The sequence below is a fragment of the Anolis carolinensis genome, chromosome 1 (assembly GCF_035594765.1).
Source record: "Anolis carolinensis isolate JA03-04 chromosome 1, rAnoCar3.1.pri, whole genome shotgun sequence".
In the NCBI taxonomy this organism is placed as follows: Eukaryota; Metazoa; Chordata; class Lepidosauria; order Squamata; family Dactyloidae; genus Anolis; species Anolis carolinensis.
Window position 1 is genome coordinate 29,264,462 of NC_085841.1, and position 72,089 is coordinate 29,336,550.

Consider the following 72,089-nt stretch of genomic DNA (forward strand, 5'->3'; position numbering starts at 1 on the left):
GGGAGCGGAGAGAGCCCCCACTGTTAGCCCCAGCTTCTGCCAACCCAGAAGTTCGAAAACATGCAAATGTGAGTGCATCAATAGGTACTGCTCCGGCGGGAAGGTAACGCCGCTCCATGTAGTCATCCCACATGACCTTGGAGGAGTCTACGGACAACGCTGGCTCTTCGGCTTAGAAATGGAGATGAGCACCAACCTCCAGAGTCAGACATGACTGGACTTAATGTCTGGGAAAAACCTTTACCCTTGACCTTAACTACCACCAATTCCTCAATACTTTATTTCCCATACCACCAGACTTCGCCACAGCAACGCGTGGCCGGGCACAGCTAGTAGTATTATATATTATTATCACACCTGGTAACCTTATGTGGAGAAAAGCACATCCTGTATTAATGGATTGCCTTTAATTTCAATTGACTTAATAATAATAATAATAATAACTTTATTCTTATACCCCGCCCCATCTCCCCAAAGGGACTCGGGGGGCTTACATGGGGCCTTGCCCAACACAACAATATAACAAAAACAGCAAAATAATAAAACAAATATCCCAACAATAAAACATCAGCATCAATAAAACAGTCATAAAAACCAACATACAAAATAAAATGTTAAAAACAGGAAACGAATACACGGATCTGGGCCAAAGTGCAGAATATTTCAGAATCGGGGAGAGGTAGAGGACTTAATAGGTAGAGGACTCTTGAAATCTCTTTTCTCACTGACCTAAAAGTTGGTGGTTCGAATCCAGGTAGCGGGGGTGAGCTCCCACTGTTAGCTCCAGCTTCTGCCAACCTAGCAGTTCGAAAACATGCCAATGTGAGTAGATCAATAGGTACTGCTCTGGCGGGAAAGTCACGGTGTTCCATGCAGTCATGCTGGCCACATAACCTTGGAGGTGTTTATGGACAACGCCGGCTCTTTGGCTTAGAAATGGAGATGAGCATGAACCCCCAGTCGGACACAACTGGACTTAACGTCAGGGGAAACCTTTACCTATGTTCTTCGTGTTGTTGTCATATGTCAAATTAAAACTGGCCATTTTCTATAACAATGTTTCCATGATCAACTGGCAGAGCAGCTAGCAATAATGAACAGCAGAATATTTCAACATTCACAGGAGAGATGTATCAGCTGCTTGGGGGAAAAGCCAAGTTTTTGAAGATATATCCTCTAATGAAGAAACAACTCAGTGAGGAGAGTTAACTTTAAGTGATCACAAAATGCTGACTAAGGCTTGGAGCAGGCATGTTAGGAATGGTGGGAGTTGAAGTCCAAAAGACCTGGAGGGCCCAAGTTTGCCCATAAAATAACGGCTGTTGCTACATCTTCACATGTAAACATCCTGGCGAACTTTATGGTAAGCGGCGCCCAGAACAGTCCTGCCGGAAGTCGAGCTCTATGAGGCTCAGCATCCGGAAGAAGGGAGAGGAAAGATGGCGGCGCACAGGGGATTGAGTGTGTTACGCCGGTTGTGGCAGGTGATTGATAGACTTCGCGGGGCAGGTAGGGAGGGAGGGAGGATCCGCGTTGGATTCCTGAAAAGGGAAGATCTCTTTGTCTTGCCGCAGGCCCATTCCCAACAGCCTCAGGCCCCTTCCTCTTCCCCCTCAGCCGCTTAAGCGGCTGAGGGGGAAAAGGAAAGGGCCTGAGGCTGTTAGGAATGGTGGGAGTTGAAGTCCAAAACACCCGGAGGGCCCAAGTTGGCTCATGCCTGTAAACACAGTGGCTCATCCCTAAAGTATTTTGACTTTTTTTTGAATAGCCTTGCAGTTTCAAAGACTGGCTGCTTCCTGCCTAGGGGAATCATTTGTTGGAAGGTGATTAGCTGGCCCTGATTGTTTCTTGTCTGGAATTCTCCTGTTTCTGAGTGTTGTTCTTTACTGTCCTGGTTTTAGAGTTTTTAAATACTAGTAGCCAGATTTTGTTCATTTTCATGGTTTCCTCCTTTCTGTTGAAATTGTCCACATGCTTGTGGATTTCAATGGCTTCTCTATGTAGCTGTATGTAGGTCTTTTCAATGATAATCAAGGTGATTAATTGCAACATTCACAACTTGCCCCCAACAGACAAGAATTCTTTCTCACACCCTGGACCTTCCATATACAGTAGAGTCTCACTTATCCAAGCTAAACGGGCCGGCAGAAGCATGGATAAGCGAATATCTTGGATAATAAGGAGGGATTAAGGAAAAGCATATTAAACATCAAATTAGGGTTATGATTTTACAAATTAAGCACCAAAACATCATGTTATACAACATATTTGACAGAAATGGTAGTTCAATACACAGTAATTGTGTATTACTGTACTAAATGTTGTAATTACTGTATTTATGAATTTAGCGCCAAAAATCATGATATATTGAAAACATTTACTACAAAAATGGCTTGGATAATCCAGAGGCTTGGATAAGTGAGACTCTACTGTATATATAAATCACATTGACCTAGCTTCCAATATACCGCACAACCTCTGAGGATGCCTGCCACAGACGTGGGTGAAACATCAGGAGAGAGTGCTTGTGGAACATCGCTATACAGCTGGAAAACTCTGCAACCGTGATTCCAGCCATGAAAGCCTTTGACAACACGCTGCTCTGTGTAGTCTGACATGGTTGTTAGAGTGGTCCAGCATTTCTGTATTCTCAGATTATATGCTGTGTGCTGGTTGCTTCATGAAGTGTTCTGCTATGGCTGACTTCTCTGGTTGACTTAGTCTGCAGTGCCTTTCATGTTCCTTGATTTGTGTTTGGGCAATGCTGTGATTGGTGGTCCCTATGTAGACTTGTCCACAGCTTCATGATATATGGTAGACTCCTGCAGAGGTGAGAGGATCTTTCTCCCACCCTGGCCATTCCACAGATATATAAACCTCACTTGCCTAGTTTCCAACAGACCTCACAACCTCTGTGGATGCCTGCCATAGATGTGGGCAAAACGTCAGGAGATAATGCTTCTGGAACATGGGCATACAGCTGGGAAAACTCACAGCAACCCAGTGATTCAAGCCATGAAATCCTTCCACAACATAATGATTCACATGGATTATCAAAACTAGTGGTTGTCTTACTCACTGCCTGGCTACCTTTCATCTCTTTCTGTGCTGAAACCAATGCTTCTTCCTGTTGAAGTTTTATGTATCTTGGAGCTGTTTAAGGCACAGAAGAACTTCCAAATCAAAGAGGTTTTTAATTCGAAGCTGGATGGCCATCTGTCGGGGGTGCTTTGATTGTGTGTCCCTGCATGGCAGAATGGAGTTGGACCAGGTAGCCTTTGTGGTCTTTTTCAAGTTTGATTCTATAAGGTTATTCCATCATGTCTCCTGCAACATCACTCAGGAGCCCCTCAATACACACAGTATAATTATATATAGAAATAATAATATTGGAATGTAATAATACTAATATATATAATATTAATAATATTGTAATATATTATGTATTATATATACAGGTTACGAATATATAATATATACTGTAATACTAACAATATATTATATAACATTAAGGGTATAATGAACTGGTCGTGTATTATATATATTGTGGTATAACTGCCCTGAGTCCCCACGAGGAGATAGGGTGGGATATAAATAAAGCTGCTGTGGCTTCTTCTTATTATTATTATTACAGCCCATTTAGATCTGAATGCAAGTAGGTCACAGGATGGGATGAAGACCTGAAAGAATGGAGATGGAGGCACATAAGAGATCCAGGGAGAGTTGGATGTGAATAAAAGGCATGGAGAGAGATTGCAGAATCAAGTGAACAAATAAGTAGTCTGCAGACACACAGTGACTTTTTAAAACAATGGAATGTGTGTTTAAGACTGCACCTTGAGGCATAGTTTTATTTGATTAGATAATTCTATGAAACTGTTGTCTCTGACTAGTGATATATTCACATAGTTGCCATAATGTACCAACTCTAACATTCTTGTTTTTCTAGGGGCAAGACAATTTCCTTGTAAAAAGCAGCATGCCACTAAAGCAACACAACTTTCTACAGTAAGTTTACTGCTTACAGCCAAGTTTTTAACAGTGAGTCAGTGCACTTCTACTTAATAGTACATTCCTCAGTGGAATTTATTCCCTCTTTTGTGTTGTGTGGAATTACATCCTCACACTCATGTTCATATATTACTGAAATAATCTTTCTTGCTCCCTTTTCAGAAACAATCACCTGATGTGGTTTCAGTTTTCAGGAGCCCATACTGAAATTCAGCAGCCTAAGGAGAACACACTGGTAAGTTTGAACTTTTTGTATGTGGCCATTAACTATGAACATTGACAGAAAATGCTACATTGTTCTGAGATACTTGTCTGGATGTGTTTAATTTTTTTATTATAATGGTGTTTCTGCATTTATAATTTGAAATAATTAATATTTAAATATTAATATCTATTCAGAATGTTGCCTTAGAATATGTATATTTATTTGCTTATCTACCATTACTTATACATGTAGGTTTCTACTTCAGATGAGCCGGATACACTATATAAGAGACTGGCTGTTCTTGTTAAAGGCCACGACAAAGCTGTGTTGGATAGTTATGAATATTTTATGGTGCTTGCCGCTAAAGAACTTGGACTCTCAATTGAAAAAGTGTATGTATTACTTACTTTTGTAGTTGTCCAGTTTTTCAAAATTTCCTTTTTTTGAAAAAGCTTACCTGACCTGTGGTTAAATTGCAACATACATTTAGCTTTTCAATCCTAGTAATTCATTTGACTTGAATTTTCTTTATTCCACTGGTGGATTAATGGAGAAAAGGGTAGCCACAGCAGCAAGAAAATGGCCTGGGACACCAGTGGCAAGTAAAAGAAGAAAAATAGCCTGTACCATGGGCAGTTGTCAGTGGTAGACCTAGTGGTAGACCATGGACCCATGCTAGTTTGGGAGCTATTTGTTAATCTTTACTCCAGGAAATTAAATAACTAATGTAGCCTGTGGGTACAAATATAGTACTGACTCCTGGTCCACTCTGCCATGAAAAGCCATATCCAATTGTAAACTTGGTGTTTATATTCTTCCCTATATACAGTAGAGTCTCACTTATCCAAGCTAAACGGGCCAGCAGAAGCTTGGATAAGCGAATATCTTGGATAATAAGGAGGGATTCAGGAAAAGCCTATTAAACATCAAATTAGGTTATGATTTTACAAATTAAGCACCAAAACATCATGTTATACAATAAAATTGACATAAAAATTAGTTCAATACGCAGTAAAGTTATGTTGTAATTACTGTATTTACGAATTTAGCACCAAAATGTCATGTTATATTGAAAACATTGACTACAAAAATGGCTTGGATTATCCAGAGGCTTGGATAAGCGAGGCTTGGATAAGTGAGACTCTACTGTAATTAAGTCTCAGGGAAGAATAGCTAAATAGGCTGTCAAAATTCAAAACACAGCTGAAGTCCCAACTCTTCTGGCAGACCTGTTCTGTCAATTTTAACTTGTGAGTTTTAACCTGCAGGATGAATTTAAATTTGTATTTTATCTGTGTATATTTTTTATGTTTTGTTTTAACTTGGTGCTACCTATCAGTTGCTTCTCTCCCATGTCCTCACATAGTATATTAACTTCACATGGAACAGAGGAGTGCCATTCCAGCAGACCTTAGTCTTTGTGCAGGCATACAAGAAAAGGCATTCCTTTGATGTCCCAAGCCTTTTGGGGCCCTTGTTTTCATAATTACCCTGAAAGGGTATTTAAGGTTTTTTTTTTTTGCAATCAGTGTAAATTTTCATAAGAATTTCAGTACATCATATAATGCCATTCTCATGATATTACAGATAGCACTTTAAATGTGTTTTCCGATTTCTCTTTTGAATTGTGAATGAAAGTTCTTTATGCCAGCTAAAATACAGCTGCTGACTATAGATTTTCCCTTGATGTAGGATTTGTTACTCTCAACCTTGAGTAAGATATGTTGGAACTCAGATTTGTAATCTGATAAACAAAATAGCAATCACACTTGGAGCCCCCTGCCCTGTTTCATTATTAATAATGAAAGCTACCAGATGGGTTCATTTCTAGAAATAAATAACGTACAAAGACACATTTTTCAATTAAAAACATTTTCTCTTTTAGAGAAGAACCTCGGAAAAAAATAGAGCGATTCACCCTTCTGAAATCAGTGCATATTTATAAGAAGCACAGAGTTCAGTATGAAATGAGGACACATTATCGATATGTGGAGGTGAGTGAGAAGTTGTACGTTCAATTCAGATGTGTGCATGTCAGGATCAAAAAACCTTCTGATCGCTGCATCCAGTGTTGAGGAACTGTATTATCTTATGGACAATCTAGCAACTAGATCCACCATTTTTTACCATGCTGGTGGGAATGGTTTTCTAGCTCTTAGTTTTAGAATGAGGCACTCTCCTTTTATCTGTACATGTGAATGAATGTATGTACACATGTTCTGTTCTATCTAAAATACCAAACTGGCTAAGAGCCATATTCAGCCCACTAATTTCCTCTAGTAGGGCCAGCGTGGTTTTGAGCCTTTCCACACAGCCGTATAACCCAGAAGATCAAGGCAGAAAATCCCACAATATCTGCTTTGAATTGGGTTATCTGAGTCCACACTGCCACGTATTCCTTCAAAGCAGATATTGTGGGATTTTCTGCCTTGATATTCTGAGATATAGGGTTGTGTGGAAGGGTTTGAGCTTAGACTACAACTCTTGAAAGCAGGATTAGAATCCCTTCTCAGCCATGAAACCCTCCAGGTGGGCAAGTAATATAACAATAACTACTACAACAAATTTATTCATATACCCCGCCGCCATTTCCCCCAAGGGACTCGGGGCAACTTACATATAGGACAGAAGGTCCAACAGACATAAAAGCAAACAGCAAACAATCAATTAAAACAAAGCTATCGCTAAAATGAAATAAAATCATTAAAAATCCAACAATCTGCATTGAGGCTATATCAGACCATGTTCAACAAGAACCAATGGCCATAATTACAAAATGGGCATGACCAGGCTATAAAAGGGTTGGGCATGGGATAGTGCAAAAGTAACACTTGTTCAGCATTAGAAGAATGAAAAACAGATCTTTTCTGAAAAAATCGTTCCAAGAAACCCCTGTGAAAAGGTCGCCATAGGTTGGAAATTACTTGAATGCACACAACAACAGCAAAGTATTACTGCGTATTTGTGGACAAGTCTCAAACTGTTAGACAGAAAATCAACCCAAAAAACTTGGGGCTATGTATCTGTCAAAGAGGAGTCATTCCTTTCACAGTAGAATGATGAAAGACAAGAGCTCCATCCATCCCAGGGGAACCTAAAAGAAGAACCAGTCCCTTCAACTCTCTCCTCAGAGGCACTTCTGCCCTTTTTGAATGCATAGGCAAGAAAATGGCAGCAGTGGCTCTTTTAGGTTTCCCCAGGATGGATAGCTTTTAGCCACTTTGCTCACAGAAGGGGATGATTCCTTTTTTGGCTTAAAGTAAATACTATATGTTGACTTTTATCCGTAAAGAAACTTCATTGAGTACAGTTGGGAAATGACTTTTTGAATGCCTGTGTGGGAAAATAGCCAAGAGCCTTCAAGTTATGCATAATTTATATCAAAATTTATAGTTTTGGCCAGAAAACCTACCCATGAGTTCAACTTATATATGAGTATGTACAGTACTATTTCTTGAATAACTGGATAAAAACAAAGCAGGATTGCACAAACTGCAGTAAACTCCTTGGTAAATCAGATATGATTCATATCTCTTACAGTGGTTATCACATGCTTTAGATTGTCTTACTTGGCATTCTTTAATTATTACATGAAAACTAAAACATATTTGTTCTTTCAGTTAAAGCATTTAACTGGCAGCACAGTCAATGTTTATTTGGAATACATTCAACGAAATTTACCTGAAGGAGTCGCCATGGAAATAAAAAAGGTAATTAATATGTCTTTAAGTTTGCAGTATGAAAATGTGACATACTATTACCTCTTGTTTTAATTATACATCAAAGGATTTCTTACTTTACTGTCAAAATCTTCCATGATAGAAAATCTCATCCATGTGTTGGACTTTAAGTATATAATTCGTATTAAATATTAATAATTAATTGCAGTAGAATTAGAGAGCCTATGAACTGACATATATTTCCATTTGTTTTTAGACCAGATTAGAAAGACTTCCTGAACATATTCAGACACCTGTTTGGGATACACTGCCTGAAGTAGAAGAAACAGCAGCTAAATCATGAAACCGACTCCCCCCACCCCACCACACACATTTTACATGAAAGAGTAAAAGAATGTAACAGTTTTGTTATGAGCATGCCTTACTAATTTCAGCAATGACCCGTGCTGCATTGGTTTTAAGGAACCTGCTTTATTGATCACACAGCTGTAATTAGAATTCTCTTCAGAAGACATGGACGAGAGTAGGTATTTGACAAAACTGTCCTATATACATCTGTGTCATTTGTGTAAACAGGTAAAACTGAAATGTACACGAAGGAAATATTTTATAAATTATTCTACCAAAACTGTATGGTGCCTAAAGTTCATGTTATTTCCTTTACAAGATTTCAGTAATCTAAGACTAATGATATTATTTGCTGAAGCTTTTCTACTGAATTCTGACAAAAGTGTTACCAAAATATTTGTTTATGTGGGATTATATAATACGGTTCACAGTATTCCGTAAATGGTAATTTTGCATGTTTAAAAATTTGGGATAATAACAGACAGCCGCAAGTTGGTTAAGTGGTGCATGGCTACATCAGTAGTTCTAATGCATGTGTTTTCTTTGACTTCCCTCCACATCTAAGAGGAGTTACTGTCTTCAGTGCTCTTAATACACACTCTTATTTACAGCCCAAAAAGCCAGTTTATAGATTGGCAGAATAGGACACAACCAAACCTGAAGCAACTTCCTCTTAACTTTTAGATGATTCTAAGAATATGTGTCTGCTATAAAACATTTTGAACCGTTCTTGGTACAAGAAAGGGTAGGATAATATGGGGTATATTTTAATGGCTGAAAGATTTGACAGAGAAAAGTAGGTCTGGCTTACATCCTCTGTAGATGTTCTCCGATTCTTTTATTTCAGTGACATATACTTCTGTGCAGAGTACTCTTGATTGCACTGTTATTTGCTTTTATTATCAATTGACATTAACTGAGTAGTATGGAGGTGTACGATTATAATTTACACACCACCATTTAGGTATAAATATTTCAGAGGCAGTTTGTATGGAACCACAGTAAGTAGGTTCTCTAGAATAGATGGGTTGGAAGGGAGAGAATAAAATAGGATAGCTACCCCAATCCTTCTTTGCCTGCCTCAATTTCTACTGTTTATAGTGAGATGCTTTTTATTCTGCTTCAATACTAGTGAATACTTGTTTTGAGAGTGGTGTTAAGACAATTAGTCAATGTATGCCACAAATAGGTTAACTTGAAACCTAACATCTTCACTTTCCTCAAAGTGAAGGGAAGATTTTTGCAGGATATTTTACTTTCCCACCAATTCAAGATCAAATGGGAGTGCAAATACCAATAATGTCAGCTATTCTTAAAGAATTGGGGTTAAGAACTTGGCACTGTGAAATGACCAAGCTGTTGGCACAGTAATCTTAAGCTGATTTTTCTTTCTAAGCTGTTCAGTTTTTCCTTCTGAAGAGGAAGTGCAAGACGACGCTGTGCCAATGTGCTTCTCTTAATTAGATCACTTCTGTAGATACTAATCTCCCACGCAAAGTTTGCTAATAACCTCAGGGTGCTTAAAAACAGCCAGAATCCTGTGGAAATATTATTAGTCAGGGCACCAACCAATCTGTTTCTCTAAAATTTTAAGTATTCGACTCCTGTATTTTTCTCCAAGTTCCATTTTTTCATGATAGTCCTGTAAATATAATGTTGCTATTCCCATTTTACAGGAAGTCAGTAATCCAAAGCACCATATTCCTTTGTCAGGCAGCTTTGTCAGGTTATTCTTCCTAATGTTTAAGTGGCATCTCTTTTCCTGTAATTCAAATCCATTTCTTCTTTCCTAGTCTCAAGCAGCAGAAAGCAAACTTCCCCCCTCTTCAATATGACATCTTTTCAAATATTTAACCATGGCTATTATGTCCCCTTTCAGACTTTGTCCAAACGCCCTAAGCTGCTCTTCACAGGGCTTAGCTTCCAAACCTCTGATCATTTTAAGTTTGGTTGGTCAACCAATTACAAATCCACCTAATAGTAGTACTGCCTAGTCCACATTTTGCTAGCTTGTTTGCATGAATATCATGGAGAACTTCATCAAAAGCCCCATTGGAATCTAGGTATACTACATCCACAGCATTCCATCATCTATCATGATTGTAATATTATGAAAAATGAGAGGCAATTTATTTCATTTCTATCCCGCCTTTCTCATCCCAAGGGACTCAAAAGACAGCTTTAATTCTGTTTAACAAGATTTTTCCCCTATTATCAATGTCAGGCTGATTGAGTTTGGGTCCTCTTTTCTCCCTTTTTGAAAATGGGGACATTTGCCTTTCTCCAGTTTGCTGGATCTGTTCCTGTTTTCCAGGAATTCTCAAATAATGCCTCTTAATATGTCACTTTTCAGAGACTCCCATCCACCCAATTCCTTTCTCTTTTAATATTCCTTATTCTGGGATCATAGTTTTTAAACAAGTTTATTTAAGAAAGCTGATTTCAATAAACTTGTTTAAAAAACTGAGTATGATCCCAGGATAAGGAATACTAAAAGAGAAAGGAGTTGGGTGGACGGGAGTCTCTGAAAAGTGACATATTAAGAGGCATTATTTGAGAATTTGACTTTCAACAAATACCAGATTAGTTGAAGTTTCCCATTACTGTTGCCGTCAACATACCAAATGTGAAAAGCTGGCTCTATCTCTTTCCTGTCGGAATATGTGATGATCTGTTCCAGGGAGGGATCATACAAGTCCCCAGTCTAGTCTGTAGCTGACCCCTACAGTGACAACTTTTTGTCCCTCCTAATGTTTAGCCAGATACTCTCAGCCTGGCTTTGGATTTAGGTCATATGTAAACATCCTTGATATCTTGTCTGTTGCCTGGAAACTTCTCTTCAGAAAAGGAATAAATTCCTTTGTGTATGCTGTTTCACAGCAATCAGAATAAGGTTGCTAGGATACACAAAAGTTGCAGTCATAAAAGACAAATTCCATTCTGATGGAATACACACAAAAATGTTTTTTTACAGGAACTGTTCATTGCATCCTGCTGGAAAGTGAAGATCAAGTACTTCAATGGCCTTGCTGAAACTGTTGGCACAAGATAAAATACACAAAGAAAAACGGTGATTAAAACACGATCCATCGATTTCTTGACTGGTGCTCCAAACCATGGAGTGATTTTATACTGACAGAGCATATGCAACACTCATGACATTTCAGCAACAATATCAACAGCAGGATAAGGTAGATTTAAGCACAGATTCTGTTTGAAAGTACTCCTTTTATCACAATGAAACACCTGCAACAACCTGTTGGAGAAAACAGGACAAAGCAGTACTTTCTCCTCCATGTTTAAGAAACTGGTGCTGGGTGTACTTAGTGAGGAAAAAAATATTTAGTCACATACCAATTGTACAAGTTCTCCCACTTAAAATGATGAGAGAGGTCTGTAATTGACATCAACTATGAGAGACAACATAATAAAACACATCCAGAAAATCACATTGTCTGATTTTTCACGAATCTGTTTTCAAATTATGGTGGAAAATAAGTATTTGGTCACCTACAAGCAAGCAGGATTTCTGGGTCTCACAGACCTGTAACTTCTTCTTTAAGAGGCCCCTCTGTCCTCCACTCATTACCTGTAGTAATGGCACCTATTTGAACAGTATAAAAGACACCTGCCCACAATCTCAAGCAGTCACACTCCAAACTCCACTATGGTGAAGACCAAAGAGCCCTGCACCAGACTGGGAAGACTGAATCTGCAATGGGAAAGCAGCTTGGTGTGAAGAAATCAACTGTGGGAGCAATAATTAGAAAATGGAAGAGCTACAAGACCACTGATAATCTCCCTCGATCTGGGGCTCCACACTAGATCTCACCCCGTGGGGGTCAAAATGATCACAAGAATGGTGAGCAAAAATCCCAGCACCACATGGGGGAATTTAATGAATGACCTGCAGAGAGCTGGGACCAACGTAACAAAGGCTACCATCAGTAACACACTACGCTGCCAAAAATACTCCCCCATCCCCACTGTATACATTGAAACTATATTTGTTGTTTCAGTGGCCTATACATGTATTCAATATACATTGACTCTGAATAACACACAGTCACCGTTTATACTTTTAAAAACTTTTCATTTATTGATACAAAGCTTTCTCTCCATCAAGGCAAGGTTATCTTGGAATAGCATTTATTACAACCAAAAATAGTTGGTGAAATTAGGAGGTGTAAAGGCACAAAAAAAACCCTGGAAGATTTTACAATGTCTGTATATTTTAATAACCAAAACAGGACTGCTGTGTATACTACATGCTTAAGATAAATGGGATATGGCAAATCATCTTCACGTTTTGTTTTTGTTAACCGAATCCATCACATGATGATGGATTCAATGGACCTTCATCCAACAGTGAGACAAAATGTAACTTCCTCATTGTGGCTAAAATAAATATACATCTCCACTAACTTCGCTTTCAGGTCTAGTGCATAAAGTAAAAGGAACATGCTGTCCCCATCGGGATGGTGGGTACATCTATTCATACTGCCCATTTTCTGATCTAAATATTCTATTTTTCTGCCTGATCAGCCACGAGCAGGGGCTATTTTTTATTTTTTAAATTGACGGGTGCTCACCCCGCCACGGGCTGGCCTCAAACTCATGACCTCATGGTCAGAGTGATTTATTGCAGCAGGTTGCTCATCAGCCTGCACCACAGCCCGGCATTGCCAAGAGCAGCAATTATAATAAAAATTCCTCGAGAGACATTAAAGTGCCAAAAAGGGGTTGGAAACCATTTGGATGTTTCTACAGCATAACGTCAGTTGGTTCAAGAAGAATTTTCATGGTTTGACATATTACTGTTTTTCCATAGTACAAAACTGATATTATCCTCTTTTTAGTGAATGGAAGTTTGATAGTGCCTCAAGGGAGAAGAATTATTGTTAGCACAGCCATATTTACCTATGTATGCCTGTAAAGTATGCATAGCTTGAAGACTAATTCATTTGAACCTTGTAGCTAGCCATTGCAGCTCTGTCCAGAGTAGTTGAAGGCTATTCAACCATTATCTTTTTCTGCAGAAATCTCACACTTTCTCACTGGCACATTACAGATAATCATGTACTGAAGATCAGTTCAATCTATGAGTTAAAGCAATGCCTGTCAGGTCATAACTCCTTTCTTAACAACATTAGACATATGCAACTGCATATACAGTAGAGTCTCGTTTATCAAACATAAATGGACCAGCAGAATGTCGGATAAATGAAAATGTGGGGGCTTCTGGGAGTTGAAGTCCATATCTTTATCCTGGCAGAGATCAGTGGTGAGTGAGTTCTCCTTCTGTTTGGTTTTCCAGACACAAAAAGGGAACTCACTCACCACTGAGGGAAGAAAGAGCAACAAAGAAGGAATTGTAATGAAAAGGTAGATAGTACACTTACACAAATACTCAAGACAACTGCCCAACTTCATTCTTTTCTTTTCTCTTACCATATTTCCTATAAACTCCCACGTAGCCACAGCCCCTTCTTCCAACTCGGACTGAACCATTGCTGCATTTGGGGGGGGGGGGGAGGCAGAACCATTATGATCTGGCTCCTCATTCGGAGTCCGCAAAGTTGTACTGGCCAAAATGGGGAAGAAAGACATGGCTTCTAAAGGGTAAATGCTGGAGGAAAAGGCGGTGGGGGACATTGGGTAAGAGTATCGGATAAGACGGAAAGTCAGATAAGCGAAGGTTGGATAAGTGAGACTCTACTGTATGTGCAAACTATTTGTACAACATGGTACTATTCAAAATATTCTCCATTTGCAGCACCTTTGAAGTAATCCATTAAATCCACTTTGGAAAAAATATTTCTGGTAATACCTAATGTCATGTCTGACAGTATCTCCCACTTCCTCTACATCACTGAAGCACTTTCCTTGAAGGTTTTCCTTCATCTGACAATCTGAGGGTGCCAGATCAAGACTGTACAATGGATGTAACATGCAAGGATGCCAAACAAATGTGGAGTCATATATTGGTGTACTGTAACTGGATTGCATTCACCTGATTCTCTGATCTTTTTTTGTGCGTGAATTCTAGAAGTTTCCAGACTGATGCAATGTAATGGCTGGTATTATTTTGCCAAGCCCGAAAAAATCAAGCAAAATCAACCCTCCTGTCATCCCAGAAGAAACTCATTTATAATATTCCGATCTTAGTGCTGGCTTTGGAATATTTTTTGGTCTAATATTGTTTTTTTAAAGTATTTTCTGAGCATGGCCTCTTTCTAGTCTTGCTTTCTTCCTGGGACCCCCCCACCCCCAACCCAGGATATTCCAAGGGGGGCCCAGGCGAAAACTGGTTTTTTGTTTTGTTTTGTTTTTTACAAACAAAACATTTTCACAGCTACCCTTCCACTAGGTATCACTCTGTGGGCTGATTCTTGGTTTCTGGGTCGCACAGGTTTGCCTAGGTTTCATCACCAATGCAGTGCTCCATACCCTGTTGTAGACATGCAGGGGTATGTAGCTGTATGTCTCACTTTTGCTAATAAAGGAGTTATGATCTGAAAGACAGATTTTGTATGTTCAAGTGTTACTTGACTTCTTCATAATTATGTCTTGCTGTGGATTCTGGAAAAAGCGAGAAGACCTTTGCTTATACAATCTGGCCTTTCGGGCTCCTCACACTCATCTCTGTTTCACGCCAAAACTAGTTCTCAGGGTCTGTGGATATTTGGAACAGCAGCAAGATGGGAAAGTCAAAAGAATCTGGTGGGTCTGCTTTGTGTAAGAAGAAGCACTTTTCCACTCATGCAAGTCACCTATAGCTTGAAGTCAAATTGTGTATCTTCCAGTAACAGAAAAAAGTAGGTTCAGATACAATTAGTTCAAAAAGGATATTTATCACAGTGTTCTGTGCTGTTTTTGTTCATGCAGTGCCACTAATGAAGTGAGTTTGATTTGTAACCAAGCCTTGTGACAGTCAAACACATGCTTTCTTTACCCAATTTTAGTGTGTTTTGCAGAGTAATTTCTAGACCTGGACACACTGCATCTTTTCTAATTGGTTGGGTTCTGCAGAAGGCAACTGGGAGCCTTGGTATGTAATGACGAGTGTGAAAAATATCAATACTATGTGTGCATATACTAAGAACATGAAGAGAAGTCAGATGAATGTACACTTTGCATAAAGATAAAAATTGAGTGGAAAAGGTTTTAAATACTCTCTCACCTCAAATAATGCCTTGATGAAAGCTCTCCCAAAGGTCTGCATGCCATCTCCCACTGGCCTCAAAGGGTGACTATGTTACCCTTCAGAAGATAACAACAGCATCATTCTTTCACCATTGGATATATTTAGATAAATGAATTAACTAATTTAACCTTTTAAAAAAGGTACTTTTGCATTACGCTCACAAACACTGTAAATAAAAGATGGTTGTAGAATAGACTGTTAAACCAACAGACCTGTATTAAATCTATTCCAATGTCATTTATACACTGTGGGTAAGGATTAAGCAACACTGCAATACAGCTGGATTGCTCCTTCAAGCTTCCCTGCCATAGCCCTAAGGTCACCACTAGCTGCTATTAATAACAGCTAAAGGTCCATCATTCCCATTTTCACCCTACAGTTTGTTTTAAAAAAGATTAGTTTTCTTCTGAAAAATAAATATGAGGTTTAACTATTTCCCTTTGCAATTAAAGACACGAAGGAGCAAAACAAAAGATACTAATGCAAGGTCTGGTTGTTACTATTTTTACTAAGCTATGGTTAATACATGTGGTTCAGTTTTCATTTAACGGGAAGCCATGTGCTTTCATACCTCAATTTATAGCTTTTCTTCATTTTATTTTGCTTTGCTTGCAGACTTTGGACCCAATGCTCACGTTAAAAAGCCCCAACAGCACCAGACTGGTAAAAAAGTTTTTAATTCAGCCCTCAGCACAAAAGAATGCAGAATGGGTTAAAAATTAAAGTAATTTACAGACTGTGATCATCCTTGCCATTAAACAACGATGTTTCATCTGTCATTTCAACAAGCAACATAAGAGTTACACACTCCACTTTTAGTAATTTTTCCAGTGCACAATAAGAAAATAAAATTGAAAGTGACTACAGAATATACAGGAATCTTTAATTTAAAATAGTATGTATACTGTTGATATTAACATACTCTTTTTACTTTACTTGGAAATAACTTTGCCAGCTGTAATTATACAATTGGTCAAATGTTCAACTATATACTCTATATATCTAATACATTATTGTATACAACTAAAAATTTAAATAGCAAGGTCAAGCTGTGTTTAAAACTAAATTAAAACAAAGCCCATAAACTTTAATTCATTTATAAAATATCTATTTTCTTCTCAACATTCAGAGCTTGTTTTCTCCAATACATTTTATGTACTGGCTACATTTCAAGGCATCACATATAATAATGTGTTACTTAGTATTAATACACCGCTTAATATAGCAACATCTCTTAGCGGTTAAAAGTTAGTTATCCCTCACAATATGAAGCATATTGATGCATTTACTGTAACCAAACGTAAGTGCATTTGAAATAACAGTTCACAAGATCTAGAAGATACAAACACACATTACTGAAACGGACTGAGATCTAGACTAAAAAAGCTGTGCACACTCATATATATGTATATATATACAAAATAAAATTAAAGGCTTGACCCATTTTAAAGTATGTTTCCTTCAAATTTTAGTGTGCATGTATTAGTCTCTTTAAACTCTAGACTTTTGAAAGGATATGCTTGGAATATCTAAGGAGTCACAGATCTTTTCAATATGTTTTTAAATATATGGCTTTTACCAACTTGGTGCATCAGGGCTGCTGGAAAAATGATGGATGCCAGAGTTCTATTAGTTTTCTTTGCCCTCCTGAATGTTTTAGAGGCAGTTCTGAGTCCGGCCTTTGCAAACGGTCTCAAGGTAAGAAGCAAGCAACCCTGTCACTGAATTAAAGAATAAGCCTCTTTAATAGTGTCTGCCACCTGGCATCCCAGGCCATCTCTGGCCCCGTCCAGGTGGCGGAGGGCCTGGCGCACGGGGTCCATTTGGAAAGCTGCATAAAAGGATAAGATTGTAATTGGTTTACCCTTTCCTCCCAAAATGAGATATTTTATATACTATATTTAATACACCACATTCCAATTTGGAGAGGACTGCCACCACACATATTTATAAGGCTTCCAATATAGTTACATTAGGCTAATAAAAAGATCCTATTTAAAATTCCACTTAGGTGGCTTTGATTTTGATAATTATCCTTTTTTCAAGTTTTTCTAAAAAAATGTACATATGTAATAAAATTAGCTTAAATAGGAATTGCAAAGAAATACTCTTACCCTCCTGGAGGTGGAAAATGGGCTGGCGGCCATGGCAACATCCCTCTGGCTCTGGGGGGAAGTGGTCTGCCCCTGAAGCCCATTAAACCTGGTGGTGGCGGCGGAAGAAGAGGGGGAAGAGGAAATCCGTACCTACACAGAGAAATCGACTCAACAGTCATCACGTGGCTATTAGAATAATAAAATAATAGAGTTTGAAGAGACCAAATACTATCTTACATATTCACACAGGAGCTTTTTTAAAAACAAGTTGGGTGGCAACTTTCTATGGAACTATAAAAACGCCTTTGAAAGTCACCAGCACTGAAAAAACCCCCAAACAAACTTGAGAGTAAGGACTTCAGCATCAGATGGAGCTGGGGAACATGGGGGAAAGCACGGGAAATTGTCTTTTGGCATGCAGAATTGTCTTCTTTGCATGGGATTCCATCTTTAAAGAAGATGAAGAATTTATTTACCTCCATTGCACAGGATTGCCTCCTCCCGCCTCAATCACCCACTTAAGATCTCTCCCCAGCTTCAGTTTTTCCTGTTTCTCCACACTTCTGACAGAGTTCACTGACAGATGACCGCCAGAAATCTGTCTGCGTCACATGATGGGCTCAGTGGTGCTTCATCTATGAACTGTTTTAGAAGTGTGCGGGAATGAAAAAGGGGGGGGGGGGAGGGCACCAACGATTTGCATATGATGAAGTCCTCATTGTGTCAAGTATTTCCCCACCTTTGAGTTAAAACCAGGATTGTGTTCGTTCACATATATATAAAAAATCCACCCCCACCTTGAAAAAAATGTTTTAAAGCAAGATAAATAACAATGTTCTCCCAAATTTCATTTAAAAAATTGCTACTTTTGGAAGCTTCCAGATTCTTCTTGTTCCTATCATCAAAAATATTTTTTATAAAATGAGAAGTAAACTTCCAGCCATTTTCATTTCCCTTGGTTTTGTTTCTTTGTTTTGAAAGACAGCAACCTTTGATAAGTTGCAAATTAGGGAACTGGGTCTTGCATCTCTTGATCTTTTCTATACCCCTGTTGTAGTTTTCCTTCCTCCAATGCAGATTGAGTAGCTGGAACTACCACATTAAAAATGTAAGGTTAATTATTTTTTAAAGGCTTCAGATATATTATCCTAAAAATTATATGTCAGAAAACACATTATCTTGCTAAATTATTTCTCAGAATATGGCAAACAGACCTAGGTGTTTTGATAACCATTTAGTCAAAATGTAGCAGAAACAAAGTTGACTACGCCAAAACTTTCCTACAGAGCACTCCTGACACTGAAACACACCCAGCCAGACTGGTTTTGCTTGCAAAACCTATTATTTCCAGAGAGGAAAAAACCAAAACCTGCAAATGGAAAATCCCCACAAAAGACCCAATAGTTTTCCTACTTCTATATATCATCATCATATGAATATCTTGGCCTATTTGGCAAAGAAACAATTTTTCTTACATTTATCTTTTAAACATAATGATCAGAGGCACAAATCTGTTAGATTTCACAATTCCACCATTTCCATCTAAATTTATATCCAAAGAACAAAACATCTTTCTGAAAAAAGAGGAATTACACACACAATGTAAATATAACAATCCAAATTGCAACCTTAACTACATTGTGCATCACTCTTGTTCTCAACTCTTTCTGAGTCTTTCAGACTTTTATTAACAGAAAATCAAAATTTTGCAACTCAAAGAAATTGCCTGAGTAAAAAAAAACATGGCTGGTTAAGCATAGACAACATTCAAGACTGAAACTACAGAATCAAAATTCTTCAATATACATTCATTAACATTTTCAGTACTAACCGTGGAGGGGGAGGGGGACGGGGAGGAGGAGGTGGTGGCAAAAAAGGCATTCTCATCATTCCTCTTATGGGTGGGGATGGTGGGAAAAGTAGACCCCCTCGTGTTCCTCTTCGACCTCTTGAATCTGGATATGGGCGCATTCTTCCTATTCCACGTCTACAAACAACAAAACAAACTTTTTTCCAGAAACTCTTAAAAACAGATTAAAAAGCTGGGAATAATATAATCTTAGTAATATAATTAAGATAATGCTATGAAAAACTACCAGGCATTACATTTAACAGAAATAGAATATGCTGCTAAGGAGTTTTAAGATGAAAGGTAATACAGGCACAAATCAGTTAACGAAGACTTCAGCAAAGAAGCTTGTTTTTACAGGTCTTTTTATACCTCTCCAGCCTCCCTTCTCAGCCTCTACCTAGTTGGAAGGTTTTTTTTAGCAGCATCAGCACTGGGAGGATGGTAAAGTGGGACAAAGAAATGCAGACTTTCGTGTCTCCAGAAAACAATTCAAATAAATGTTGAACAGGGGAATAATTGAATTGTACTGTAGCAATCCTATTGTAGTGGTGTGTGAATTCATTCAAAAGGCAAGGTGAACAAAAGCTTCTTTCAGAATTCCTTATTGAGCATACACATATAGTAAGACAGAGAAAAGGAGGAAGTGGATAACCCTACCTCACCAGCTATACCAAGCATATTTAAAAAGAATACATCTACGAGCCTGGACACCAAAATCACAAATACAAGATAACTGTAAACGGACAACATATATTATCCATGGAGGTATTTGGAAGAAACTCTCTAGAACGTTCAATTTTTTGTGCTGAGTTATGAAACATTTTCCAAACCTGTCCCCCCCCCCCAGATGCATTATTATTACATTTTGAATAAATGTTTGCTGAAATGCATTGAACTATTTGTTTTATGGTGTATCCCTGCCCTTTTTACTGTTTTGTTTTTGCCTCCAGTACCAAGGTTTTTCCTTGAAGAAATAATGCTTTGGAAAACCTCTACTCTACTAATTGAGATACACCTGATTTTATATTACTTAATAATTAAAGAATACATGAAGTGTGAAAATATAAAGCTGATCTAGTTGTATTCGCCAAAAAATAGTATTTGCATAAAAACCCAAATATCTGTACATGTACATTTGTACATGTAAATTGTAGTAATATTTTATCCCATCAAGATTTCATTCTCAGTGTAATTGTAAGATTCTCTTTCTTAATTTTTCAGGACATTTTTCTTAATGTTCATGCACTGCAAAAAAAAAAAAAAAGCAAAAAAAACCCCAACAACTTCAATTCAGCACTGTATTACAGTAGGTCGTAATTTATTATCTTACTAATAATGAATGTCACTGGAATATACATTCTTAAAGGTTATGGGAGGGAAGCTTCTCAAAAGTTTTCTTGTACCACCGTTACATATCAACCTACTATTTCTTATAGACTGGGACTACTAAAACACAAATACCATTCCACTCCTTTCTATGGGGAAATATATGTACTTCCATTTCAGCATGTCAAAACCAGGGGAAGAGTAAAATTTAAAGATAGCTATATTTATTTTGCCAGTTAGGAACCTTGCTCTGTGAATGAATTGTTATTTTGTTATACAGAAAGCTACCAATTAAAAAGACAGTGGTTTTAAGACAGGTAAAAAAGACATTATAGATTTATATATCAAGGATTACCTTATAGGTCCAAAGCCATTCAGTGTTCTGCCTCGCATTTTCCCTCTGGAATATCCTCTAGCACCTCGGCCTTTTCCTCGATCTTTTGGTCCCCTGAACATAAAGAAAAATAAGAGATGGAGCGAGCCACTTTTGATCAAAGACTTAACTTTTGATAAAACTGATTAGAAGGATTTGGTTTCCAACCATCTTTGCTGGATGTTCTTGGGATATCTGCTGGCTCATAGTCAAAAGCAGAACTTCGAAGGAAAAACATGATCAGATTTCCTGTTCTTTTCTTCCTACTCAGCAGCCATTGAGCAGCAGAAAATTTGGCCTTTCATCTCACAAATACCAGTATTAGCACCACTAATAAAAAACTACATATATTTATAATATAGTTGTAGGTATCTTTGTCTGAAAAATATTTTGCAGAACTTCTACAAATTAAGCATATAAATAAAATAAAGTGATTTGTATACTACATTAACAACAGCTGCAACTTCAGAACTGTCTTACTTTTGCTTAGTTTCCATGACTTCTATATTTTCTGGAACAGACTCAGTTTGATCCATTCGGGCTTCAGCTTCTTGTTCCATCTATTACAAATAAACAACAACATATTTTATCTTCGGATTTACAGATCAGTTTCTCCATAATCAAATCCTGTAAATTCTTTAGCATAGTTTTTAAATGTATAACAAAGCAACTACATGTTACATATCCTTTATATAAAATGCTTGCGGCCAGAAGTGTTATAGATTTTTTATTTGCATATACATACATAATGAGATGTCCTGTGCCAACAATTATGCACCACTTTGGTGATACATTTCAGCACATGTCACCAGCTTTGACTCTTGTAGCAGACAATGCAATGTATACAACTACAGTAGAGTCTCACTTATCCAAGCCTCGCTTATCCAAGCCTCTGGATAATCCAAGCCATTTTTGTAGTCAATGTTTTCAATATATCATGATATTTTGGTGCTAAATTCGTAAATACAGTAATTACTACGTAGCATTACTGCGTATTGAACTGCTTTTTCTGTCAAATTTGTTGTATAACATTAAGTTTTGGTGCTTAATTTGTACAATCATAACCTAATTTGATGTTTAATAGGCTTTTTCTTAATCTCTCCTTATTATCCAAGATATTCACTTATCCAAGCTTCTGCCGGCCCCTTTAGCCTGGATAAGTGAGACTCTACTGTATTTTAAACTAACCTTTTAAAGACAGCAAATATTAATCAAACTGAAGTCAAATACATAGCTGCCTATCAAACAGATATTAATAGATACCCATTAAATACATGCTTATGAAACTCCAAAGCAAAAGAGGGATGCAGCAAAACTTCCTATCCAGAAAAGGGATGCAGCAAATATTCACCAGAATGGAACAACTGTGTTTCTCAGTCCCTGATATTAAGAGACATGAAGGAAGCTCTTCTGTCATATGACATGAAATGCAGTTATGATCAGAGGTACAAAGAACTGTAAACCTCTCCGAGCCAAACTGGGAGTAGCGGTATACAAGTCTAATAAATAAATAAATAAATAATTGTATTGTATTACTGTAAATTATTGTAAACAACAATTGTATTGTTTTAATCTATTTCTGTAAACCGCTCCGAGCCAAACTGGGAGTAGCGGTATACAAGTCTAATAAATAAATAAATAAAATAAGATGATATAGTTCTACTGGCTCTGGATGCCCATTAATTCACCACCTGCAACAGTGGCAATGATGCTACAACTCAACATTCCCTACAGGAATCTACTCAATGGTCAACAGTTCAAATCAGAATGAACCATATAACCACAGTGGTACATCTGTTAGCATTACTAAAGCATGTTCTATAACATTCTATACAGCTCAGATTGCCTGAATTTTTCCATCCACCTATATGAGCCTGAGGCTCTTAGGAATGGCGGGAGTTGAAGTCCAAAACACCTGGAGGGAGGACCCAAGTTTGCCCAAGCCTGCTCTAGGACCTTTCATTTGGATCTCAAAAGGCCTTACAGACGAGAAAACAACGGACCTACCGCTTCGCTCTTCCACAAAGAAGCCGGTGCCCGGCCTGAAGCAACTTCAAAAGAGGAGGAGAGAGCGAAGCTTCCCTCCTCTTCGGGTGCAGCCCACAAACAGACGCTTTCCAAAATGGCGCCGGAAAGCAGTCTCCCCACAGCCACGCCACGCCCACCTTTGGCCGACGGGGCGGGGCTTACTGGCCCATGGCTCCAAGCACAACAGGTTAGGCACGCCCCCTGTCGCAAAATGGAAGCGAAACAGTGAGGCTGGGAGCCGCAAAGCGACAGAGAAGGGCACACCACGTGGCAGTATGGGGAAAAGAAGGGCCCGGCAGCAGCGGCAGCAGCTGATCAGCAGCCTGAGCAAGAAGCAGAAGAAGCACCTCAAGGACTTCGGGGAGGAACACCCTTTCTATGATCGGTGAGCAAGTCTTTTTGGAACTGGAAGCTGAAACCTTGTGCACAAGGGGGAAGTGGTGGCTGGTTGCCTGCAGCAAGGGAAGGGTGCATCTACACCAGGCATGGGCAAACTTCGGCCCTCTCTCCAGGTGTTTTGGACTTCAACTCCCACAGTTTCTAACACAATAATAATAATAATAATAATAATAATAAAACTTTATTTATACCCCGCCACCATCTCCCCAACGGGGACTCGGGGCGGCTTACATGGGGCCATGCCCAGGACAATACAATATAGCAAAATATAAAAACAACATATCATAATACAATTACAACAATACAATAAATAATCATGTACAGTACAACACAAAATCAAAAAAGCAGTATTCCAATTAGGGCCAGCTAACACCTCCCAACAAAGGATTCCCCCCAGGAAGCAGCCAGTCTTTGAAGCTGCAAGGCCATTCAATACTAATCAATGTGGACAATTACAACATTCACACTTTCCTCAAACAGACACGAGTTCTTTTTCCCACCCTGGACATTCCACAGATATATAAACCTCATTTACTTCGTTTCCAACATACCTCACAAACCTCTTGAGTATGTCTGCCATAGATGTGGACAGAACGTCAGGAGAGAATGCTTCTGGAACATGGCCATACAGCCCGGAAATCTCATAGCAACCCAGCAGGTCGGCTGTTAGGAATTGTGGGAGTTCAGGTCCAAAATACCCGGAGGGCCACAGTTTGCCCATACCTGATCTACACTCTGGAATGAATGCAGTTTGAAGTTACAGTAGAGTCTCACGTATCCAACACTCGCTTATCCAACATTCTGGATTATCCAACACATTTTTGTAGTCAATGATATTTTGGTGCTAAATTTGTAAATACAGTAATTACTATATAATATTACTGCGTATTGGAGTACTTTTTCTGTCAAATTTGTTGTAAAACATGATGTTTTGGTGCTGAATTTGTAAAATCATAACTTAATTTGATGTTTAATAGGCTTTTCCTTAATGCCTCCTTATTATCCCACATATTCGCTTATCCAACGTTCTCCCGGCCCGTTTATGTTGGATAAGTGAGACTCTACTGTATTTTAACTATCATGATATTTTAACTACCACTGCTATGGCATTCTAGGATTTGCAGTTTCGCAAGGCCTTTATTTAGCCTTTTCTGCCAGAGAAGGCAGGTGTCTCACCAAATTACTAATCCCAGGATCCCACAGCATTGGACTGTGGCACTGAAAGTGGTTTCAAACTCCCATTAATTCTACAGTGTAGACCAGGTATGGGCAAGTTTGGGCCCTCCAGGTGTTTTGGTAGTCTGTTAGGAATTGTGAGAGTTGAAGTCCAAAACACCTGGAGGGCCGAAGTGTGCCCACGCCCGGTGTAGACATATCCTAAATTAAATTCTAAGAACACTTACCTGAGAGAAAAAGTCACAGAGTGTAGTATTTTTAGCAAGTTGAAAGGGCCCCTAGCAGTCACAGAGGCCAACCTCCAGTTGAGGCCCCTTCTGCACTGCCATATAATCCAATTCAAACAATCTGGATTTTATATGGCAGTGTAGAAGGGGCCATAGTGAAAGATCTGCATCTATTCTAAAGCATCCTCAGCAAGTAGCTGTCCAGCATCCTTTTGAAGATATCCAGGGGAAAAGACTCCTCCACCTCTAGATAATTGGTTCCATTCCACCGGCCATCAAGAAGTTTCTTTTATTTTTCATCAAAATTTACCTCCTCCAGTTAAAACCATTAGCTAACATTATTTGTGAAACAAAGGATCCTTCCACACCATATAACCCAGAATATCAAGGCAGAAAATCCCACGATATCTGCTTTGAACTGGGTTATCTGAGTCCATACTGCCATATAAAAGGTAGAAGTTTCCCCTTGACATTAAATCTAGTTGAGTCTGATTCTGGGGATTGGTGCTCATCTCCATTTCTAAGCCAAAGAGCTGGCATTATCCGTAGACACCTCCAAGGTCATGTGGCCGGCATGACTGCATGGAGCGTCGTTACCTTCCTGCCGAAGTGGTACTTATTGATCTACTCACATTTGCATGTTTTCGAACTGCTAAGTTGGCAGAAGCTGGGGCTAACAGTGAGAGCTCACCCCACTCCCTGGATTCGAACTGCTGACCTTTTGATCAGTAAGATCAGCAGCTCAGCAGTTTAATCCACTGCATCACTGGGGGCTCCTTCCATATATCACACATAGATATCCCAGTTCAAAGCAGATATTGTGGGATTTTATTCATCTGTGTGGAAGGGGCCTTAGGACCGTCATGTTATAAACTTTTATCTGTCTCCAGATTAGTTCCATCTGACCACACTTTCCTTCCAAATCCAGATTGTGCTTTCTTGAAGGCAGTTGTAGATTTCAAAAAAAACATTCCCATTCCAGATAGTTTGATCCTTGTTTTTTTCCCCACAGTTCCACTGTCTCTGAGGTGCAGCTCAGCTAAGAGCTGTTAAACAATCTTCTTCTAAACCAGTGATTCTCAATATGTGGGTCCCGAGGCGTTTTGGCCTTCAACTCCCAGAAATTCTAACGGCTGGTAAACTGGCTGGGATTTCTGGGAGATGCAGGCCAAAACAGGTTGAGAACCATTGTTCTATATAGAAAGCACTGTGAAAACTCATTTGTATTCCCAGTAATTGGTTGATCTAGTAGTAATTGTTATACAATATTTTCACAATTGTGTTTAATGATGCTGTGTTAAGCCCAGCTGTCCAAAATGCACATTAATGTTGCATTAATAAGACTGAAGTGATATATTAATATCCTCAATCTGTAAGATTGCAAAAATTAATTTATTTATTTCTTTTCAGGGATTCTGGGAAAGATAAACCAACTCAAATTTGTGAACTGGTAGGTGTTTCTATCATCTTCTTTTTATATTGTTCTTACTGACTAAAAAATTAACTGGAAATGTTAATGCATAAAATTTGGTTACTGTAATTCTGTTCAGTCCTTATTAACAATATTAACAAAGCGGGTAATGCACCCTTAGTATCGTTTTTGACTTTGACGTCTTCATCCCTAATTGCAGTATTATTTATAGCTAAACCAGCAGTTCTCCACAGTCTCCTCCATTCCTAACCATCATGCACATGAGTGCTGGGGAGATGGGAGTTGTAGTCCACAGAGTTGGAGGTCTGCCAGGTCATGGTAAAGTGGCATAGGCAAATGTGGTTGTGTAGGAAAATGTGTAAATCTGAAAACTAAAACACTCTTGAAAGTGTGTGGGAATCAAAACTAGGACTTCCGCAATTACACTTATTGACTCCAGTGCATTTTCTCCTCCCATCTCATTCTAGTTCACCTGTATGCCTTTACCTTGAACTCTTTTGTTAATTGTTGAAGAATTCCAGATTGTTCAGTTCAGAAGCAGAATGAAGTAAATAGCTGTACGTGCTCATAAGATGTGGGATTTATTTTGAGTTCACTGAAGTAACATTCAAAATGTCTTAAAGGTGTATCATTGTTGTCGTCCCTAACTGGCATAAGCTATGTGCTGTCCTCTGTAGAGTAGAATTTGGTTTCCTCTTAATACTATAAGGTAAGGAATAGGAGCTGAAGGACTTGCTAGTAATCATTTTAAAATAGCATTTTAAGTAGAAATTGGATACGGTCATGGCAAACATGCATAAACTTTCAGGCCCAACTACTGGCATTACCAGATCTTGGGCTAGGAAGTATTTCTGCCCATTGAACTTGCACCCAGTTCTGGCTTGGTGCCCTCCTATGTTAGAATGAAGTGGTGATAAGTCTGCAGATCCCATTATATTCATGGGCTGTATTGGTTAGCCTGAAAATATTGCAGTGCAACAATAGTTGGAGATTACTAACCATCTGACCCACGGCATGAGTTTATATAAGAGAATGTCATACATTCATCTGGTTGTGTATATTTTCTTGATAATTTCCTTTTCTTTTGTTAGTCTGACAATTCTGAGCTATCGAGCTCGGAAAGTGATGTGGAGAGTGATTCGGAACCGGTCTCAGTGTATCACAAACTCTTGGCCACTTTGAAAACTGCCCCAGATTCAGACAATGAAGAAGAAGAAGAATCAGACGACGAAAGTGTCAAGGATGATACAGAAGGAGGCAGTGATGTGGTTGTGGATGAAGCAGAAACAGATGATGAAGAAAATGACAACATTGGGCCTGTCCCAGAAACAGGTAGCACAATCGCCCATGGATGGGAGGTTATCTTGTATTTTTCTGTTGCAGAGCTCTTGTTTTCTGTTTCAGCCCATCTTTCATTAAATCTTTTTTTACTGGAAAATGTCATCAGAACTGGGTTTCCTTGTGAGCAGGCAAACCAAGACTGGAGCAGGACCCACTTTGTTTCAACATTTCCCCAGTCTAGCCCAGTGGTTTCAGTCTTGGGCTTCTTGATGTTCCCTGTGTGACCTATTATGAGGAATTCTGCAAGTAGTAATTCAACCACATCTGCTGGCTCATGCTTTGGGAACTATACTAACAATGGTTAGTGTAGCAAATTCACAGAATGGAGACAAATACTTTCCGTTAAGAAAAATCATAATCTACTATAGATCCGGGAGGGAGCCCGGGTGGCGAAGTGTGTTAAAGCACTGAGCTGCTGAACTTGTGGACGAAAAGGTCCCAGGTTCAAATCCCGGGAGCGGAATGAGCGCCCGCTGTTAGCCCCAGCTCCTGCCAACCTAGCAGTTCCAAAACATGCAAATGTAAGTAGATCAATAGGTACCGCTCCAGCGGGAAGGTAATGGCGCTCCATGCAATCATGCAGGCCACATGACCTTGGACGTGTTTACGGACAACGCCGGCTCTTCGGCTTAGAAATGGAGATGAGCACCAACCCCCAGAGTCAGACATGACTGGACTTAACGTCAGGGGAAACCTTTACCTTACCTTACTATAGATCCAGGGATTACTAAGATTCCGTGGCTTTCTTGGGGCAGCGCAGCGCAGATTTGCACCAGGTTACACTATCAGAAGAGAGGACACCAAAATGACCATTTGTGATATTTTTGTGCAATGTTTAAACAGAAATATATTATTTTTATTAAAACATTCTTGTAGTTGGATGTAGCAACAAAATAGCTTACATATACTGTATCAATATACTTGCAAGCTAAAACTCTATACCAGTGGTTCTCAACCTGGGATCCCCAGATGTTTTTGGCCTACAACTCCCAGAAATCCCAGCCAATTTACCAGCTGTTAGGATTTCTGGGAGTTGAAGGCCAAAAACATCTGGAGACCCCAGGTGGAGAACCACTGCTCTATACCAATTTTTTAAGCTTTCCCTTTGAATCATGAGCTACACATGCTACAAACATGCACTGTTGTTTTACTTGATGCTGTTTTTTTCTAGTCATGGATTTTGTCAAATTTTCTGGGATTTTATCTACAAAATCATTGCATAGTCTGGTATGGGAGAAGGCCCGTGGTGGTGGTACATGTGACACCACCCATAGAAATGCCATTGCTGAGATTGGTGCATTTGTCAACAGTTTTTTTTTTTTACAATATGTGACTTTTAAAAAATATATACTTCTTAGGTAATGAAGCACCACCACAGAAAAACACTCAAGAGGAGTCTGGAGGCTTAACTGCTTCTAGTGACCAAAAGACTGAAGTTGCTGAAGAGTTCACAGATATGCAACATGAAGCTGAGTTTAGTCTGGAAACGAATTTCATCGAAGACGAGAGTGGTCATGCCAGTGCGGATCCAGAAGGAGGTCATTCTTCTATACAAGTTGTGAAAGGTAACATTGTGCTTCATTGTTGGCTTTCAAAAACCAGAGCAGGATGAGCACCGTATATATTCATGTGTAAGTCAAAGGCAGACTTTGGGTCAAAAATGTGGATTTTGGTATGACCTATGGACAAGTCAAGAGAAAGTAGATGCTCCTGGCCATGGCCTCTGCCGTTTTCCTGCCTAGACATTCAAAAAGGCCAGAAGTAGCACAATGGCAGAGAGAGTAGAAAGCTCTCGCATTTTGTCATTCTATTCAGAAGTAGTTCCTTATTTGATAATTGTTAAGGTACATTGACCTGTGGATAAGTTGATACAGGTCTTTTCAACTATTTTTTTTGTTTGTTTTAATTTTGACTAAATCACCTTTTGGGAATATCAAACCAAGAGAAGAGTCCAAAATAGCTACTAAAAGGCCACAGTCCTATATTAATGAACCTGGGAATGAATTCCCTCTAAATTTAGGGTGAATGCATCCCCCCTAAGTACCTCTGATTTATTGTGTTTAGGCTTATGTAATCTAGAAGATCATTTGAAACTTGACTCAAGCTAGAAAATGTTAAAATTCGATATATAAGGGATACCATTTTATTCTGCCATTTGTATATAATGTGACTTGAGTATACCTCACAACCTCTGAGGATGCCTGCCATAGATGTGGGCAAAACGTCAGGAGAGAATACAACAACCCTGACTTATGTATATTTTAGTATCCATGGGGATCCTGGAACCAAACTTCAGTGGAGACTGCTGTACCTTTTAAGGATAAATATTAAAATATTTATGTAAGGGTGAGATCTTCAGCCTAGTTGGAGTGATGGAAAAATACTTCAGCAGCAGGAGAGTTCCCACAGGCAAAGAAAGCTCATTTTCTCAACATGCTTTCCTGTTGTGCTTCCAAATTGTGTGCAGCCATTACACATAACTCTCTTTCTTACCATGTCATTGTTTTTTGTTTTGCAGAAATGTCTTGCCATGTTATATATTCTTGTATGATGGCTTTAGTTTTGTTTTCATTTCACCATTTCATTTTATGTTTGGGATTTGGGGCAAATTTCCACTTCTTTAATGTTTTGTAATTTGATTTGTTTTCATAACATACCAGTCAAATCATACTGTTTTTAATCTCTTGACACAGATCCATTTAAATATCACTTGGATGAAGAACTAGAAGAGAAAGAAATAGATAAAGTACTTGCACGCTCAAAAATTACCAGCCAAGTCAAGGTAATAACATACACATAGAAGAAGCTTCCGCCAACCTAGCAGTTCGAAAACATGCCAATGTGAGTAGATCAATAGGTACCGCTCCGGCGGAAAGGTAACGGCGCTCCATGCAGTCCACATGACCTTGGAGGTGTCTACGGATAACGCTGGCTCTTCAGCTTAGAAATGGAGATGAGCACCAACCCCCAGAGTCAGACATGACTGGACTTAACGTCAGGGGAAACCTTTACCTTTTTAGCGCCGGTTGATTTTGGCTTCTTCAATTTACTCCTTGGTTTGGTGCTCAAATATTGGTTTGGTGCTCAAATATTGTAACTTATCCAGACCATAGTCCAACTCCTCAATTTTTTCCCCAGAAATTGAATTTGTTCCTCGGGTTTCTTATTCTTGCATGAAAATGCTGTGTTCATCTTCTGTAAAAGAAATCAGTGTCCTCACAAGATCTATCAAGAGGTCAGATTGAACTTTAGCAGTGTTTAACCTTTGTCTGTGTTCTTCTTAGTGGCCGGCACTGGGGCAGTTGGTTTTTTCTTCCACGTTGGAAAAGTATGGAACAATTAAACCAGAGAAAGAAATTGATCTAAAACAACTTCATCTTCATAAGCCACTGGTCTCTACTTGGCCAAAAGTGAACAGCCTCTCCATGCAAACGAAGTTGAAAGATCAATCATTTACCCCATTGCAAAGGGAGCTGTTCTGCATTATGAACTCTTACAGGGATTTGTTCTACCCAGAGAGGACTGCTTTAAAAAATGGAGAAGAAATTCGACACATTTACTGCCTGCATGCTTTGAACCACATCTTGAAAGCAAATGCTCAGGTACTTGGCAATAATGCCAAACGACGGGACCAGAAACCTGGGATTGATGATGATGGTTTCAGGGATCAAGGACTCACAAGGCCCAAGGTGAATGTTTTTTCTTGAAATCTATGGTCATTGTGTTGATTACCCCATATGCTTTTATCTAAGTCTAGACATTTTAGTAAAAAAAAATCAACCCAAGCCATAAGTCAGTGTAAGTACTGTACCTTGATCTCCTCTGTGTAGAGTGGTGACGGGCAAGAATGTACTACATCCTTGGACAAGTCTCTCTCTCTGAGCTTAGGCTATCCACAGATTGTGACAAAAATATACCACTGTGACTCTTTTGTTTGAAAAGCACAATATAAATAATAACATGATGGAAAAAAATAACTGTTCAGAATATCTGTACTATAGCAGTGTTTGTGTTATTCTGCTTTCTACATGGGGAGGTGGGCATTTGGTTTGCTCATTTTAAAAATAAAAAGTTTATCTCACTACATGGAATTATGTTTACATGTTCCCGTGTAGGTACTCATAGTGGTGCCTTTCCGGGAATCGGCTTTGCGTGTGGTCCACATTTTAATTGGCCTCCTTGAATCTGCGAGTCAAAAGAAAATCGACGTGAGTAACAAAAAACGCTTTAAAGGGGAGTTTGGCTCAGATCCGGAAGAGAAGCCTCCAAACCTGAAAAGACCAGAAGATTATGAAGCTGTCTTTGCAGGAAACATTGACGACCACTTCAGGATAGGTAAGGGAATTCTGTGATGAGGAAATTTAACTTACCTGTTGATTTGACAAGTCTTATTATTATTATTATTATTATTATTATTATTATTATTATTATTATTATTATTCATGTCAGGAGCAATTTGAGAAACTGCAAGTTGTTTCTGGTGTGAGAGAATTGGCCACCTGCAAGGACATTGCCCAGGGGACACCCGGATTTTTTTTTAATGTTTTGCCATCCTTGTGAGAAGCTTCTCTCATGCCCCCGAATGGGGACTTGGAGCTGACAGAGGGAGCTCATCCACACTCTTCTCAGATTCAAACTGGCAGCCTTCAGGTCAGCAGTCCTGCTGGTACAAGGGTTTAACCCACTGCGCCATCGGGGGCTCCTAATTCGTTATTATTAATTTGCTCACTTGACTTAGCAACACAATGAATAGCGACACACGGTTTACACTCCACATGGAAAATTCCAGTGCATTGCCAGGGGGGAAAAAAAACCCTGTGGCAAATTCTCTTTTAATTTTGTTTTTGTGAGAAGATTTCCATTTCATATCATCAGAAATTGCATGCATATAGAACTATATGTGCAGCTCATCTATCCTTCACAAGTATTTCACTGGAGGGATGTGCACTGGAAAATCATTATTCAAATTGCATATGGCTAAAATTGTCCTGATTTGTTTACATGCTAAATTCATGTTTTGTTCTACGCATAGGAGAATTTCATGTGGAAATTCATTAATGTGTAAACAGGCATTATGTATATGGTTCTATATTAAAAATTATTGTGTCTAGAGAATTTAAATAAAATCAATCTTGCAAAGAGTTATTATATATAAGGCCATCGGTTATGCCAATATAGGTTGGCCCTGATCAAAACATTGGGGCACATGATCAAGTTGGGTGTAATTTTACAGATTTAGGTTTTCAAATAAAACCTTGCCTGCCCATCTGTTTCAATCAGACTATGTGATGTAACACCATGCACTAACATACTGAAACCATAATTTGTATAAATGTTTTATTTGCACACTTGGTGGCGATCCTCATCGCCATCATAGATCTCAGTTTCACAGTCTGCCAGATGGTACTGACTAGAATGTTTGACTCTCAGTAATTTGTATATTATCCAATAATCTAGTAACCATCGAGTTATCATTGGATGATATGACATGTTCTGGTAGCATCACTGTTTATTATTGCATCACTATGTTGAACATGCATATCATCAGGACTATCATTACCACGGTTGTTATTGTTATGTTACTGCATTGCTTGACCCCAATTTCCACCTTTGGAATTGGATTGGAGAGTTGAAATCATTTGTTTGCTCAGCATTTACAGACTGGGTCTTAAGAAAAGCAGACATTCAGTAACCCAAAATATTGTGTTGCTTTCCAGCATGTTGACTGAGCAGAAGAATAATTTAGATTATTTCAGAAATTGATGATTTTATGGCAGTTTGTCAGTGTATTATAAAGCAAAGCTTTTAATGGTTTGATGTCTGCACCTCCTGCTATGCGAATACAGCAACAGAGGCAATTACTACATCCTTTTAACAACTGGCAGTCTTCATTTTAATTAAGTCAAGTTCCCAAAGAGTTCCCTTCTGTTTTCATTTAGTGGCTTTGCTGGAAAAAAAAGTGATTTTCTTTTCTGCTATGATGAATGTGAATTGAGATCTTGTCTGCAATACCGGATGATACATTAGCATTGCTCTGAAACAGAGACAATATCCCAAAAAACAAGTATTTTTTTTAAAAAACTAAACATCGCAGGACCCTACAGCCTACTGAAAAAGGGAATTGCTGCTCCTAGGAACTTCAAGGACAAGCAGGTTAACCTTTTTGAAGGGTGGGAAGCAGAAAAAAGCATTTCAGGGATTGTTCAGATGTCAAGGAACACCAAAATATCCTGAAGGAGACAAACATGGCCCATGAGTGCACATTATCTGTATCCCTAACATACTTATTCTGGCCTCTGTTATATTTAAAAAATCTATACATAACAGAATATACAAACAGTTATACATTTATAAGCTGGAGTAGAATCTCTTGAACAATGTTTGAGTTTTGAGTAATTTTGGCTGTAATGACACATCGTTTTGCACCAGCTGAAAAACAGGATAAATCCCCTATCGGGAATTCCAGAATATTCCAAAACTGTTTACATGGATGGCTAAGATAGTGACACCTTTGCTTTGTTATGGACTCAAACTTTTTTCATGCACAATATTATTAAAATAATAATAATGTCTAAGATGTATCTGAAGCAGAAATTAATTTTGTGCTTAGACTTGGATCCCATTCATTGTGTGTGTGTGTGTGCATGTGTATGCAAATCCAAAATAAAAACATACAAACTACAAAACTATTATAATCCCAAGCATTTTGGACAAGGAATACCCAATCTGTACAACATCTACAGATGATTGCAGTGTTGAGAAGGGAAGGCAGGCAAAGAGACAAATTGTTTCAGTCTTTCAAATACAATTTAGCTAAAAGACAGTATACAAAGAAACTAAAAACAGCCTCTCTTTAGGTCAATGGCATTCATTATAGGTTAATGACACTGAGAGAGAGGCTACTGGTTACAGTGCTTCTCAACCTGTGGGTCCCCAGATGTTTTGGCCTTCAACTCCCAAAAATCCCAACAGCTGGTAAACTGGCTGGGATTTCTGGGAATTGTAGGCTAAAACACCTGGGGACCCACAGGTTAAGAACCACTGAGTTAAATCATGTCTGGCTGGTGTCATCTTCCATTTCTCTGTCTGAACAGGGGTTGCTGTTCTTCAGAAGGGAATGCGGCTGTACGCACCATTTTACTCCTCCGATATCATCATTGCATCCCCACTTGGCCTGAGGACTGTGATTGGAGCTGAGGGGGAGAAGAACAGAGACTTTGATTTCCTCTCATCAATAGAGATTCTCATAATTGACGAAGTCGACATCTACCTAATGCAGAATTGGGAACATGTTTTGGTAATGCTTTAAAAAAAATCCTTGTTATCACATTACAGTTGGATTTGATTATTCTTGGCTTTGATTAATATTTTCTCTTTAGTGTAATTCTGTAAAAATCCAAAGGACGTTGGTGATAGAATTACTCAGAAGGACCTAAATATTTCTAAAGTGAAGACTTCTCTAGGAATTTCTAGGTTTTCCAGTGCAGTTCTATGGTCAACATTTGGCAGAAAGGTTCAGTTTGAACAGTTTTCACTTGGGAGTTTGTTTAGCTGTTTTTCATTATAGGTTAATGACTGCTATGTAATGAGTAGCTAAAATATTTCTAGTGTACTCTTGTGATTTGCTAGACATTTGTATTTGCTATTGCTGAGTTGTAGGACTGCTATATACAGGGTAAGATATATGCTTGTTTTGGTGCTAAACTGCTCAATCTGATTGCTGGCTTTTGGACCTGTATACTAGTTAAATAATTATTACATTCAATTCACTAATGTGTTTTATTTCTAACTATTTCTTTAAAGAGAAAACTAAAAGTAATAAAACCAGGTTGTCTAAAATTGCAGTGATAGTCATACAGGTTCCTCTAGGCCAGTGGTTCTCAACTTGTAGATCCCTGAGCGTTTTGGCCTACAAGTCCCAGAAATCCCAGCCAGTTTACCAGCTGTTAGGATTTCTGGGAGTTGAAGGCAAAACATTTGGGAACCACAGGTTGAGAACCACTGCTTTAGACTTTGTGATACTAGAATGTGCTGCAGTGGAATGTGTTTCCAGTTTCTCAGATGGTGCAGCACTGGAGTTACACAAATAACCTTTGAGGAACAAGTTAAGCCTCCAAACAGTACCAATGAAAGTTTAAACCAACAAAAGAAGGAAGGTCTAGAAAGTCATTCATATTATATTTGCCCCTTTTAAAAACAATTTGGCATGCCTCTTTTCCTTCTCTTTCTTTTAAAAATTTCCTTGCAGCATCTGCTGAGCCACCTAAACCTGTTGCCTTTGGAATCTCATGGAGTGGATTTCTCAAGAGTGCGAATGTTCAGCCTGAATAACCAGACCAAGTATTATCGGCAGACGCTGCTTTTTGGTGCCCTGCAAGATCCACAGATCAACTCTATCTTCAATAAGCACTGCTACAATTACAGAGGACAGGTCAGTGGCTTCAGAGAAGGTCCTTTTCCAAAAATCATCAGCAGAAAAAAAAGCATTATGCATTTAGGAAAGGGAGGGTCCTCTGGAGGGATAACATGAACATTTAATATCCGCTTACAGATAGCCCAATATCCTTTTACTTTCAGTGACAGACTAAAATTTGTCTGGATAATGAAGGTAGTTATTATTAGAGCTTAGGAAAATTACTTTTTTGAACCTTAGCTTCCAGCTAGCATGTTCAGTGGAAATTGATCCAAAAAAAGTTTACTTTTCCTATCTTCTTACCCTCATTGCAGTCATAGACGACTTACTTGTTTGCAGGTGGATGGCCAGTGCTGTTGAAAGCAGAATTCTAGACTAAATAGATTGAAACACCTTCTCAGCCCATCAAACTTATTTCTGTGTTCCTGAGAAATTCTATAGGGCAGGCGTGTCAAATGCAATTTCATGGAGGGACATATCAACCTTATTACGGTTGCTGTCAAAAGGATGGAGAATCCGTGGATACAGAGGGCTAGCTATAATTGTTTTACATAATGGTCAGTGTTCTTTAGTTTTTGCCCAGTTTGGGTCTCCAGATGTTCTTGAACAACAACCCTCATCACTTTTGATTATCTGCCATTCGGACTGGGGATAATGGGAATTGCAACTCAACAGCACTTGTGGCTCTGAAGTTGGGGAAAAGTTGAGACATCATATCCACAAATTCAAGCCCCACTATACTGACTAAAGTAGTGGTTCTCAACCTGTGGATCCCCAGGTATTTTGTCCTACAATTTCCAGAAATCCCAGCCAGTTTACCAACTGTTAGGATTTCTGGGAGTGGAAAGCCAAAACATCTGGGGACCCACAGGTTGAGAACCACTGGACTAAAGAGAACAAAATCCAGCCTTCCGGGTGTTACTGTATCACAACTCTTAGCAAGTCTAAGCATGACGTCTTATGATGAATACAGGAGTCCAGCATCAGGAGGGCCACAAAAAATGACATGGCACACCAGATTTGGTCTGTGGCCCTTGAGTTTGACACAAGTGCTATAGGAGAACCATAGCTCCACATTAACGTCATTTTACTGTTGCAATTGCTTCTTTCAGGTAGCAGTGAGGAATGCGCCATTGACGTGCTCCATCAGTCATGTTGTGGTACAGCTTCCTCATGTTTTTCGCAAGCTTGAAGCTGAAAACTCTATCTCTGTAATAGATGCAAGGTAAGATAGCCTTTATTCTATGCTCCGTTGATAACAGCGACACATTTTCTGCTCAGCAGAGTGTAGTGTACTGAAAAGTGTGGGTGTTCTTGCATTTGAAAAAGCAAATTTGCTAGACAAGATGGTAAAAGATCTGGTAGTACATTGCCTCCTGAATTTTCTGAGAAGTTTGCTGCTGCTGTGCTACAGAAAACCATTAAGGAATAAACTAATAACAAGCTCATTCTTGGGGCGAGGGAGTTTATACAGCCACAATGGTATCATCTCTACTTAAGGAAAGACGCCTGATACTAAGGGCAACCCTAGAGTTTACTGAAATATGAGTGTGCCTAAAAGGCATTGAATGCTGATAGGCTGTTGGAAAACAGCGAGGAAGTTAAAATAGAAACATAGAAGAGGGCATGGTTGGCTGGCTGGAAGCTTGATAGTGCTTCAGATTAAAGCATAGAGTTGGGCCTTGGGTTTGGTTCCAGGATGCCCCTTATTTTACTTACAATGATGTAGTAAAATGGTGCCTTTTATATCACTTCTTCTTAAACTGTGGGTACCAACCCCAAATGGGATCATCTTAGCTCAGTGGTTGAGTCATGAAAAAATTGGAAACAGTAAATGTTTTCTGAATACCACTCTAGTGCAGTGGTTCCCAACCTTTTTTTAACCAGAGACCACTTTGACCAAGGACCACTCTCCAACATTAGTATCAAAAGAGTTACAAATCAGTTTTTGGCCAACTCTAGATTCAACCTGATTATTTGGGGTGCTGATTCAGAAAATTGCATTGGATAGCCAACATCTTTTATATTTTAGTTCTTGGGGACCACCGGAGGTCCACGGACCACAGGTTGGGAACGACTGCGCCTGTTTTAGACTTTACATGAATTTGTGGACAGAGTTTACAGTGGACTCTGCAGAAGATGTACATCATAAAAAAGAGAAATCGGACTGTTTCACAAGCATTGTATGTCATAAGAAAGGAAAATCAGCCTATTTAGCAAAGCATTGCAAATTATTATTATTATGTTTATTTATACCCCGCTTTTTCTCTCCACAAGGAGACTCAAATGCTGATTTCATAGAATCATAGACTCATAGAGTTAGAAGGGATCTCACGGGCTATCCAGTCCATCCCCCTGCCAAGAAGCAGGAAATCGCATTTGTTATATGTGAATGTTTGATTTGTATACCTAGTTTATATACATACCTACCCAGGGTCATGTAAACATTCCTTAGGCCAAAAGGGCTCCTGAGTGGAAAGGTCTAAGATCCAGATTTGCTTTTTGGATTTTTTTTCAAAAAATATCTTCAAGCCATTGAAGTGTAATCTATGGATACAGAGTCAGTGGATACAGATTATGTAGTTGACTCAGTTTTAGCAGGTTAGTTTTTGATTAAAATTTCTAGACCTATACATGAGTATATGGTATTTGTGTTCCCTTCCTACTTAACTTTATGTATGTTTAGATTTCTGTAAAGTAAGAGTCTCTGTCTGTAATATAATGTATTCGTCAAAAAGATTCTGTTCTGTGGTAAGATTATCTTCCTAAATTGCATTTACAGGTCATTTATGTTCTCTATTTTCACAGACATGCACACAAATGATGTATTTCTTTTACAAATTGTAGTAAATTAGATGCTGAAAAATGGGTTTGTAGTGTGAAACTAAGTACTATATCTTTATTTTCTGAATTAGGTTTCATTTTTTCATTGACAAAGTGCTACCTGAATATCGTGATGCCATCATGTCACACACACTCATTTATGTCCCATCCTACTTTGATTACGTGCGTCTTCGGAACTACTTCAAGAAGGAGGAGTTGAATTTCACACACGTGTGCGAATACACAAGTAAATCAGGCATTTCCAGAGCAAGGCATTTCTTCCTGAAGGGAAGCAAACAGTTTCTCATTTTGACAGAACGTTTCCACTTTTATAAAAGGTAACTGGGATTGTCTTGGGAATCTAGCATTATTGTTAAGCTGGATGCACAAGAACGCTATATGTTTGAAAGAAAAAGCTAATACAATAAAATGTGCTTGACAACATTGTTGAAAACATTCTATGTGCTGGAAGATTTCTGGTTTAAGTGATACAGCAGCACCAGTGTACATGATAAAGTGAACAAAAAAGAGGTTCAACAGGTCCAACAGGTCCATATATGCAGGCAGTCCCCAAGTTACTAACAAGATAAGTTCTGTAAGTTTGTTTTTAAGTTGAATTTGTATGAAAGTTTGAACAGTCACATTTTAAAATGTAACTTCATCCAAAAATATTTTTTGTAACTTGGCTAATAAATGTTTTGAAAACTTTAAAAAAAACCTTAAGTAACTAGAAGGTTATATTTTGTGAAACCAGGGCCTTGTGTATTGCTTTTGAAGAGAATTAAAGTTTATGGAAGTCTTCAAGATACACAGTTTTCTCTGTTTTGAAAAAGGAAAAGAGGAATCATGGAGGCATTTGTGACCACAAATTTGGGAGTTGAGTAGCATATGGCTTGTGACTCATAGGTTGCTCTCCCCCAAGGTGAAAGCTTCAGTAGGATGAAAGAACCATATTAAATTGCACTGATGTCCTCCTTTATGGGCTTTCTGACTGGCTGGTTTTACAGGAGCACAGAAGGCTTTGATTTGTAGGCAGCAATTCCTGCTAAGACATCTAGTTCATTGTACCAGAGAATGCTCAGAAATGATGAGGGTATTTTTACTTTCTAAATTCATTGGAAAGAACAATGGTGGATATGTTATCACTTGAGAAGAAGACAATTCTCTAGCAAGGCTTTATGGTAACTTCCAGTGGAAACATTCAGTCACCAGAAATGCAGACATCTCCAAACTTCACCAATTGAGGATTTGGTGCCATAGAATTCAGTTATTTCACAATGGAAACCTCTGAATTTCCATTGTCTCTAAGTCAGTGGTTCTCCAAGTGTTTTGGCCTACAACTCCCAGAAATCCCAGCCAATTTACCAGCTGTTCGGATTTCTGAGAGTTGAAGGCCAAAACATCTGGGGACCCACAGGTTGAGAACCACTGCTTTAAGTTCTTTGTGCTATAGCATAGGGAAGCCTGGACTTTTTAGTTTCATCTAGATATCATTTTCAATGCTCTGAAAAATACCTTCTGTGATTTTGTGTTGCCAGTTACTCTAGCAAGCATTTTAATCTCTTTCCTTTTCTCCAGGTACTCAATCAGAGGCATCAGGAACCTCATTTTTTATGAACTACCTACCTATCCCCATTTCTACAGTGAGGTCTGCAATATGATGAAGTTGGCAGGGAGCGGGGAAGAGTCCACCTTGACCTGTACAGTGTTATACTCCAAATACGATGCCCAGAGGTTGGCTGCAGTGGTCGGTGTCGAGCGGGCAGCCCAAATGCTGCAGTCTTCTAAAAACGTACACCTTTTTGTCACTGGAGACACAGAGTAAAAGAAGCACTAAAGTGGACTCTTTATAGCATTGAACCGAATTTTGCAGTTTGCAGTTTTTCTAGAACAGGTATTGAAAGATGAAAGTTACTCCCACTTGATATCTTTTTTTTATTTAAAATAATAATTTAAATCTTGGTCAAGAAATAAAGTTTGAAAAAGAGGTGTATATGTCTTCATTGTAGCAATTATAATAATGCCGATGTCCAAAGCAGACTGTTTATTTGAATCTTGGTATTGGTTACCACAAGTCAACAGGTGACTTGAAGGCAGGGGATGGGACTGGGTGGTCCTTGTGGTCTCCTTCAACACCATGATTCTAAACACACACACTGTCCATATTAATTATAGTTTTATCTTGACCAGCTCTTTGAGACTTGTTCCCAGGGCCGGCCCAAGGAATTTTTCAAGTGTAAGCAAAACAGGATTTTGGTGCCCCCCCCCCCCCCCCAAAAAAAAAAAAAAAAAACCACAATCACCGAGAAATAAAAGGTAGAAGGTAGAGGTGAATAGAATGGATAAAAGAGTTTACCTTACAACCAGAAGTTTATTAACAACATTATGTTCATATAGTAACATTACATAGAATTAACACCAATCTTGCTCAACAACAGCCCCTTTTAAACTGCCATATAAAATCCACATTATTTGCTTTGAACTGGATTATATGGCAGTGTGGATTCATATAAAATAATATGGATTATCTGCTTTTATAATCTGGATTATATGGCAGTGCAAAAAGGGCCTTAGTCCCCAAAAAAGCACGTAATACATTTGGCTTAGGGTCTCCATTGGTCAGAAACCATTTGAAGGCACACAACAACAGTAAAGGCATCAGATCCTCTCTAGTCTTGGAAGCTAAGCAGGGTGAACCTGATTTGTACTTGGATAGGTGACCAACAATACCTACCAGGTCCTGTAGGCTATATTCCTGAGCTATGAAATGGCAAAAACACCTCTGAGAACTCCTTGCCCATGAAAACCCTATGACATTCATGGGGTCACCACAAATCAACAGGTGACTTGAAGGTACATCAGTAGATGCTGCGATTTGTTTCCAGGACCTCTGTGTGGATACCAAAATCCATGGATGCTCATGTCCAATTGTTTGCTCTTTCGATTTTTTTTAAGTATTTGGTGGAGAAGGAAATGTTTTCAAGCTTGACTCTGTGGACACAGAATCCATGGCTACAAAGAGCCAAGTGTACACAAGTTACGACCTCTCAGCCAACCTGAGGGCCCTTCCAGTCAGGCCCTATATCCCAGGATCTGATCCCATGTTTTCCGTTTATCCCAGATTATCTGACAGTGCAGATTTATATAATCCAGTTTAAAGCAGAAAACCTGGAATCAGATCCTGGGATATAATAATAATACACTTTATTTATATTCTGACCTTCTCCCCTATGGGACTCAGAGTGGAATGGATGTAAATGCATTTACATCCATTGGCAAACATTCAATGCCTTTACAGTCATATAGGGCCTGTCTGGAAGGGCCCTAAATTGTTCAACATGCAATTATAGTCTGGAGAAAAAGAAAAGGATTGCCCCATGTGTGCTTTTCAAGAAGAGACTCGCATGGTTAGAACTCTTCTCTAAATAATTTAGTCAAACTCTAATTTTTGACTTCAGCTCCCAGAATCCCTGATCATTGGCCAAAGCAGATGAGGCTTCTGGGAATTGAAGTCCAAAACATATGGAAGACTAGAGTCTGGGAATCGCTGAGTACCCATCTACACCACCATATAATCCATCGTATCTGTGTTGAACTGAATTATTATGGCAGGGTAGACTCCTATAATCCAGTTCAAAGTAATTCAAACGCATTTCAAGACCTACCTGTGCAATTTAGTTTATGGAGAGGAAGAGGATTAGTATTCTTTGCACCACTGGTTCTCAACCTGTGGGTCCCCAGGTGTTTTGGCCTGCAACTCCTGCTATCTTTACATGGTGCTTGAGGTAAGTTTTTTTTAATTACTTGATATGTTAATTGGGTTTTTTATATGGGGATATGATGTTTTAACTGATACATGTATTGCTGCCTGATGTATTTGTATGAATTTTATATATTGTATGCCTCTTTGAATCCCACCTACGGGAGAAAGGCGGGATAGACATGAATTAATACAGTAGAATCTCACTTATCCAAGCTAAACGGGCCGGCAGAAGCTTGGATAAGTAAATATCTTGGATAATAAGGAGGCATTAAGGAAAAGCCTATTAAACATCAAAATAGGTTATGATTTTACAAATTAAGCACCAAAACATCATGTTGTACAACACATTTGATGGAAAAAGTAGTTCAATACGCAGTCATGTTATATTGTAATTACTGTATTTACGAATTTAGCACCAAAATATCACGATGTATTGAAAATATTGACTACAAAAATGGCTTGGATAATCCAGAGGCTTGGATAAGCGAGGCTTGGATAAGTGCGACTCTACTGTAATAATAATAATAATAATAATGGCGCACCCCTAGTCAGAATGAAGACAGACACACGTCAAGGGCAACACAGCAAACGCTTCAACGCAGCCCAAGGCAAAAACAGTCCTTTTTCCTCACTCTTTTCTTGTTTTAATATTATTTTCCCCTGAACTCTTTAAGGCAGGCCTGGGCAAACTTTAGGGCAGGCCTGGCCCTGCAGGTGTAGGCCTAGGCAAACTTGGGCCCTCCAGGTGTTTTGGACTTCAACTCCCACAATTCCTAACAGCCTACCGGCTGTTAGGAATTCTCAGAGTTGAAGTCCAAAACACCTGGAGGGCCCAAGTTTGCCCAGGCCTACTTTTAGGGCTTTTGTCCCTTTCACGACATTTCCAACAGAGTTTATATTATAGGGGAGACCGGAAAGTTTCCCACTTTGACGACAACAAGATCAAGGAAAGCGTTTTCCCTCCTCCTCCTCCCGCTCCCTCAGGCCCTGTTTCCCCAACTGGCCCCCTTGGGCTCTTCTTACCTGAGGATGGGAAGCTGAAGGAAGACAAGGGTCTTTCTCTCTCTCTCTTTTCCTCTTCCGTCCGCCTTGTGAGAGGAGAGCGGCGGCGGCTCCAAGCTTCTCCTGCCTGCCTTTCCTTGCCTGAAAAGCTCCGTCTTCTGCGGCCGCGTCCAGGAACTAATGGAGAATTGGGCGATCTCTGCTGTGTGCACGCGCACAGCAGAGATCGCCCAATTCTCCCTTACTTCCTGGACGCGGCCGCAGATCGCCAGGGCGGTCTGCGGCCGCGTCCAGGAACTAATGGACGTACACACAGCAGAGATTGCCCAATTCTCCATTAGTTCCTGGATGCGGCCGCAGACCGCCCTGGCGATCTGCGGCCGCGTCCAGGAAGTAAGGGAGAATTGGGCGATCTCTGCTGTGCGCGTGCACACAGCAGAGATCGCCCAATTCTCCATTAGTTCCTGGACGCGGCCGCAGACCGCCCTGGCGATCTGCGGCCGCGTCCAGGAAGTAAGGGAGAATTGGGCGATCTCTGCTGTGCGCGTGCACACAGCAGAGATCGCCCAATTCTCCATTAGTTCCTGGACGCGGCCGCAGACCGCCCTGGCGATCTGCGGCCGCGTCCAGGAAGTAAGGGAGAATTGGGCGATCTCTGCTGTGCGCGTGCACACAGCAGAGATCGCCCAATTCTCCATTAGTTCCTGGACGCGGCCGCAGACCGCCCTGGCGATCTGCGGCCGCGTCCAGGAAGTAAGGGAGAATTGGGCGATCTCTGCTGTGCGCGTGCACACAGCAGAGATCGCCCAATTCTCCGTTAGTTCCTGGACGCGGCCGCAGACCGCCCTGGCGATCTGCGGACGCGTCCAGGAAGTAAGGGAGAATTGGGCGATCTCTGCTGTGCGCGTGCACACAGCAGAGATCGCCCAATTCTCCATTAGTTCCTGGACGCGGCCGCAGACCGCCCTGGCGATCTGCGCCTGCGTCCTGGAACTAAGGGAGAATTGGGCAATCTCTGCTGTGCGCGTGCGCACAGCTCAGATCGCCCAATTCTCCCTTAGTTACTGGACGCGGCCGCAGACCGCCCTGGCGATCTGCGGCCGCGTCCAGGAACTAAGGGAGAATTGGGCGATCTCTGCTGTGGCGCTACGGGCTGCTGTCGACGCCTCGACAGCGCCCCTAGCGGCCAGCGCCCGAGGCCGCCGCTTCAGCAGCCTCATATATTCAACCGGCCCTGCTTGTTCCCTCTAGATATTTTTGCTTACAACTTCCATCATCCTCAGCAATTGCCCACATTAACTGGGACAAATGGCAGTTGTAGTCTATAAAGATACCTGTGTAAAAAAAAAAACCCTGCGCCAATCCAGTGTGCTTGCTAATCTCTGTAAAGATGGCACTGGCTCTCATCTTTTCCTACTTATGGATGACAAATAATGCATTAGCTTAGTTTCTTGCCCAAAATAGCTTTGAGGAAAAAGTGCAATAAAGTCCAATTGATTCCATTATGGAAGAAAAAATAGTAATAATAATAATATAATACAATATACTTTATTTATATTCCGCTCTATCTCTCTGAGGGGACTCAGCGATTAGAGGTACATATATGGCAAACATTTAATGTCATTATACAATTGACAGAGACAGACAATATATGAACAGGGGCAGGTTGCCCTCTTTCATTTCCGGTATCTGGAAGCTGTGCTCGACTCGGCCATGGGGAGGTGCTATTATTCCATTCTTCCAAGGAGCCTGTCGATCCAACTGCCAGCATGTTTTTCAGAGGTGCCTTTTACCTCCCTGCTAAAGCAGTACCTATTTATCTACTCACAGTGCTGTTTCGAACTGCTGGTAGGCAGAAGCTAGGCAGATGGCAGGAGCTCATCCTGCCCGGGGCTTGAACTGTCAACCTTCTGATCGGCAAGATCTTTTCTAGCTGGCAGCTTAACCTGCTGTGCTAGCCGCGGCCCAACTGACCATTGTAAAGTAAACTTTTTACCTATTTCTAATTGACAATTCAATTCATTACTATTAGTTTATTTTATTATGTTTTTGTCTTAAATTTGCAACATTTATGCTCTTTGTAAACTGCCTTGAGATATTTCATATAGGGTATAAGTAGTTTGAAATCCAGTGTGGTGTCATGGTTTGAATGTTGGACTATGAATGGAAACCCACTGGGTGGCCTAGGGCAAGTCACTCTCTTTCAGCCCCCTCTGAACAAATCTTGTCAAGAAAACTTTGTGATGGGTTCGCTATAGAGTTACCATAAGTCATAAAAAGAATTGAAGGCACATAATAACAACTATTATTATTTTAATCAATAAATAACAATAGAAACCAGCTATTAACAATGACTTTGAGTGTTGGAGGTGAACTCTGGAAGACCAATGTTCAATTCCCCAACCAAATATGAAAACCTTTGTGACCTTGCATGAGGTACATTTTCTCAGCCTCAGATGAAGGCTGTGTCCAATATCCTCTGAATTAATTTTGCAAAGAAAAAAACTATGATACTGTACCTATAAATCAGTGTTGCTTTGAAGGCACACAATAGTGGACTTCAACAACCCAATAAAGTGTGGAGTTCACAAAATGCGAGTGTGGAAAAGAGCAAACCATAGACCACCAACTGCAATGTAGTCTGAGTCCTTCCACATGCATGACATACTGGTCAAAGGACATTTAACATAATGCCAAGTTTTTTGACTTTGTGTTCTTTAGGTACATTACAACTGTACTTTCGGTGTCATTTCTGATACGATAAATAAAACCTAAAAAAAAGCCAGGGAACTTTTGGACACCTAGGGTTTTAGACTACCATAATCCCTTATCAAGACTGGGTGGACTGGATGGGAATTGTGGGCAAAAGGTAGCTACAGATATCGCTTCCAGGGAATATAGGGGCCAGGAGATATTTTGTAGGCCCTACTAGGAAGAGAGGCCAACCAAGGGCAAGAGCCAGCCATGTGGATAATTTCAGATTTTGGAAGCATTTAGAGTTTTGGGATAAGGGATGCCTAGGCTGTAATGTTATTCTCAAGGTTTGTGCTACCTTTCATTTCCCAACAACTTCACTATATATGCTTCACTACTATAACACTAATATAGCAGCAGTGGTCCTTGTCCCATGAAAGTTTTATGCCAGAATAAATTAGTTCATTGTCAATGTGCCAGGGCACTGTTGGTTTTGTTTATGTAAGATCTTAATATGGGTTTCATGCTGATAATTATTTAGAGACAGCAATTTTCTATGATTTAGTATTGTCATTAAATTAAAGAAATTCATCTGAAATGCGCACACCGAGGATGGTCTTTACCAGGCTTAGAAATAATAGTCATATAAAGCATCTTCTAATGTAGAAAGAGGGCCAGCGGGGTGTAGTGTAAAAACCCTATGGTGGAATCTCCATAAACAAGACTGAACTCGAAGACACATAACAACAACAACAGCAACAAAAATAGGAAGGCCAAGATTCATAATCAAACAAGTATGTTTTGGGAATATATCTGAAAAGCTTTCATGCCTTTCAATAAGGCACTCGTCTGCTCTTGGTAATTTCCCAGTGTGTTCATATTAATATTTAGTGGTTTGGTTTCAATGACATACAAAAATGTAGCAAGGAACTAGTATTATAATGAGTCCCAATACGGATGATTAAGGAGAAGAAAAAAAGCTTTGAGATCTTGTGCCAAAGGCTCTGTACGCAAGTTAGAAAATTCAAAATAAAGCTTATAAAACCTGTGTCAGCAGGAACTGTATCTATTGCATTATTTTTTTATCCTTTATCAATGCCTTGCCTACACATTACAAAGTCCTGGTCAGCAAATGGTTTCACTCACTTTAATTTTAAAAAAGGTGGAGGTGGTTGGATAATGTCCTAAAGAGCAACTAGTTTTGTTGTTTATTCGTTCAGTCACTACTGACTCTTCATGACCTCATGGACCAGCCCACGTCAGAGCTCCCTGTCGGCAGTGGCCACCCCCAGCTCTTTCAAGGTCAAGCCAGTCACTTCAAGGACAACATCCAGACAGTGAAACTTTTGCTTTTTGGTGGTTCAATGATACATAAGCTCTCATGCACAAAAGTATTAAATTATTGTATAAATGACCTTTAGGCTTTGAGTATAAATTGTATATGAAACATATGTTAATTTTGTATTTAGACTTGGTTTCCATGTCCAAGATATCTCAATACATATTCCAATATCAGGAAAAATCCAAAACACTTCTAGTCCAAAGCATTTTGGATAAGGGATACTCAATATGTATTAGTAAAAATATACTCTTAATTCTCCCTTACCTCACGCAAATGGCTACAAAATGCAAGTTGTATTTCAACAACTATCAGTTCCTGTCCAAGATATGAGTAAAGTAGTTTCTATTTGCAAATTGTTATATTCGTAAATATTTCAAATTTTTGAAGTGTTATAGCAACATTTTTATGTTTCACATGTTATATTTGAAAGTACAGTAGAGTCTCACTTATCAAAGCTAAACGGGCCGACAGAACCTTAGATAAGCGAATATCTTGGATAATAAGGAGGGATTAAGGAAAAACCTATTAAACAGCAAATTAGGTTATGATTTTACAAATTAAGCACCAAAACATGTTATACAACAAATTTGACAGAAAAAGTAGTTCAATACGCAGTAATGTTATATTGTAATTACTGTATTTACGAATTTAGCACCAAAATATCACGATGTATTGAAAACTTTGACTACAAAAATGCATTGGATAATCCAGAACCTTGGATAAGTGAGTCTTGGATAAGTGAGACTCTACTGTATTATCAACCTATGCTGTTAGAACTGTGGGTCATTCCTTTATTCCTGCCTTGATTTCTATTTTAGTGTTCAGCTAATTAATTGTGTGCAAGTAATTCTTTAATGCTGAAACTTTAATGCTGAAACCAATCCAGATGAAATGCCAAGTCAAAGTCAGTGGAGCTTTAGGAGCCTTATTTTTGTGCTGATATACTATCTTATTTGGCTTCCCAGGATGAATTATGACTAAGGCAGACAAGCACACAGGTAATTCAGGATTAATTCTTCATCCCGTTCCCTCTGCCCTTGGCAGGATGTACTTATCGGAGATGAGTATCTGTCTTCCAAGGAGCCTAAAGCAGGATAAGGACTTAGGGAGATAACGCTGGGGTAGTTAAAAGCAATGTTGCTTCGTAGAATCTCTGCATCAAGAGAGATGTTTCCTTATTCCTGCTTGATTTTGTCCAAGCTAACATTTTAAAGTGTTAAACATGAACAGTTCTATGAATGGCCAGTATTAATCAGGTACAGGCCGTCATAGAATAATAGAGTTGGAAGAGACCTCATGGGCCATCCAGTCCAACCCCCTGCCAAGAAGCAGGAAAATCACATTCAAAGCACCCCCAATAGATGGCCATCCAACCTCTGCTTAAAAGCCTCCAAAGAAGGAGCCTCCATCACACTCGGGCAGAGAGTTCCACGGCTGAACAGCTCTCACAGTGAGGAAGTTCTTCCTAATGTTCAGGTGGAATCTCCTTTCCTGTAGTTTGAAGCCATTGTTCTGCATCCTAGTCTCCAGGGCAGCAGAAAACAAGCTTGCTCCCTCCTCTCTATGACTTCCCCTCACATATTTATACATGGCCCTCATCATGTCTCCTCTCAGCCTTCTCTTCTGCAGGCTAAACTTTCCCAGCTCTTTAAGCTGCTCCTTACTGGGTTTGTTCACCAGACCCTTGATCATTTTAGTCGCCCTCCTCTGGACACTTTCCAGCTTGTCAACATCTTCCTTCAATTGCGATGCCCAGAATTGGACACAGTATTCCAGGTGTGGTCTGACCAAGGCAGAATAGAGGGGAAGCATGACTTCCCTGGATCTAGACACTATGCTCCTGTTTATGCAGGCCAAAATCCCATTGGCTTTTTTGCCACCGCATCACATTGTTGGCTCATGTTTAACTTCTTGTCCATGAGGACTCCAAGATATTTTTCACACGTACTGCTGTCAAGCCAGGTGTTCCCAAGTTACGAACAGGATAAATTCTGTAGGTTGAATTTGTTTGAACGTCGGAAGAGGTAAGTTATAAAGTGCAAAAATTGGCTTGTTGTGGAATCAAGGATTGCTGCAAAAGCTTCAGCTAAGATACCTTTCCCCCATGATCACTCTTTCAAGATTGAATTTTCATTCCTAAGGGTAGATTTCTCACAGTTCCTATTGTCTCCCCCTCATTCTTAACTTTGAGTCGATCACAAGTTGGATATTTGTAACTTGGGGACTGCCTGTATTTGTTACTTTCTTTGTTTAATTTTCCTCTGGTCTCACTACCTATAGGTCTATCCACAAGCATTTAATGTCAGAAATCATGTTTATTAGTCCATTCTAAAACTGTTGAGTAGTGAGCCAACATATAAAGATTCAGTGTTTCTACTTGAACAATAATAGGATTTAGTCCCCCTCCTCTCTCCATCTAAATGTGAAATTCTGATAACATTTTGTATATATGAGATGATGTGGGCTACAGTCCAACAAAATTATAGCCTTTAAATGGCTTTTTAAAAAGCTTATCTGAACTGTACTGGTTAACTCTCCTTGTATACTATAATCTTATAAGAGAAATAAAACTTAAGAAATTGTAGCTGCTGATTACATTGCACAAGTTATATTCCAGTTTAGATGCTTGGATTATTAGTCAATCAGTATTCTTTTGCTGAACTTAATGGCTAAAGGGAGATTTGAACCCAAGTCTTTCTGTTTCGAATTTAACCACTGCAGTATTAATGCATTTCATGTGTGGTTAGCTCAGACTGAGAACTCTAGCCTTGTCACAAACGTAAGCAGGCCAAAACTTGCACAAAAAATAAAAATTATATACGAGGAGTAAAATTTTTTAGACAAATAAGATTCCTGTGCGTAAAAATGATAAAAATCAATTTGATTTTCTTTCCTTGTCACTGTTGTTGTTCCAGCTTACACGTGAATGTCCTTTGATGTCGCTGATTTGACCTTACTCTGTTTCTTGATCGCCTATTAAGCTAAGTAATACCATATTAACTAACTCCTTTTAGAGCATGGGTGGTTTGTACAAAGGCATCCAATGTCAAAGCCGTGTGTGTGTAATTCTTTGACCAGAGAAGAAACTGTGGCCCAAAATAGTCAAATGAACACCACCAGGAAATCATTGGCTATCTTCTGAACCCCTACCCAAAGAGAACTAATTATCTGCAAAGCTTTAAGCGATGACACCTAGTTGTGCTGGAACATAGCCATTTGGAAGAATCAAGCTGTCTCGCAAGTTCTCAGATGTAATGAGCATCATTTAGACTGCCTTCCAGGATTCACCGAGGGGCTGACCAAAGCATTAGTGAGAGAGAGATTATTTCTGTCACAGTGTCTAGAGAGGACACTGTTGCTGATCTGTTGAGCAGCAAAAGCTTAACTGTTTCAGCAGGCATTTGACTTGGTGTATTGCACTAATCTATTCTTCCATGTTGCTTCTTGTAATGATTTCTTGTATTTCCAGCTTGCAATCTCCTTTGGAGGCAGCATAGATATGGTTTAATGAGTGAGCTTACACATAAAGTCAATCCGTGTGGTATAGTATTTTGAGCATTGGACTAGCACTCTGGAGACCAGGGTTTGAATCCTTGCTCAGCTGTGAAACCACTGGGTGACCTTGGAAAAGTCACTTTTTTTAGCTTTAAAGGAAGGCAGAAGCAACCCTCTGAACAAATATTGGTAAGAAAGCCCCGTGATAAGTTTGTCTTCGGATTGCCATATGTCAGAAGCGGTTTAAGGCACGCAATCACAACACTAAACATCTAAAGCAGTGGTTCCCAAACTCCTGGAGGACCGACTTTGGGAATCAGTAATCTATATACAGATTATATAACATATATATAACATATATATATGTTAGAATTCCATACAGGAAACAATCAAGGCCAGTCTTTGAAGCAGCGATAGTACTCTGTACTACTGAAGCTGACTAACCAAAGATTCCCCTAGGTAGCAATCAGCCAGGCTTTGAAGCATCGAGGCTATTCATTGCAATTCTAGCAGCCCAAAAAACCATTTCCCTAGAACGCAAGTGCCCAGCCTTCCAAGCAGCAAGCCTATTCCATTGTATTCCAACTCACCAAACAAGGATCCCCAAAAGAAGAAAGCAGCCAGGCTTTGAGGCTGCAAGGCTATTCACTGCCATTCCACCTGGCCAACAAATGATTCCCACAAGCCACAGTAATGCATGGCCGGGCACAGCTAAAGTATAAAATAGTTGATTTCCTACATTAAAAGGGCCTTTTGCTATAGATGGAAAGATTAGAAGGAGGGAAACAGTTAAACCTCCATAGAGTTGTAGAGCCTGGAAAGCAACCACTTAGAAGACAGTCTCCCATATCCCTACCAGTTGTATTTGTGAATATGGTGGGACTAGGAGAGGAGCAGGGAGCCCCCGGCGGTGCAGCAGGTTGAACCACTGAGCTGCTGAACTGCTTGAATCGGGGGAGTAGGGGGAGCTCTCGCTGTTAGCCCCAGCTTCTGCCAACATTTGAAAACATGCAAATGTGAGTAGATTAATAAGTACCGCTCCGGCAGGAAGGTAACGGTGCTCCATGTAGTCATGCCAACCACATGACCTTGGAGGTGTCTATGAACAACGCCAGTAGCTTAGAAATGGTGATAAGCACCACCCCCCAGAGTTGGACATGACTAGACTTTATGTCAAGGGGAAACTTTTAGGAGAAAAGCCTCTCTTGAATATCTAGAGATCTAGGCAGGCTGGCGTTGTCATATTACACTTCATCAAATCCAGATTTCTATTTGGTGTACTATGTCAATTATTCTAATTATACAAATTAATATGGTCTCCAGTTCCGGGCACCACAATTCAACACAGTTTTTACTTTTCATTGTTTAAAATGTCTTTTACGTTTATAAATATGTCTAATGAAATGAGAGTCAAATCATTTGTTCCCACCTACATTGTGATTTTAGGGACTATTCAGACCTTTATTCAAACTGTATGAGGGAATTAATGTAATTTGTGCTGCTTGGCTGGTTGAACATTTTTGAAATGAACCATAAACTCCATCTGTTCTCCCAGCTGATCTCAAATACACCACAAACAGCAAGAGAGCATCATAACTTACCAGGAATTCATAAGTAGAAGTCTTCACTTTCTAATAGATCATGCAAACGCTTGATAAATTTGCCAGATTTTCTATGCATATCTATGATGGAAACAATGGCTAATTCACATACACCCCAACAACAGGTAGAGTTTGGATTGCCGAAATCCCTATCTGGCATGATTTGTCTTCTGTTTTTCCATTCCGGGCTTCTTGCTGACTATTGCTAACAGAAATCTTTAGCTATAGGGAATATAAGAAGCAGATGACATTGTTGGGTTGATTAGGCCAGGGCAGAAAGCCACATTCTTCTCTTAAATCATACCTGTCCAGAGAATTCATACTGTCAGTATTGCATACTGCTAATTTCTTTGGAGCCTGAAAATGGATTTGATTAATCCAAGCCCAATTCATGTTCTACTATGTATGCTGTGTATACTGCTATGGAATCCTGGGAGTTGTAGTGTGGTGAGGTATCTGCCCTCTTTGGCAGATAAGGCTAAAGACCTTGTAAAACTGCAACTACCAAGATTCCATACCATTGAGGCATGTCAGTTACAGTGCATTAATGCTACAGTGCAGATGTACCCTTTGTTACCAGAGTGAAAACAAAAGAAGAGCTCCTATACCTTTAATGGTTCTGTAGAAGAGAGAAATTTTTAAAACCTGGTTTCATGTCAAGCAAACTTTCCTGTTTCCACACTGGTAGTCCTACCTAACATGTGAGTTTTAGCACAAACTGGTTATGTAATCTCTTATGCAACTGCTTTGTGTAATTAACCCAACGGTCACTTGCCGTGATTTTCCCACTCAAATGTGTTTAGGTCATTGAATTGTATGCCATTCAACTGTTAGGTGCAGAGGGGGCATCTTTGTGGGGCATTGTTCTCATTCATATCATATCATATGTTTAATAATGTTTAATGTTTTATTAGGGGAGGGTCAACTTTGATGTTTTATGCTGTTTTTTTTTAATCAAGGGCACTGAATTGTTGCCAACGCTGAACCGCCCTGAGTCCCCTTCGGGGTTGAGATGGGCAGTATATAAATACCGCAAACAAACAAACAAACAAACAAATGATTGCACTATCTAATTTATCATTGTAAGTATTGTAATGATCCAGTTTGAGCTACTGCAGTGATGAACTACAACTAGAAACCAGGGTTCAGTTCCTCACTTGGCCCTCAAAGGCCACTGGGTGATATTTGTCAAGTCATACATTCTTGACCCTAGAAACTAATGTAAGAGAAATGTTGACCATCATCTATGCAATACTCATTTTGTCCAGAGTTCCTGAAATATGCTGTTTCACACTATACAATAGAGCACTATGATTCCACTTTAATGGTCATGGATATATCCTATGATATACTGTGACTTGTAGTTTGTAGTCACTCTCAGTCTGGCTGAGAATTCTAAGTACCTTTAAAATGAAAATCCTTGGATTTCATAGGATAGCGCCATGGTAACTAAAGTGGTTAACAAAATGCTATTTGCCTTCACTGTATAGGAATGGGAAGGGAATCTGGGCTCACGCAGCCAGAGCCTTGGGAGCAACCTTGAACAAGAGCCAAAGCATATGGCTCTTGTTGCCAATAGGTTTGGCAATCCTCCCCACTGACAACAGATGAGGGCGAAGGGAAAATCTGTATCCTTGGACAAACTTCACTTAATAATTTAGAACAAAACTACTGCTGATGCCAGTTGTGTTGCCAGCCCACTTTTGACTTGGCAAAGGCAAGAAATTGGATCGTGACTCCTGTGATTATTCACGTATATGCCAGGTTTATGTACTGCTTTAACTAACATTTTGTCAAATGGTTCTCTATTCATTCTGACACTTTCAAGCCGCCTTCGAGTAAGTGGAGGGATAAATGGTTAGCTTTGTTTCCCTTTTATATCTTTTATGGACATTTCTATAGTATGTGGAGAGGATATGTTAAAATGCAAATTTAAACTTCAGCATCGGAAACCACTTGAGCTCCTATTGTGCTGCTTTATCAAAAAATAATGCAAATTGTTCAGCTAGACTTCTGCATTTTTTGTTTCGCAAATCTGAGGAAACATATTACCCATACATTACCATGGAACATACTGTTCTTGATTCTTCCTGTTTTGGCCTTCTGTTGCAGTGTAGCTGAAGAGAAGAAAAAGAGAAATGCAGTCTCAGGATACTTCTCCAAATAATTTAAAATCCATCTATACTTTTTCAGATTAGAGTAATTAAACAGTTATGACATATACTAAAATACAGATTCATCTGCATTAGGAAGTTTAGCCTGGTGTAAATTTGCACCAGGGCATCCCTGGATCCAGTTCCAATCCTGTTGCCGTTGTCCCTTGCTGGCTAGAAATGCCTCCTTTCAGGTTGTTGTGAAGTCCTTTAACCATTTCAAGCAGCTTTTGAGGGAGCAATGCTGAGCTGCACAGGGAAGCCAGTTACATTGGCCTTTCAGTGGTATGTTCCAATGGGATTGGGTTCCATAAATGGGCATTCACATCTATAGTTGGTATTCTGAAATGAGCCCAGAACCTTTTGGTAGCTGCACCAAGACTTCCTACCTAGGAGACCCTGGTTTTTCAAGCTGGCATTTGAGCATCCAGATGTTTTATTAGGTTCTCCTACTGTTATGAAATATGTCTATGCAATTGTGTTATCATTGATAGTGGATACATACTGGGTTAAGCCCCTTTGATATTGCTTTTCTCTTCAGTCACGCAACAGCATCGATTTACTAATTCGGTGTCCTTTGATTGTACTTCCACATGCTCTCATAACTCTGCCTTCTTGCATAACAATTATTCCTTTTTGTATAATTTTTAGACCAATTGTGTCATTCTAGCTTTTAAAACCAAAGAAGGCAAATAAAATCTGTAATAAATAATAATAATAATAATGAAAATACGTGTGTGTGTGTGTGTGTGTGTGTGTGTGTGGCTGGGATGTCCACTTATATAAACAAGCTCCCACTTCCACAAATAGCTATAGCTCCCACTACCTAGGAGACACCAATGGCCTTCCCTCCAATGACATTGCAGGTTATAGAGGCAGGCCTGTAGCGAGGGGGGGGGGGCGGTTTAGGGATTCAACCCCCCCCCCCCCGAAATTTTCAGGTTATAAAAAAAAACCTGGTTTACTCATGAATTTTAACTGGTTAACCAAATCCCCATGCTAAGTCTATGAGATGCAAAACATTAAGAGTCCCTCCAGGCACTATTATAAAAATTTCGAAAATTTCAAAACCCCTCCCGAATTTTTTTTCTGACGATGGCCCTGTATAGAGGGTACTGTGAACATGACCAAGAGCCCTGTCAATGTCCTCCACAAACACCATACTGCCCGCCACTCAAGTAAAGGCTTTCATACGGGGACAATTTCATCCTAGATTTTCTGTTTTTCCTCCACCACAGACATCCCCAGTGTTTCTGACTCTCTCCATTGCTGTGGAATTTGTGTGACCCTGCACACTGCCTCTCCCATAAGCCTTTCCTATTCTTTTCTATGGCACACAGCAAACAGAGGAATTGATCAGCAACTGAACATACTAGAGAGGTTTGGGGAGAATTCACCATGATTTATAGGAGTTGTAGGTACTGGGATGTATAGTTCACCTGCAATCTAAGAGCACCCGGAACTCCACGATGGACCTGGAACTAACTTGGCACACAGAACCCCCATGACCAAGAAAAAATACTGCTAGTCTTTAGAGTGATTTATAGGAGTTATAGTTCACCTACATTCAGAGGATACTACCCCGTTTCCCCGAAAATAAGACAGGGTCTTATATTAATTTTTGCTCCCAAAGATGCACTAGGTCTTATTTTCAGGGGATGTCTTATTTTTCCATGAAGAAGAGCTCACATTTATTGTTGAACAACAAAATGAACATTTATTATATACTGTAAAGTAGTTGTCATCACAAACCAGCATAACAGACAAACTATGAATCCTATCAAGAATTTCTTGTTACTACCATTATTTACATGTACAACAATCTATGGTACCTCTTGCAATTTAGGTTTCACAAGGTTTCCACGCTGATTTCTCTCTATTCTAGTTTCAATGTAGTCATGAATGATGAATAATATAATATACTATAATAATAATATGATAATATAATAATAATACAATGATATACAATATATTAATGAGATAATATAATATAGGATATAAAAATATCAGAAAATGATAATAATATGGTATTAATAGGATAATATAATAATGGGATATAATAACAGAATAGCATAATAATATAATAATAATAGGATAATATAATAGAATAATAGAATGGAATAGAATGATATAAAATATATTAATAGGATAATATAAAATGGAATATAATAATAATAACAGAATATGCTAATAATAATAAAATAATAATATGATAATATAATAGAATAATAGTATAGAATATAATGATATAAAATATATTAATAGGGTAATATAAAATGGAATTTAATAATAACAGAATAATAATATAATAATATGAAAATATAATAGAATAATAATAGAATAATAATATAATGATATAATAATAATAGAAAAATACAATATAATGATTTAAAATATATTAATAGGATAATATAATAATGGGATATAATAATAGTAACAGAATATGATGATAATAATATGGCAATAGAATTATAGTATAAAATAATCAGTTTCATGGCATAGGATAGGAAGATGAAAGGAGAATCCCACTGCGTCCTGTACCTTTAAGGAGCCTTGGGGATGAGTGGAAAGCCCTCTTCCTTCCTTCCCTCCCACCCTCCCTTGCCCTGGCTCCAGGAGCCAACCAGGAGGGAGACGGAAGGAAGGAAGAAACGGCAGCAGCCACGGAAGGTTCTTCAAGCCTCGGCTGGGGGACAGGCAAGGCAAGGCAAGGCAGGGAGGGAGGGAGGCACAGAAAGCAAGCACTTTCCCTCCCTCCCTCCGGTGTATGAATGAGTGCTGCTTCTGCCCTGCAGCCATGCTTCCCAATGGAACTCTGCTGCAGCCTTAGTTGCTAGGTCTTACTTTCAGGGAAGGCCTTATATTTGGCAATCCCCCCAAAACCCTGCTAGGTCTTATTCTTTGGGGAGGTCTTATTTTCGGGGAAACACGGTATGAACCCAAACAATGATGGATCTGGACCAAACTTGGCATACATACCTGATATGTCAAAATTTGATTACTAGAGGGGTTTGGGGGGAACTGACCTTCCTTTCTGGGAGTTGTAGTTCACCCACCAGATAAACTGTTACCTCCACCGATGATAGATCTGAACCAAATTTGGCACACACAGCTAACTCAATTTACTGGAGGGCTTTGAGAGGACTGAGTCACCATAGTGGGAGTTGTAGGTTATTCTACAGCCAGAGAGCACACTGAACTCTACCAATGATGCCTATAGAGCAAACTTGCTAACATAACAAACTTTAAGTACTGATGGAATTTCTCAGGGTTAACCCAGAATGATATCAGTTGTAGTTAATCTACAAGCATATGCATTTTGAACGATTAAAAACTGACTTTTTCAAACAACCTGGGCAATGCCGGGTATCCAAGCTAATATAAAATAAAAGGAAAATAGCCATCTTGGGAAAGGGAAGAGAGGGAGAGGAGAAGAGCCTCATCCCAGACTTCACATTACTGCCAGCTCACAGAAGCATTAAGAAAATTGAATTGGGTGAAATTGACGGATTTGACCAATCAATAGCTAGGGATGAGAGGATCATGGGAAGGAGCCAGACTGGTAGAGAGATCCACACAACACTCAGGCTGCAATACCAATTTGCCTGCCTTGTGTTATAAAGTCTTTTGTGTGTGTTTGTAAAAATCTGCTGTTTCATATTTTCCTTTCAGTTTATTGTAAATGACTGTGTATTGACTTATAGTGCTTGCCTGGAGAGTCTCTTTTGAGGCACTCCAAGTTACAAATCTCATAAATAAATTCAAGACATTGTTATGCTTCCTGCAAATGTCTATGAAGCGTCCCTGTATTATTCAGAAAATGGGAATTAACTTGCTTCAACAAGTACTAAACATAGAAATGAAACAAACACTAAGCTCGAAAAATATATCTCCTAATATGAAGACATGCTGTGAGAAATAAAAGATCATAGACTGCTACATTTGTGCATGTAGTACTATTATACAGTGCAATTGTTCTAAATATTGAAAGAAATGACTTAAAGATATAACAAGATAACAGCAAGAAGAGATCTCACCTGCCAGAATACACATCCTTCTTTCTTAGGGCAATAGCTTGCCTGCCACTAATAAACACTGACAGATCAATCCATCAGTGATTTTTCTGGAGCAATGCCACCAATAAACCTGACCCAGTTTGTTTTGATTTTGTAATGCTTCGGCTGAGATCTCTCACAAGAGACAACCCTTTGAGCAGGAAGGCTCTGCCTATTTGGTCTCTGCCAGTAGCTCATGTGTTTGGCAGCCAAAAAAGAGTCATGATTCCAGCTGCCTTGGTTTGGTTTCACGTACATGGGCTCTATTAATTATGGATATGTTCCCAGATGATGACAAGCTAAGTTGAAACATTTTAATACTCCTTGGCTGTGCCTCCTGGGAAATGAACAAACAGGATGCTTAAAGCAGCCACAGTTCTAGGTGACTGCTGATATTTCAATGCATGTATAATGTTTTGTTTTAGGGCTGGCATTATTGCTGGCAGTCAGAGTATCGTAGAACTGGAAGCTGTCTTTGGGGTCTAGTCCAGCTTCAGGTTTGGGGCAGAAAATGCAAAGTGGATGCTTTTCTAGCAACTGCTGAACACTTTCCACACATGCACACACACACACACACACACACACACACACAGAGCTCATATGTGGCATTTCATGGCATCCATGTTAGCAAATAGATGGAGTGCATGGAATGTAGGCTTGAAAATTAAATAATAGGGAATTGGGAAATTAATTCATCACCATGACAGTTACAACTGAATTAATTTAACTGGTCAACTTATGGTAAATTAATTTTTCATTGAAAACATTATCTAGGGCAGACCAGAGGATGGCACTGACATCATCATCAATGATCCAAAAGACATTTATATTATTTCTCCCACGGCGAGAGTTCTTTCTCCCACTCTGGACATTCCACAGATATATAAACCTCACCAACAGACTTCACAACCTCTGAGAATTCCTGTCATAGATGTGGGCGAAACGACAGGCCATAGGTTTGGTAAAGGTTTTCCTCTGACATTAAGTCCAGTCGTGTCTTACTCTGGGGGTTGGTGCTCATCTCTATTTCTAAGCCGAAGAGCCGGCGTTGTCCGTAGACACCTTCAAGGTCATGTGGTCAGCATGACCGCATGGAGTGCCATTTATTTATTTATTTACAGCATTTATATTCCGCCCTTTTCACCCCGAAGGGGACTCAGGGCGGATCACATTACACATATGGGCAAACATTCAATGCCTTTTAACATAGAACGAAGACAAGACAAACACAGGCTCCGAGCGGGCCTCGAACTCATGACCTCCTGGTCAGAGTGATTTATTGCAGCTGGTTGCTGCTGGCTTGCTCTCCAGCCTGCGCCACAGCCTAGGCCTTCCCGCTGGAGCGGTACCTATTGATCTACTCACGTTTGCATGTTTTCGAACTGCTAGGCATGGCCAAGTAGCCCAGAAAACTCACAGCAACCCATTTATATTATTATTATTATGTTTATTTATAGCCCCTTTGTTTATCTCCAAAAGGAGACTCAAAGCACTTTTTGAAGTATGCCTTTTCTCCCTTAGAGTTGCTTTCCCTCAGGAACTTTTGGACTTTTCTCCGGCAGACTTCAAAGCTTATCATATGATTGTTGCCTGAGGGTGGTAAGGCTTCAATGAAACTATCTCATTCAGAAAGGCTATAATAAACAGTAGGATATCATGTTACAACCTGTTCAATCAAGTCAATTAAGAAATCTACTCAGAAGTAACTGCCATTGAGTTAAATGAGGAAAGATGTACCACTGAGATCATGCTTTTGGGAGCCCTCCCACATAGCCGTATAACCCAGAATATCAAGGCAGATAACCCACGATATCAGCTTTGATCTGGATTATCTGAGTCCACGCTGCCATATAATCCAGTTCAATGTGGATTTTATACTGCTGTGTAGAAGGGGCCTGGATAGAGATTGGGGAAGCAGAGAGCATGCCATGATTCGATCATATGGTCAGGTCTTCCAATCATTTCTCATTCATTGTGCCACCTTTCTACACACATGCAGTTTGCTCCTTTAATCTCAGTTTTTTATTTTAAGATCACAATATTTATTCCTACTTAGTGATGTAGCTAATCCCTTCTACATGGGGACTGGGGAGTTCTGAGAGCAAAACTGCCACATTTTAAGTGACTTTAAGCAGTGTTTGGCCATTCGACATAGAAAATTTATTGTAAAAAAAACAACAACAACAGTGCGGTCTGGGGGTCTTGGAAATCTCTATGAGGGTTTCAAGAACTACAAAATGGATAAAGACACATTCCCCTGCCTTGATATACAAGAAAGACGCACGTAAACTATCAAATTAGGTCACTTCCCTAATGGCCATGAGCTGTTTGAAAACAGTAAAAGAGCAGAGATTGCTTCTCCATTTGAAGATACAAAGCAACTGCATTTCAGAAACTGGGTCTGTTGCTATCCATTGCAAAAGGCAGGGGCTCTTGGTAGGAATAATTCATTGTGGAAGCTTCTATTGCACCGTTAAGTTTTGAGTTTAATTTAGACACTAGAAGAGGCAAAGCATATAACTTTATTGCAAGGGTGGATGTAAAACTCCAGCACCAACCTCTGAAAAACAAAATTAATGTGAAAAAATGGTGAGGCTGACAAGATACAAATACTAAGAAACCAAACATGCCTAAATATCAGTGTGTTACAAACAAACAAAAAATCAAATATCAACCATCAAATAAATTATAAATGATATAATCATTTATCATGGGGAAGAAAAATTCAGCAATGAACTTTTTGAAGAAAATCCAATGTCTATTTTTTGAATGATTAAAGAGAAATCAACAAATACTGCAGAGTTAAAGTAGTTCCAAGAAGAAAAAAAGCAAGCAATATGCTAGAACTGTAAGTAATTAGAAAATGTCCCTATCCATTCATTGATAACATTAAAGCCTGTAACTTTACCTTCGGTAGGTGATATCTTGCGATGGGGGAAATGAACAGTCAGAAAAATCAAAACGACATAGAATCTGCTTCCTCCAGTGTAGGTTGTCCCTGCTGAGGAGCTAATTTCTGTATCCTTAGGTCATACAAGTCAATTGGTCCTTTTGTTGACCATAAAACAAAATCCAAAGTCCATATTGCGGTGGAAGCTTTGTTAGGCCAACCCAAAAGCCACAAAATGCATCATGCTCGCTTTTGAAGCTCACGGGATTCCATATCAGGCACGGATGGTTTAAAACATGCAAGGGTAAGAAAGTAATAGTTTGGGAAAGTTGCTTGATCCAAAATTCTGATTAGATCATAATCTGGATATTAACTATTGAAATTTGATCACAAGCTCCTTTCTCTATGAAGTTAAAAGCAGTGCGTTTGAACTCCAAACGCCTACACAGCTATGGAGCCTGAGGTCTGACCTGGGGAGTTCTGTTTTGCATCTTCCCAGAATCACTTAAGTGGTGGGAAGGTATCTCCTGACCTGGCATCAAGGGCTGGGTATACCTTCCCACAGGAGACATGGCTGACTCCATTGGAAAACAAATAGAGAAATTTTAAAAAAATGCATCATTGTGGTAGGAGTTGACTATAGGCCACCAAACCAAGAAGAGGTTGGCATAGAGAGAAGGGGATAGTCTTGCTCTCTGCTGCCTAGAAGGTAGGACCAGGTGTAGTGGTTTGAAGTTACAGGAGAGTTTATTTCAGTTGAACATTAGAAGGAACCTTTTAACAGCAAGAGCAGTTTGGCAGTGGAGCCAATTGTCTAGAGAGGTGGTTGGGTCTCCTTCTCTGGACATCTTCAAAAAGAAGCCGCTACCTGCTGGAGATGCTTTAGCTTAGTTTAATAATCCACAAGGCTCCTTTCAATTCCATGAATCTATGGTATTGTCTTGAAGCAGTAGAGGTAGAAACAATTTATCTCCCTTTCCATATATCAATGACTGATTACATTTAAAGAATTGGACTCCTGATAAAATAAAAGCAAAGACGTCTCTTCCTAGTGAGTCTTTATTGTATTATAAACAATAAAGAAACAATATAAGAGTAAGCAAGAACAACAGTCACTGTTGGGTAAATGTTGGTATTTTCCTGTAATTAAATCAGGCTGTTGGGGATGACATGTTTTTCCAGAAGGCAAAACAATTGTTTTAATTAGTAAATACATTTCCCATTCCCTTTATATGTATAAATAGGAATCGAGTCCAGCCACTGATCCTAGAGACATGTGTGTTCACTTTAAAAAATATGGTCCATATGTTTATTATATCTATACTGTTTAATGGCTTCTGAAAATAGCAATGAGAGTATCAAACACTAGGTGGCACCTAGACAATAGTAAGAACTACGGTATTTCTAAAGATTCCTAATTGTATATTTCTCGACTGCGTTCCATTTTATCCATGTGTTTACTGTGAAAGCCATTTCTGTGTTACATAACTTCTCTTAGATAGATGAATGCATACATATCATCTTACAGCATTATATATGCTGCTGTTGGATAAAGGTATGCAGAGCCCATCCTTAACTATCTCATTTGTGTTCCAAATATCCTAATCTCATATCCTTCAACATTTCACAGGTGAAAACGGAGGAATTGTGGCCAAGCAACTTCAGGGTATAATCTAGTAGGGGAAATTAAAGAGGAAAAACACATTATGTGTAGAGAGGCTGTAGCAGTTTGCTCTTGCATGAGCCTACAGGGAAAGGAAAGATCCCATCCATCTTCACCTCTCTCCCTTTGAGTGCAATCTACATCTCCACTGTAAAATTAATGCATTTTGGCACCACTTCAACAGTTATGGCTCAATGCTATAGAATCATGGGAGACCTTGTAGTTCCACAAGGTCTTAAGTCTTCTCCACCAAACTACAACTCCTACAATTCCATATCATTGGGCCATGTAAGTTAGAGTGGTTCCACCATGCAATAATTCCACAGTGCAGTTTACCATTCTACTTTTTCATATTTAATATTAAGGTAAAGGTAGAGGTTTACCCCTGACATTAAGTCTAGTTGTGTCCGACTTTGGGAGTTGGTGCATCTCCATTTCTAAGCTGAAGAGCTGGCGTTGACCGTAGACACCTCCAAGGTCATGTGGCTGGTATGACTGCATGGAGCACTGTTACCTTTCCACCAGAGCGGTACCTATTGATTTACTCACATTTGCATGTTTTCGAACTGCTAGGTTGGCAGAAGCTGGGGCTAACAGCGGGAGCTCACCCTGCTCCCCAGATTTGAACCGTCGACCTTTTAGTCAGCAAATTCAGCAGCTCAGTGGTTTAACTCACTGCACCACTGGGGTCTCCTTATTTAATCTTAGCTAGGGTAAAATGTAAATCCAAACAGAGCTGGAGAGGTTCCGTTTTTTTTTTTTAAAAGGTTCCTTTTGCCCATTGGAGTGTTTGAGCAGCAAGCCTTTGTTGTTTCTCATTACAGTGTTTTAAAAGTAGCACATGTTATTTGCTCTGCTTCTTGTTATGACACATATGTTGTCTAATGGATTGCGCCAAAGAATTTAGGAAGAAAATCAGCCTGTGTTTTACAGATTACAGCAAAACCCTTGACTGCGTGGATCATGAAAAACTATTGATGGCTCAAACAGAAATAGGAGCACCACAACATTTGACTGACCTGATACAAAGCCAATACTCAGGACAATAGGCAATTGTCTGAACATAATATGAAAAAAAAAACAGATTGGAAAGAGGGCCTGACAAGCTGGCATTTCATCGCCTTCTTGGTTCAATATATGTGCAGAAGATATCATATGAAAAGTCAAATTAGACTTGGAGGACAGAGGTGTGAAAACTGTGGGAAGGAACATTAACAATTTCAAGTATGCGGATTGCGAGAAGAAAATAGCAAAAGCTTGGAATAAAAACTGAAAATAATTAAGGAAGAAAGTGCAAAAGCAAGGTTGCAGCTGAAAATTAAGAAAATGAAAATAATGGTCACATAAGATTTATACAACATTAACGTTAGCAATGAAGGCTTTGAGATAGTTAAACATTTGCTATGCCTTGATAAATCATCAATCAAAATGGTGACAGACTGACAGTAGTCAAGAAATCAGAAAAAATGAGACTTGGAAGGACAAGATAAGATTCTGCAGTATTAAGATCTAGATACTTGAATATTGAAGTCTGGATCATCCATACCATGGTATTTCTGATGCTTATGTATGGATGTGAAAGGCTGAAATGGGGAAAAAACTCTCTTGCAATGGAGTGCTGGAAGAGAGTTCTATGGAGACCACAGTTTGTCAAAAAGACAAATACATTTGCTTGAGAGCAAATCAAAGTTAAAATCTCACTGGAAGCCAGGATGATATCAACTAGACAAAACTACTGTACTTGGGACACATCATTAGAAAAACACAATTTTTTGGAATAGACTCAAATGCCTGAGAAGACCACATTACGGTTAGATAGAATCAAGCAAATAAGCCACCAATATCTTAAAATGTTTTTACTCTAAACATAATGTTTATTGTTCTTTGCAATCAAACATTTCAATTTTATTATACTAGTATTATGTCTTCCAAGAAGAAACACATTCTTTTTCTTCTCGTGACAGCCTTATAACGTAGGTTAGGCTAAAAGGGATAGATCCAGAGTAATGGCTGAATGAGAATCTTGTACAGGAATGAGAGCCTTCCCATTCTCAACCAGTACATTGATGTAATTCTGAAATCCAGTTAGGAGTTTAAATCAATTGAATCAGCTGCTGCTGTTGTTTTTATTTATTTGTATTTCATCTTCCCCCCACAAACTATTATGACCAATATACATTCAAAACAATAGTGAAAATATATAGAATTTTTAAATGAATTTATTTATGGAAACACTGCAAAGCCGTTTAAAATTAATTTAAAGACAAAATATAAAAATCAACTGAACAATAATTTCTTAACTCCCTGACAGAATAGATTTCTTTCCCCCTGGTGTCAGATGAAAAACAATAAAGGATTCATTCGTATCTCCATAGGCAAGTAGTTTCAACATCTGGGAACTGCTACTGAGTAGCCCCTCTCTTTTATTCTCACCAAGAAAGCCTGAGAAAGTAATGGGACAGAAGGAGGCCTCTCTCAGCCTTCTTGGAGCTTGACAAAGGGGCAGACAATTACATACAGCCTGTTTCTTCAACTGATCTAATCTAATTAAGACTAGCAATGAGATTTACGTCAGAGTCAGACCATTCAGTACAGTTATAATCAGATCATTAGAATTGTTACTTGTATTGGCTAATATCCTTCCTGTCAACTATCTCCAATTTCTACCTCACTGCTACTAGAAAGAAAAGTCTAGGGCTTGGACTTTTGTAGGAATGCCTAAGAATTTCTTTTGGGCCATATTTTGAAGTGTGTCAATGCAATATGCAATTCTGACACTACTATTCAGATCAAAACCAGAGTTTGGAAAAGTCATTTTTTGTGTTGCAATTTCCAGAATTCCACATCCAACTTTTCTGTGCACAAAAATTAATTATACGCTGGAATCTGCACTTCTCGAATTTTGTAATAAAATTCATATCTTTAAAATGGTTTCAAATAAGCATTTAGCAGGGTATGCTGCACACAAAAATGTGTATTGTAGGAAGCTTCCCACCAATGCCACTACCTTTCCGTAGTGTTTGGGTTTGTATGCCCTTGTGAGGCAGAGGCTATGCTGGTGGCAGCAGGCCTGCTGATGAGGTCTCTTGTGTCTGTCAGGGTTTTGTTGAAGAGCCAGAATAAATGTTCAAACATCTACTGGGTCACAATAGTTGTGGTGGGTAAAGATCTCTCTGAGACAATGGTAATGATATCACTGCTAAGATTTAGTACTGCACAGAGGAGGCACAGAGTAAACCCCTTTTGTATATCTTTTACCATGATGAGACAATTCAAAATGATACAAGAGATAGCACCAGAAGATGAGACTCTCAGATCAGATTGCACTCAATGAGCTACTTGGGATCAGCAGAGGATAACTATGAGTAGTGCTCACAGAATCATAGAATTGGAAGAGACCCCATTCAGTCCAACCCCATTCTACCATTCAGGAATATACAATTAAAGCACTCCCAATGGCTATCAAATACTCTCTTATCCAAGCTAAACACACCTAGCTCCCTAAGCCATGCATCATAAGACTTGACTCACAGGTAGATCTTTTAATATTTTGGTTGTCCTTTTCTGGACACAGTCCAGTTTCTCAATATCCCTCATGAATTGAGGTGCCCAGAACTGGACATAATTCGTATTCAGTATAATTATTATGGAAAATAATTATGGAAAGGAAAAACCTGTAAGGACTAAAAAAAAAACCCATGTGAAACTTACTTGACTGCCATCATTTGTCCTTGTGATTGTGAAACTCAATTACATGGTTAAAATGTATTCGTTTTAGCATCTTTGGAGAATAATAGCTAATAACAGGCTTTCTCTCCATCTCTCCAACATCACAAGTGCATTAGATAAGGACAAGGGAACCCTCTTGGTGTCTACTCCCAAACTGTGGAATTTCCTCTCATGGGAGATCTCCTGTCTGCTCTCCTTCCATCAGTAGGCAAAGACCTTTTTTTAAGGCAGATTTGGCTCTTTGCTTATTGTAGCAGAAAACTTTTAATTGGTTGTTTCATGTGTTTATATTATCTCTGTTTGAATGTAAAATCCCCTTTCGAATTTCTATGGCCCCTTCTACACTCCCAGGATCTGATCCCAGGTTTTCTGCTCATCCCAAATTATATGGCAGTGTAGACTCATATAATCCAGTTCAAAGCAGATAATCTGGGATCAGATCCTGAGATACAGGGCAGTGTAGATCCAGCCTTAGTCCTCTAAGGCAACTCTATGCAGTGCTACTAACAAAAGTGAATTTTTAAAATCATTTTCCAGTGCAACTTTATGGTTGGTCAACTTCTAGGGAAAACATGCCATAGAATGTCCTGGAGGACCTGGCCATGGGTAAGTGAAACCAGGGATATAGGTTCTGCAGTTAAGGAGGTCTTACTGTAGATGGATGAATGGACAGATCCTTGTCAAGGAGGGGCCACTGCCAACCCCTTCTCCTCCATGTTTTCACTTGTTCCCCTTGCACCTCTAAATAAGTAAGCAGTGGAAACTGTGAGGAGACAGAGCCTTCTTCCCCAGGGCAGTAATGGAAGGCCCCATTTACACTGCAGCTTAACTGCATAGAACTGCATTATACAAGTCTACATTGTCATATAATGCAGTTCAATGCAGTTAACTGCATTGTGAAACTCTTTTATATGGCCATTGTTCTGCCCTCATGCTATCTTAATACTTGGAAGGCGAACTGTCTGCGCAGGGAACAGATCGGAGACTATATTAACTGACAAGAATTTTTGACTTTTTCTCCTCCTGAGTCTCACTACAAAGTCTTTAAGAGGAGATATAAAGTCTTTGAGAGATAGACAGAGAGAGCTAAAGTCTTTGAGAGGTTGAACTGAAGCTCTTGAATCTTTATTTCTTCTATTGTCTCTTTCTTGTGTGATGTTCAACTGTCTCTAAGATGGTCTTAATATTTAACCCTGACTGGACTTGAATACAGCTCCGACTGGATGTGCTATTTTGTAGACTTTCCGACCTTCCTCTCTCTTCACCTACCAGTCATGAAAAAGGCTGACTCCTCCAAGAACCAGAAGTGCCTTGCCTGAGGCTCTGCCCCGAGGGGGTTCTTAAAGGGGCAGGGTGACTGAGGTTTCAAAGGGAAAGAGGCTATCTAGACTGACCCCCCACAAAACTATACACAAAATGTTAATTCCCTCAAATTAAAAAGGGCTGAAATAGGGGTAAACAATGAGAGTTCTTTCAGAGGCATGACAGCTATGTAGCACCTAAATAAGGAATGGGAAAGTAAATAAGTTATATGAAGGTTAAGGAAGTAGGAATAGGCTTTTGTCCAATTACTTCCTCAAAATCCAGATGCATTGTGATATAGAAGTGAGCATTCTACTACCTACACTATCTGAACTAAGATAAGCATTCTCTGTTGCAGTACCTAACCTCAGAGACTTATAGGGAGGCTGATTTTAACATCTCTTTCCAACACAGACAATGCTCCTGTGTTTTTTGTCCCCCCCCCCCCCCCCCGGGTCTTTTACCATTTGAAAGGGTTTCTACGCCAGTTTATAGCTGCTTTAATCCTGGTTGGTTTTTTTAAAAAATGATTTTGCTATTGGTTTGATTGCACATTTTTTTGTATTTTTGTTAACTTGTGAAAATTTCTCTTATCATTGTATACTGAACAGTGTTACAATGATCAGAGAGACAGACAGAGAGGTAAAAGAAGGTGGAGATGAACTGAAGTTGATGGCATCTCATGCACCTGCAGGGCCCATAAGTACTTTTACAGATAGAGAAGGAGAAGGTATTTTGTCAAAGGTATACTATTGCAGCCTCATCCCATTAAAACATCATGTTATATATTGCCTGGAACAAAAGGGGTGGCATCTTCCCCCAATTTATCAGACTTCATTGGAAAGAACATATTTTGAGTACCTACATTTGGCTCTGAGTAACTGTTTTTCTGATTTATGGAAGCAATAAAATGTAGAAAATACACAGATGATGCACTGTGCCACAGCTGAGAGATGCCATCCGTAGCCAGAATTGCGGAACAACAAGATGCTGACTTCAAGGTTAATTTTGTATTCATAATTCTAACTGTCCTTCAGCTTGCAGGCACTAGAGTGCTATAAAAGAGTCAATTCAAAAATCATCAGACAAAATATTAACACAACAACAACAACTTACTAAAATTAAGTACTACCAGCAAATGCAGTAAGATTGCAATGACTAAACATCTCTAGTAAAATCATTGTCTGGTGAGGGCTTGGGAAACCTTGAAGGAACTATCCAAGGTGCTGAACCTATTCCAACTAATGTTTTAATAGGGTTATGTGTATTTTATATGAACTTCAATGTGTTATTGTTCCCCACCTTGATTTATGGAAAGAGGAGGATAAGAAGTAACAACAATAACAACATTTTGCCTGGATAAGCTTTAGGACGTTGGATAATTCCTGTAAAGTCTGGATTAAGTACAGTCAATAAACCAAAAGCAGGGTTGCTGTGAGTCTTTTGGGCTGTATGGCCATGTTCCAGAAGCTTTCTCTCCTGACATTTCGCCCACATCTATGGCAGGCATCTTCAGAGGTTGTGAGGTACGAGGATGCCTGTCACAGATGAGGATGCGTGCCTCAGATGTGGGCGAAATGTCAAGAGGGAAAGCTTCTGGAACATGGCCATACAGCCCAAAAGACTCACAGCAACCCAGTGATTCTGGCCATGAAAGCCTTCAACAATACATTAAACCAAAAGCATTTTGTGGTGCTACTCCAGAGGTGTTTTCCCCCTGTGTATCTAATATTTGATAGTTTTATCTCTTTGTAGGAAGCCTACACTTTTGATACATGTTCTTATTTCAATTGCTAAAAACATATTACCGAACAGAAGACTTATGGTGATAAAATAATATTCTTTGAAACCATCAACCAATAATGGGAAATAGACATAGCTGAATGAAAGAATGCATGTGTTTTATGCAAAATGATTCAGATTCAATCCTAGTTATTGCTAAGCAAAACCATGAAGGACTTCTGTCTGAAACACTTAAGAGTGTGATTGCCACCCAGCACAGACAATACTGAGCCAGAGGTTGAATGGATTGACTCTCTAAAAGGTACCTTCTATAGCCCTTGAAACCACAAGTGCCATGGAAATCCAGACAAACAAATATTTTTAATGTGGTCAGTGTCAAACTCTAAATCTGGAAGCCATTTAAATATCAGTCCCTAAGATTTTTACTCTCACACTCTTCCTGTGCAGTGAGTATTTATTGACTTTTCATAAGGATTTATAAGAAGCCATGTTTAACTGAGACACAGTTACCATTAGATTAGCGATATTGATATACCACCACTATGAATCGGAATAGTGAGATGAATGATCGACAAATGGAAGGGTCCATTACATACATTGGCATGTAGCCAGAGGTTATTGAATCTGAACCATAAGTAAGCACCTTAAATAATGCTTGGTACCACTCGGAGATGGAATTAATACATGGGGAAGGCACAACTGCACGTAATGGTATACTTCAATTTAGACTCATTATTAAATAAACCAGTTTGGGATTAATTAGTGATGAAGCATGGTGAAAAGAAAATGGGTTTTTTATTTCTTTTCCCAGAAGGCGGACCAGATCTTTTTAAAATGTTGCATGCGTGTAGTGTGATTTTGGTTGTTGCACATTCACCTCCCACGCAATTTCCCAGTGTTGCTCCCATTTGAATTATGCAGCATCTCTTGGCAACCAGATCACTGCTGTAGTGTTTTTTTTAAAAACAACAAAGAAAAGAAACCAGAAATCCATGTAAAAAAGAGACAGGACACAGAGAAGCATTCGGAAGTGTGCACACATAAATTATTAGAACTACATTTCATAACTTGAACAGCTTTTTGCTGCCCCTTTTTCTAGTCTCATCAGAATCCGTATTTCATCTTATAGTACCATCCTTTGACATCTTATTTGGGACTCAGAAATATCCTGGAAGAAGAGACGATTTTAATCTATACACAATAAAAGTGAAAAATGTGTATGTGTGTATGTGGAGGAAGTGTCCACTTACACAGATAGTCTCCCACCTCCACAAACAGCTGTAGTTCCCACTGAGCAGGAGACACCAATGGCCCTCCCTCCACTAACATGCAGGTTATAGTGAGCACCATGAACATGTAGCCCAACCCCGGCCAGTGTTCTTCACAAACACCATTTTGCCCCCCATACAAGTGAAGGCTTTCATGCGGGGACCATTTCATCCTGGATGTTCTGTTTTTCCTCCAGAATGGACATCCCAAGGTTCCTTAATTTGCATGACTCCACCCACTGCCTCTCTCTTAAGCCTTTACTACCCCTTCCTATGGCACACAGTTAACAGAGGAATTGATCAGCAACTGAACAAGAGGTTTGAGGAGAATTCATCATGATTTACAAGAGTTGTTCTTGATCTACATCCACAGAGCACTGTTAACTGACCTACCAACAATGGATCTGGACCTGCCACGGATAATGGGACTTGTAGTAACTGTAACTGTGACC

At 39.3% G+C, this 72,089-nt stretch overlaps 3 protein-coding genes across 4 annotated transcripts; 2 read left to right on the top strand and 1 right to left on the bottom strand.

Moving 5' to 3' along the window:
- The first annotated feature begins 1,364 nt into the window (after positions 1–1,364).
- mrps10 (mitochondrial ribosomal protein S10) lies at positions 1,365–8,527 on the top strand. 2 transcript variants are annotated; one of them, XM_003215969.4, is made up of 7 exons: positions 1,365–1,484; positions 3,950–4,008; positions 4,174–4,246; positions 4,469–4,608; positions 6,102–6,210; positions 7,837–7,926; positions 8,153–8,527. In XM_003215969.4, the coding sequence occupies exons 1-7, from the start codon at positions 1,440–1,442 to the stop codon at positions 8,237–8,239; spliced, it is 603 nt and encodes a 200-aa protein (XP_003216017.1). In that variant the 5' UTR covers positions 1,365–1,439; the 3' UTR covers positions 8,240–8,527. The 2 variants fall into 2 exon arrangements, with proteins under 2 accessions (XP_003216017.1, XP_062827738.1); XM_062971668.1 differs by lacking the exon at positions 1,365–1,484 and adding an exon at positions 1,709–3,271.
- A 7,583-nt stretch (positions 8,528–16,110) lies between these two features.
- Positions 16,111–23,345, bottom strand: LOC103283029 (uncharacterized). The gene is made up of 6 exons (XM_062971674.1): positions 23,106–23,345; positions 21,579–21,658; positions 21,081–21,173; positions 19,379–19,534; positions 17,566–17,697; positions 16,111–17,282 (listed from the first exon to the last, which is right to left on the bottom strand). The coding sequence occupies exons 2-6, from the start codon at positions 21,656–21,658 to the stop codon at positions 17,195–17,197; spliced, it is 549 nt and encodes a 182-aa protein (XP_062827744.1). The 5' UTR covers positions 23,106–23,345; the 3' UTR covers positions 16,111–17,194.
- A 13-nt stretch (positions 23,346–23,358) lies between these two features.
- Positions 23,359–40,924, top strand: utp25 (UTP25 small subunit processome component). The gene is made up of 12 exons (XM_008125799.3): positions 23,359–23,511; positions 26,339–26,378; positions 27,452–27,692; positions 29,060–29,266; positions 30,395–30,483; positions 30,986–31,390; positions 31,817–32,036; positions 34,796–34,998; positions 35,950–36,132; positions 37,227–37,339; positions 39,030–39,275; positions 40,516–40,924. Exons 1-12 carry the CDS (start codon positions 23,402–23,404, stop codon positions 40,760–40,762), a joined length of 2,304 nt encoding a protein of 767 aa, XP_008124006.2. The 5' UTR covers positions 23,359–23,401; the 3' UTR covers positions 40,763–40,924.
- Positions 40,925–72,089: the final 31,165 nt, after the last annotated feature.

What these genes read in the sequence shown, in the direction of transcription:
- mrps10 (XM_062971668.1), top strand. Translation starts at nt 3,209, where the DNA reads ATGGCCATCTGTCGGGGGTGCTTTGATTGTGTGTCCCTGCATGGCAGA. An exon ending in AAGCAACACAACTTTCTACA is followed by an intron (nt 4,009 to 4,173) that starts GTAAGTTTACTG and finishes CTCCCTTTTCAG; the next exon opens with AAACAATCACCTGATGTGGT. An exon ending in TCGCCATGGAAATAAAAAAG is followed by an intron (nt 7,927 to 8,152) that starts GTAATTAATATG and finishes ATTTGTTTTTAG; the next exon opens with ACCAGATTAGAAAGACTTCC.
- LOC103283029 (XM_062971674.1), bottom strand. Translation starts at nt 21,658, where the DNA reads ATGGAACAAGAAGCTGAAGCCCGAATGGATCAAACTGAGTCTGTTCCA. An exon ending in CGTCCCCCTCCCCCTCCACG is followed by an intron (nt 17,698 to 19,378) that starts GTTAGTACTGAA and finishes TTCTCTGTGTAG; the next exon opens with GTACGGATTTCCTCTTCCCC. An exon ending in CATTTTCCACCTCCAGGAGG is followed by an intron (nt 17,283 to 17,565) that starts GTAAGAGTATTT and finishes CCTTTTATGCAG; the next exon opens with CTTTCCAAATGGACCCCGTG.
- utp25 (XM_008125799.3), top strand. Translation starts at nt 23,402, where the DNA reads ATGGGGAAAAGAAGGGCCCGGCAGCAGCGGCAGCAGCTGATCAGCAGC. An exon ending in GAACACCCTTTCTATGATCG is followed by an intron (nt 23,512 to 26,338) that starts GTGAGCAAGTCT and finishes ATTTCTTTTCAG; the next exon opens with GGATTCTGGGAAAGATAAAC. An exon ending in CGTTTCCACTTTTATAAAAG is followed by an intron (nt 39,276 to 40,515) that starts GTAACTGGGATT and finishes CCTTTTCTCCAG; the next exon opens with GTACTCAATCAGAGGCATCA.